Source organism: Eptesicus fuscus, chromosome 8 (genome assembly GCF_027574615.1).
Source record: "Eptesicus fuscus isolate TK198812 chromosome 8, DD_ASM_mEF_20220401, whole genome shotgun sequence".
In the NCBI taxonomy this organism is placed as follows: Eukaryota; Metazoa; Chordata; class Mammalia; order Chiroptera; family Vespertilionidae; genus Eptesicus; species Eptesicus fuscus.
This window is the reverse complement of record NC_072480.1, coordinates 20,632,957-20,705,045: the sequence shown is the minus strand read 5'-3', so window position 1 is coordinate 20,705,045 and position 72,089 is coordinate 20,632,957. Positions and strand designations below refer to the sequence as shown.

Below are 72,089 nucleotides of genomic sequence, written 5' to 3'. Positions count from 1 at the left end.
GGCCTTGGTTATACAAGCTCATCAATCAGACTGCTGTCCGTCTGCATTTGAAAGTGCAGTGAGGCTTATGTTTTCTGAGAAAAAAATATAAAAGTTCTGCCTGTGTCCTTTTTCCATTTTATCATAAGAAACTTTGCTCAGTGAAGAATATGTTTATTCAAAACTGTTAAGGTGACTTAAGAGCCATTGGGAACACCTTCATAATGAACGTCATGGACTTTTAATGGATTGCTTATACTTCAATCAGCCCAACCTTCCTTTGGCAGCAAGGCATGGGCCATCAGGACATAGATAGAGAACATCCCTTGGTTAATGTGTGTGTAGCACTAGCTATTATGTACTGAGCACTTACTGTGTGTCATGCACTGTTAAAAGCAATCCATAGGCCTGAGTCACTTATTTCTTATAACATATACAATGGGTAAGCGGTATTACTAGTAACATTTCACAAATAAGGAAAGTGAGTATTATGTATTGAGTTGTGTATCCTTAAAATTCACTTTGAAGTCATAACTCTCAGTGTGACATTTGGAGACAGGGTCTTTAAAAGGTATCAAGTTAAAATGAGACCATTAGGGTGGGGTCTAGTCCAATAAACTGTTGTCCTTAACAGAAGGGTACATTTGGACACAGAGAACACCATGGGAACATGAAGAACACCCTCAAAGCCAAGGAGAGAGGCCAAGAGCAGATCCTCCCCAACAACTCTCAGAAGGAACCCACCCTGCTGACACTTTGTTCCTGGATTTCCAGCCTCCGAATCTGTGAGATGATATTATGGCAGCCCTGGCAGACTAATCCATGAAGTTTGTAGTTTGCCAAGGACCACCTAGATACTGGGGTCTGAGGCTCACATATGAGCTTCTGTGTCTGAGTCTGGAGCATGAGCTCCACCTAATACCTGCCTCCAAGTAAATGAAATCTCTTTCCAGGCTTTATCCTCCAAGAAAATGGGTGAGCCCATCAGCATGGGGTTAGTGGTTCCTATGTAATCTCAGTATTACACAGTAACTGCTTATCTGCCATGTTAATTGTATTATTACTAGAGGCCCAATGCATGAAATTTGTGCAAGGGGCTCGGCCCTCGTAGCCTGGCTTCATCCGGAAGGTCATCTGGCTGTCTGGTCTAATTAGCATATTACGCTTTTATTATTATAGATTCCCCAGGCAGAAGCCAGGATCAAATTGACCCTGCCCATCTGTCCTACAGTGTGTAGGCCCACACTGAAGCCAGAGGCAGACTTCAGGAACACTATTGCCCAAGTCATCCTCTAGGTTGGGCAATTAGGGTCACTATGACCTGCAACTGGGGTGCACTTCCTCAAGACATTTCAAATCTTCTTCAAGTTCTAATCATGTCATTCAACTGCTCAGAAACTTGGATGACCATCCACCACCTTAACCTGCAGAATAAAGTTACTCATCCTTCACCTCAGACAACATTGCCCTGGCTTACATTTTCAGTCTTTGTTAGAGGACCCACACCTTGATCCCCACACACAGCTGCTTGCAGGCATGTACACACACACACACACATACACACACACACACACACACACTCTCTCTCTCTCTCTCTCTCTCTCACTCACTCACACACACACACACACACACACACACACACACACACACATTCTGGGCTCACAATTGGGCTGGTTTGCCCTCTCCATTCAGGATTAAGAGTGTATTCTCTCACACCTGGGCTCTTAGTCTTGGTGTTTCTTTGACCTGAAATTTCCTTCTTTTCCCTTATTTACCTATTGATAGCCTACTCACTTGCAAAGTCCAGTTCAAACCCTAAATTTCCCCAAAGACATTCCACCCATCCCTTCAAATAGACTATTTCCCTCTAATTTGAAGTCCCAGAGCTTCACATGGAGACAATTGTGACTCTGTTTTCCCTGTGAGTTCTTGGGGGACAAGGCCTTTGTCTTGTTACCTTCTGTGTGTCCTCAATAACTTCTAGAATAGTCTTTTTTGTACAGTAGGTACTCACGTTTTTGCTGGATTTAATGCAATCTTTAGGCCGCTCTAATGAAGGCTTCCACATAGGCGCCAAAAAATTCACCAATGGTTAGGCACAAAAGCAAAGACCTCCAGCCCTGACTCTGACTTTAAACAGACCCAGCTCATAAAGGTGCAGAAACTCTTCCTCATGTCTTTACTGGAAGACGAAGTGTAGGCCTATGATCACCAAATGTGCTTTGTGGTCTCAGTTTCATTGTCTACCAGCTTATGAGGCTTTATTTTGTTTCTAGACTTAACTACTTAGAATCGTAGCAATTGATAATACAGCATATCCTTCCTTCACCTTAGGTCAGGTAACAAAACAGTAGCTCAGATAACAAGGTGGCTCCAAACAAAATAACATTCCTTGTCAAAATGGAAGTTTCATATGGTCAAAGACTATTTTATTTCTCTAGATTGCTTTCATCTTAAGAAAGGCAGCACAAAAGAAATGCTTTTAGTTTTAAATTTAGAATCACTCCTGATCCTTGTAACTTAATCTTGCTGACAACAACTTCATTAGCAGCGTGATCAAAAACGTATATCCCTTTTCTCTGGGATAAGTTGGTTTTGAACTTGATAGCGATTATTCAGGTTTAGGGTGCAATTGTTAAGTACATGGAATCTGGAACCATCTGCCTGGAGACAAAGCCCACTTACACTACTTACTAGATCTTAGTGACGTTGGGTGTGACTACTTTCTGGGCCTCAGTTTTATTGTCTGTACAATGGAGACAGAATTCTTTTAAAGGACTGTTAGGATGAATAACAGAGTCAATGCATAGAAAATGCATTGAGTAGTAACCAGGACATAGTCAGTGTTGGATTTAATGTTAATTGTTATTATTTCAAAGTGGTCTTTTTACCAAAGAAAGGAAACAGTAGAGAATATTATTGGTTTCTGTTATGGATTCCATTTCACACTCCTTCCCCTCTGCTTTTTTTTTCTTTTCTTTTCAGAGTATGTTGGAAATAATAAGCAAACATGCAAGTGATACATGTATATTTAGTTTCACATACAACCTCATTGTTACTTCCTGACATCCTTCCAAGATATCTTACAAGTTATCAATCTCACCAGACAGAGTGTGTTTTCTGACCACTTCCCCTTTGCAATTAAGGACTGTGACCACTCGCTTACGCACAGACTGAGACCAGCAGCCCTAACCCCAAAGGAGGTCAGAAACTCCCAGCTCTTCCCGCCGAGGGGGCTAGCTGAGAACCCGATACCATGTGTTTTAAGACTGTGGCTAGACTGTGACCATAGGAACTGGGAACACCCACCAACACCCTGTTTCCCCCAGCCCCACTTCCTTCGCTTCAATGCCATTAAGCATGGTTGCAGTGTGTTTGTGAATGTTTTGAGTGGAGTTAAATTTCTGGTGTTTATTATTGAATTGCTAAAGATTTGAAGAGAAGACAAACAGACGAGCAAAGAAATAGACAGAAGACACGCTTGGGCTGACTAGTAGTGTGAGCAGACATACTCTGGAAGACCCGGGGTCCTCGAAAGTCTGGGCTGGCACCAGAGCCCCAGGATTTGGTCAGTTGCTCTGCAAATAAAACCTGCCCTAGACACAGAGGGAGAAGGCTTTATTTGCATAGGAAACCTGTCAGTCTCGCCTAGCAGATAGTAGGTCACAGTCAGGGTGGTGGTGAGTTTTCCTGTTTACCATCTACCTTCATGGAAGCATTGAATATGGGGCCTGAAAGGGGTGGGGAAAGGTCACCTTTTTTCCTCTTTCAGATCTGGCGTCTCAGTTAAATCCAGGGCTTTGCCTCTGCTCTCTGCATCACCTCCCCATCGCATGTCGGGCATAGGGAAGGTAAACTCACAAAGACTTCTCTTCTGAGTGTGGGAGGACTTGGGAGTGGGGCTGGTTAGGCTGGGATTGAAAGGTCACGTTGCATTGTGTTGTCCACAGGCTTTCCATCTGACTTCATGGTGCCTGTTACACATACTCACCCACGTAAACTAAACTCCACGTGGGTGGAGACTGTGTCTATGCTGTTTGCCATCATATGCTCTACATCTACCACAGTGCCTGGCACATAGCAGACACTTAGTGCATATTTGTTGAATAATAAATAACTCTGTTAAGAGACATAAATACATATCAGTGGTATGGTCTGGATTTAAAATATTCAGTCCCATTGTCTTTGTATGTATACTTATATACAATCATGCTAGCTTCTTGTTTAGTCAATGTGATCACTCTGTCTGTTTTCTCTTTTTTATTGTTGGGATAGAGACAGCAGTCTTCCTACATTAGGGAGAGAATACATTGGAGAGCAGTATGTGAAGGCTGTGTGTGATTGTGGGGAAAATGGACTCCAAATCCTTCATCATACTTGAAGAGCCTTGTAGTATACCAGCTTCTCCATCCAAGACAGATTATACATCTTGGAGTCTAGAATCTTTTCACTCCTTTGAGAGGAGCTTAAAGTTTAAAGAAACTGAAGTTACTGAATCTGGTGAGGAGGAAGTTGAATAGCTCACTTTAAGAATATGAAAGGTTATGCTTTTTGAAAATGATGTTGGCTGCAGAATTATAAGTTATAGCTTAATAGATGAATCAAGGGGTTTAAAATTTTACCTTTTCATAGAATAATTCTTCTAGGACTATAGCCTACCAATGAAATATGGAAATAAGTGAAAGTGAAAATTCCATAGCCAGAAAAGGTCATCACATTATTATATATGAGAGCCAAAAGTTTGAAACAATTTTAATGTTCAGCAATGGGCAATGGCTAAGGAAATTATGGGGTGCAGCCATTAAAGTGGAAAATAGGACACTTTTTTGTGGCTGCTTTTATACCATGGGTTTTTTTCTGTCCCTAAAGAACAAACCACTGAGTCATAAGTTGAAAAAATGATGTATTGAGCATGTGCTCCATCTTTAGAACTTTACTTCTTTCTACATTGACCTTACCCAGGAACTTCAGTGATTGAGTGGGTTTTAGAAAGAAGATGAGGTTATCTGATGTTCAAATAATTTGTAACGTATAATAAGAAGCTTACTGATTTATTTTCAGTGTCACCAAATAGCTGTGGATGTTAAAATAAACATGGAAACCAAAGAGATAGATTCAAGCCTTTACTTATGAAGGTGATATTTATGAAGAATATTTATTGGTGAGGAGGAACACTTATAACAATATCAAATAAATAAAATAGGACACAAAAGTGCAGGTACATTACGTTCTAAATAATGGAAAGATATTTATATAAATATTTGTAGATATTCATATGCTAAATTATTTCTATGGACTCTCAACCAGTGAGAGATTATGAGTGATTAGTTATTAATATTTTATATATTTTTCATATAGGTACATATTGCTTTCATAATAAAGTAGAATTTTATAATAAAAATATTAAAGTAATTAAAATTACAGTGTGATGAATTTGATCAACTATAAAGAAGAACTTTTTTTATAAATAAACTACTTTTGGCAAAGTTTTAAATTTACAAAACAATTGAGAAGATAGTGCAGATATACCTCTTCACCCAGCTTGCCCTATTATTAACATCTTATATTGGTACAATACATTTGTTATAACCAATGAATCAATATTGATACCATGTTGTTAACTAAAGTCTATAGTTTATTCAGACTTATTTAATTTTTACCTAATGTGATTTTTCTGTTTTGGGTTCCCATCCAGGACACCATATTATAATTAGTGTCTAGCTCTTTAGGATACTTATCACTTTGACTTTCCTTGTTTTTGATGACCTGGACAGTTTTGAGGAGTACCAGTAAGGTACTTTTTAAAATTGAGATATCATTGACATATAATGTTATAGTAGCTTCATGTATACAACATAATGATTCAATATTTGTATATATTGTGAAATGATCACCACAAAAAGTCTAGTAAATATCTGTCACCATACATAGTAAGAACTTATTGATGGGAAATGTTTTTAAATACTTGAAATGAGCTCTTCAAGGTAATGTGTGGCTGTTTCCTCCCTGAGAATTGCAAGGAAAGGACTCCCACTTTTCTCCCTGAAGAGTTAATAAATCTGAGGGGTGGGCAATTTGGACTACTGAATACCTCTGTGTTGTAATTATCTGTTAAATTATGGGAACAGAACAAGAAATGGCCATGGTTTTTCTGGCAAGTGCTTTACTAGTGAGGTGGCTCAAGTACCTATCTCAAGGGCCCAGTTTTCATAATGAATTTCCTATTTTTCACAACACTTCTTGTTCAAGTTCCCTTTCAGTAAACCCCCCACCCCTATTATAGATGGTGGAACCCCTGAGGGCTGGAGTTGACCTAGTTCTCCCATGGCCTCCCATACATTGCCCAGCGTTAGGTGCTGATGGACTCAATGACAAATTTATACAAAGCCAGAAACAGTCTAAGCTGAATGTTTTCTTACCTTGCACTTTGTTCTGACCCCTACTCTTAATCCCTGAGGTCTAACTTTCTCAGGGATATAGATTTAGACTAAGATAGGTCTCAGGAGAGGAAAGGAGAGTCTCCTGTGGTCTGTAGTGGCCTTTAGGGTTCTCAAAATATGGCCAACTCTTTAATATAGTGGTAATAATAGGTACCAATACTGAATAGCAAAAGGAATCACATACTTGTGATGGGAAAGTAAATAAAGACATCATATCTTCTGAGGAAAACTAAAAGCAATACAATTCATCCCATTAATAATTTTGACTATATGAGGACAGTATATGGAATACAGTGTTTTATGGAGATGGTATGCTATTCCCATGGATCCTGACAAAATACTATTTGGGTCAGAAGCATCCAGTAAGAGCTGCTTTTCATGGCAGCCTGGGTGTTCCTCAGGCCAAGTTGGGAAGAATTGACCTGAACTCTGGAAACCCCTCAGAGCTTCCCTGACCTACCTGGGGTCAGGTTGGATCCTGAAGATGTTTTCTGGAGCTCTAAGGACTCATTTATTCTGGGAAACGGGAAAGGAGGGAGCAAAGGGAGAGAGACACCAAATTAAATGCCACGACTTATCTGCTATATTTCGGATAGAAGTGTTCAGGGGAGGAAAATAGCTCTAACCTGCAGCAGCGGAGTGTTTCTTCTGGTTATATGTTCAAGATAGTAAAGAATATACCAAGTCAGGAGATCATACCCCTACTAAAAAGTTTGTGGCCCTACAGAGATTGCTAGGGCTGCTGTAACAAGTACTATGGACTGGGTGGCTTAAACAACAGAAATTTGTTTTCTCAAAGTTCTGGAGGCTAGAAGTCTGAGATCAAGCTGTTAACAGGGTTGGATTTTTCTGATAGCCACAAGGGAAGGATCTTTTCTAGGCCTCTCTCCTCGGCTTGTAGATGCAGTCTTCTCCCTGTGTCTTCACATCATCTTTCCTTTGTATGTATCTGTGTCCAGATTGTCTCTTCTTCTTCTTTTTTTTTTTAATCCTCATCTCCATTGATCCTCAATTTTTTCCATTGATCTTTAGAGAGAGAGAGTGGAAAGGAAGAAGGTAGAGAGAGAAAGAGAGAAACATTGATGTGAGAGACACATTGAATGGATTCTTCCCAAAAGCACCCCGACCAGGGCTGGGAATCAAGGCTGCAGCCAAAGTACATGCCCTTGACCAGGAATCAAACCCAAGACCTTTTGGTCTGTGGGCTGATGCTCTAACCACTGAGAAAACTGGCCAAGGCCAGATTTTCTCTTCTTATAAGGAGGCCCATCATATCAGATTAGGGCCCACCCTAATGACCTTATTTTAACAGAATTACCTCTGTAAAAACCCTAACTCCAAATATAGTCACATTCTGAGATTAGGACTTCAGAACATATAAATTTTGGTGAGCATACAACTCAACCCATAACAAAGCCCATTCATTTCTGACAATGGTAATCTCTGGAATCAGAGTATTTGTCCATCTTTAGTGTCTGTAGATTTGGGGTCCTCAACTCTTTACACCAGTGTAGAATAACCAACCAGCAAAAATTGCATGCAAGACTCGGTTCTAACAACAGGTACTGAAGGAACCACCTACTCAATCCCAGCCTAGATTGGACCTGTTCTCCTTCTAAATGGAGCAGTTACCGAACAAGCAAGTTCTATGTTCTATGGTGAATCCAAAATAGTCTGAAACTATGAAGTTGGGCAGTTTGGCTATGTGGTGGAGCCCATTAATTATAGTTTGTCCTGATTATGTTTATTTGTCTAAGCGCTTCTTGGTATTACAGAGCTGCTCCTCTAGGACATTAAACAACACGAAAGTGAGAGGCCTGTGGCTCAGGTCTATGGTGGGGAGGTGCAGAGAAACAGGCTGCATGCCACCAGGTCCAATGGAGAGAGACCTTCCTGAGCACAACAGTGGTCCCAGGACGAGCTACTACCTCACTGAACATCAGCCAAACACTTCCCAGATTAAACTGATGGGTTTGGAGTGAGGGGGAGGGGTGATGAGGCAAGAGAAACACTCCCAAGTTCTTTCCTAAATGTCTTTGTCCCTGCCCCAGACTGTGGTAAAATAGAGCAGGGACCAGCTGGCCAGCCTTGTTTGTTTAAGCTGTTGACTAATCTCTGAGTTCATGTGCTGAGCTGGTTCATGAAGTTCTTGAACTTTTATTATCCTTGGACTTTTGGCACAGAGAAAATGAAATAAGAAACTGGTACTATCTTTAAAAGAAGCCTATGGGATTGAGTGAATTGAATATTTGACTTTGAATTAAGAGATTCAAGGAATTTAAAGAAATGTGCATAATGTTTGTTGACAGATACTCTGTGCCAGGCACTGTGCTTGCTCGGCTCTGGGATCAGAGTGAAAGTAAATTTTCTTCTCAGCTCTAGAAGAGCTCTACTCACTTGGGCTGTCTTTAGAGTCATTGCACCATAGTGGTTCTGAAACAATGTTTTAAGTTCAAAATATTAATAAGCATATATAAATTAGAGATTTAAAAAAGTGGGTATAGAGCTGTGCACTCCAATAAGGTAGCCACTGCCTCTAGTGACTGGTGAGAAACTGAGGAAATTCAGTTCTTCAGTTGCACTAGCCGCGCTTTAAGTGCCCCACAACAACACAAGTCTAATGGCTACCATGTGGGGCGGCACAAATATAGGGCATTCTCATCATGGCAGAATAGTCTATTGGACAGAGCAAATGTAGTTAAACAAATAAATAGGGGTTCATATGGAATATTTTTATTTCAAAACATTTTGTAAACTTTGGCCTGTAATACCTGGAAGGACTGGTTAAGGTTGCTAATTTATATCTCCAGACTGGAAACAAACTTAAAGGTTACCCAGAATAATTACCTATCTGAAGATTAATCCACTCCACAACATCCCCACCAAGCCTTGTCCTATGTTGGGCTTGATAATTCCAACAATAGACATTTGCCTTTTGAGACATGGATTTTATTGGTGAATTCCCCTTAGTCCAAAATGGTTGGCTCTTAGAAATGCTAATTTTTCTTAGAAAATATTAAGGAATTCCATATTCTTAGGAATGCTTTTACAGATGAGTCACACAATTTCCATTACAATTGTGTATAGAAAGTGTAAATGTCAAATGTAAATGCAAATGTCAAAAATAAAATGAGGTTATGCAGTTGTCTGCCCACTTGTTCTGTGGTATGCTAATAATAATAAAAAATACATTTGAACATATTACCGTAGCCAAATGGATGACGTATTCCTAACAGTTATTTTACATATTTCTCAATAATTTTCTTTCTCAAAAATATTTTACCATTGAAAAATGAGAGAATTTTCCAGATAAAAAATTAAGTTTACCTTTTATCACACCCACATCTTGAGAATGATACTCAACCATGATAGAAATATTTCTGCCTGAGTGAGCAGGGCATACTAGTGTACTTGAACTTCTTTTAAAGGTCTTGTCATTGTCACCTCTATGATGCTAGGCTGGGCCGGTGCACCACTGAGGTGCTCGGCCGGATAGCCCTGCAGCCATCCTATTCTGTGACCCTGCAGCCACCCTGCTATGTGTGTTCCTTACTTGCTTGGTAATTCTTCTGACTCCTCCACTGCTCTCAGTGATCATTTCTAACTGCAATGGGCTATTCTTTACTACACAGGATTTCTCATTGCTTCCGTTCTTTGGTATCTCTTCATGCACATTGGACTTACGCTTAAAGATAAGGACTTTAAATGACTGTTCTTCAAAGATTCCTAATTATTGTCACTAAGTAAAATGCAGGGACTTTGGGGCAGCTCTCTTTCTCAATGCCCTTCCTCTTACTTTCATACTGACTGATGTAGACAGAAATCTAACTGGTTGATAAATGGGGCTGTGTAGTAGTCATAGTAACAATGACAATGCTAACAAGAATGATAAGATCTATAAAATGCATATATTAAACACTATTCTAAAGATTCTGGATATGTTGAGTATATTGTATTCATCACAGCCCCATAGGGTAAATGTTGTTTTCTTTATTTTCAAATGAGTTAAATAAGGCATAGAAACATGGGCCACCCAACCAGTAAGTGGCAGAGCCTTGATTTACCCGCAGGACACATGGCCCCAGTGTCTCTGTTTTTAACCGTTTTGTTTTAGGAAAGATTTCTAAGGTTTTCACCCTGTAACAGAGCATGGACATATGCATGCTAAACAATCATTTATTTCTGTCCTTTATTTTGCATGAAGACTTTGGTAAAACCCATGTACTATTTTATGAGAGGCAGCTTGGTATAACAGAAAGAACATAAAATCTTAAGTCAGACAGAACTGATATGACACATGTTCAGGCATTCAATACATATTAGTTTGAACAAAGGCTCATTGGAGTATCTTCAGAAATGGATTAAAAACTTAAATGTTAAGACACAAAACCATAAAACTCCCAGGAGAAAACAGGCGGTAAACTCAGAAAAAATATTACTAAGAGCAATGTCAGAGTTTACTGCCTGTTTTCTTCTAGGCCATTTATGGTTATGAGTCTTACATTTAAGTCTTTAATCCATTTTGAGTTTATTCTTGTATATGGTTTAAGAAGGCAGTAGCTTCATTTTTTTTTTGTATGTACCTGTCCAGTTTCCCCAACAACATTTATTGAATGAACTGTCTTTACCTCATTGTGTGTCCTTGCTTCCTTTGTCATAGATTAATTGACCATATAGATGTGGGTTTATTTCTGGGCTTTGTATTCTGTTCCATTGATCTATGTGTCTGTTTTTATGCAGGTACAATGTCGTTTTGATTAATATGGCCTTGTACTATAGTTTGATATCAGGTATCATGATAGCTCCCCCCTTTGCTCTCAAGATTGGTGTGGTTGTTTGGGGTCCTTGGCGGTTCCATATAAATTTTAGAATTATTTTGCTCTAGTTCTGTGAAAAGTGCCATTTTGATAGGGATTGCATTAAATTTCTAGATTGCTTTGGGTAGTATGGACCTTTTAATTATATTAATTCTTTCTCTCCATGCGCATGGTATAGGCCTCCATTTATTTGTATATTCTTCAATTTCTTTCTTCAATGTCCTATAACTTTCTGAGTACAAGTCTTTTATCTCCTTGGTTAATTTATTCCTAGGTAATTTATTTATTTTGATGTAATTGTCAATGGCATTCTTTTCTTAATTTTATTTTCTGGTAGTTCATTATTGGTGTATAAAAATTAAACATTTCTGAATATTAATTTTGCATTCTACTAATTTATTGAATTCATTTAACAGGTCTAAATTTTTAAAAAATATATTTTTATTGATTTCAGAGAGTAAAAGAGAGGGAGAGAGAGAGAGAGAAGCATCAATGATGAGAGAGAATCATTGATGGGCTGCCTCCAGCACACCCCCTACTAGGGATCAAGCCTGCAACCTGGGCATATGCCCTAACCAGGAATCAAACCATGACCTCCTGGTTCATAGGTCAATACTGAACCACTGAGCCACACCAGCTGGGCTAATTTTTTTTTATGGGATCTTTAGGGTTCTATGAAGTATCATGTCATCTGCAAATAATGACAATTTCACTTCTTCCTTTCCAATTTAGATGCTTTTTATTTCTTTTTCTTATCTGATTGCTGTGGCTAGAACTTCTAATACTATGTTGAATAAGAGTGGTGAAAGTGGACTTCCTTGTCTTGTTCCTGATCTTAAGGAAAAAAAAACTTTTAGCTTTTCCCCATTGAGTATGATGTTTGCTGTGGTGTGTCATGTAGTATGACTATCACACTTTCAATAATGTTACTAACCAAAAGCTCAATGTTGTGATCCCATGTTAAACATGTTAAACATGGAGATATTTAATCCTTATTGGAAGTATCTTACAGAAACCTTCTTCATAGACACAAATTGTAAGGGCAAATGTATTATGAAAACACTGACAAATAATGAGAATTATCATTCTCAGAAGTTGGAGGAGAGGGAGGTCAGGGAATGTTGTCATTTCAATGAAGACCAGATCTAAAATACATATGGTCAGAGGAAAATAAAGTGGCAAGATGTGGGAAGCTGCTTTTGAGACATGTAGTAAAATGTGATTAACAGAATAATCTTAGTAATACAACCAAAATACTTAATCTCTGAAGAAAAAAAAAGATTGCTCACAAAATAAATTAAATTGGGGAATAGCAGGCACTTAAAATTCAGCATGTCCAAAATAAGACTCATTGTTTTTTGCACCAATCTTCCTACACCTGATTTTTCTCTTGTGTTCTCTCTCTTTTAGACAGTACCACTACTAAAAGTAGTGTATATGGTTTAAAAGTAGTGTATATAGATTGCAGCTATCATCTAACTGACCTTCTTATTTCTCCTTTCTATCTCTTACATGTCACCATCCTCTATTATGTCAAAATAAATTTTCTAAAAACAGTCAACTGGTTGTGTTCTTCCTTTGCTCATTGTTGTCAATGGACATCTGATGTTTAAAAGATAAAATCCAACTCTCTAAACAGTTCAAAAGGCTGTCCAAGATCTGTCCCCAGGCTACCAGATCAGGTTACTCACCCTGCAGAGGCCCCTTGTACTTTAGCTACTGTCAATGTGCTTTCTTCCCCAAATAAGCCTTCTCCTTATGGATCTCCCAGCCTTTGCCCACATTCCTGAAATGCCAACTTCAGTTGGTTGACTCCACAGACTCTTATTCATCTGTGAAGACCCAGACTCATTGGAACTTTTGTGAAAACCTCCTGGACACCCCCTACAGAGTTAGTTGAAACTTCTGATTACTTGTAGCATTTGCTTCAGACTTCTAAGACAGCATTTAGAGAAACCACATTTTAATTTGGCTTAAATATCTCTCTTACTACATTATGAGGGTAGAAACTGGTAGGAACTTTTTCTGGCTATTAAAAAATGCTTATTTAGTGAACGAATGAAAGAGATTCAATGTCTTTGGCAGGGGGTTTCAATGCAATTTTATAGAAAGAGAAATTTATAAAGTCAATGACCAAATAGTTATAGTATTTTGCTAAAATTGTCTAGTAAAAGGATATTGGGTGAGATACTTTTTATATTACTAAATTAAGATGATGAAGTATTTGTTTCTTCTTTGTTACAAAGACAGTGTACATATATATGTGGATATATATTATATATAATTAAAATATTTGTTTACTGCAAAGATAGCAGATATATATTACATATATGTATACATATATATATATTTAAGTTATGAAATAAAAATAAAGAAGATCAAAGACTTTTAAAAATGAGTAAATGGCCCTACCCAGTTTGGCTCAGTGGATAGAACCTCGGCTCTCAGACTGAGGGGTCTCAGATTCCATTCCAGCCAAGGGCACATACCTCCGTTGCAGGCTCAGCCTGGGTCAGGGAGCGTGTGGGAGGCAACCAATCAACGAGTCTCTCTCACTTCAGTGTTTTTCTCTCTCAGTCTCTCCCCCTCCCTTCCACTCTCTCTAAAAATCAATGGAAAAATATCCTTGGGTGAGAATTAAAACAAACAAAAAAAACAATAAAAAAAGAGTAAATGTATAGAGGTAGTGAGATAAACAGATTAAATATTACAAGATGATATTTGAAATAGCAAGTTTAAGTGTGATTTTGATTCATAATGACTTCATTCTCTAACATCACCAAAATCTTCTATTTTCTTTATATGAATTTATGGTACCACCATCCACCCAGGTACCGAAGCCAGAGGTAGAGGCATTAGTCAGCTACTTCTCATGTTCAGTCACCAAGAGCTATCTATTTTATTTCTTAAATACTAAAAAAATAGAATCACTAATATAGTCCCACTCTCTTTTAGGCACTATTCTAAGCACTTAATCTAGATTAATTTACTTAGTTGTACCCATAACCCTATGGTGTGGGCACTCCTATTACCATCCCTATTTTATAAATGAGGGTTCAGAGAGGTTAAGTAAATTGCCCATGGTTGCATAGACAGGAAGTAGTGGAGTTACTGTTTGAACCCAGACAGACTAGCTTCAGTCAGTATGCTTAACTCAGCACTTGACTGCCTCTCCTCAGGCCTCCTGCCCCAATCAGTCAGGATTAGTCTTCCTCCCCTGCACCCACTAACACTCACTTAGATGCCTATACCTTCTTCTCACAGGTCTACCTGCTTCCAGTCAGTCACATCTCAATTCCAACCTCAACTAAGCACCCAAAGTCAGATGTTTAAATTGCCCATCCGATACCACCTCCATACTTGAAATACAACAGTGGCTTCCTATTTTAAACTTGTTTTTACTGTTACTATAGCTGGAAATAGTATGCTTGTTGATTTTGACCATAGGACTTTTTCTTCAAGTGAAAATTTAATGGAAAACAATAAAATATTTAACTTGACCAGCTCTGATTAAAGCTCTATGCTTGTGATGGGCTGATGGTTCAAGAAGGGGCCCTAAGGAATCCCTAAGTGGAGATTTTTTAAAAAAAATTTCTTTATTGTTTAAGGTATCACATATTTGTCCTCATCCCCCCATTCCCATCCCACACCCCTCCCCACACATGCCCCCACCCCCCTGTTGTCCTTAACCGCTGGTTAGGCTCATATGCTTGCACACAAGTCCTTTGGTTGATCTCTCCCCTTTACCCCCTAAGTGGAGATTTGAAAGCAGCATGAGAGATACCTGAGAAAGCCAGGCCACTGGTTCCTGCATCAGCCAGACAGGTGAGAAACAATCCTGGAGGTCTAAGGGGGATAACAGACAGAACAGTTGCTAAAGAATGCAGGGCTGGCCTGCATTCCTCCTTTCCTCTTGGCCTCTTCCTTTCTCTGGGCTGTGGGACTTTCTTCCTTGTATCATAATTCCCAGATCTTAATGTCCCCGGACCTTTCTTTGACTCTTTGCCATATCTAGTGGAAGGAGCCTGCACTATGTAAAGCCTTGTCAAGATGCCTCTATCAGATAGATAGTGGTTCTCAAAAAGTGGTCCTCAGTCCCAGGGGTCTCTGAGACCAGTTAAGGGGATCCTTAAGATCAAATCTATCCATAAAGTAATACTAAGGTCATAATTTGCTTTTTTTTTTTTTTTAACTTTGTAGACATTTGCACTGATGGGTAAACTGCTGGAGCCATAGCAGAGCTGGCACCAAATCAAATACAGTTGATATGAAAACTGCATTGGTAGTTATTGTATTCTTCACTGCTACACACATCATGGTTAAAAAAAAAAAAGCCAGTTTTACTGAAGAATATCCCTGATTAAGCAGTAAGAATTCTTCTTTTTATTAAATCTTAACATTGGAATATACATTTTTAAATGTGTGAAGCACTTCTGCTACATAAGTATGATTGTCACCAGGAAAAGCACTTGTGTGATTGTTTAAGTTGCAAGATGAATAAATAGCATATAGATTAGCTTTCCAGACTTAGTACTTGGCAGATATTGTCTGGAAAACAAACAAACCGGGCCTGTCAATTTAAGGAAAACAATTGGCAGCATTTGTTGCCAATGAAAGAATTCAAGCTTTCAAGAAAAAAAAAATAGAATTTTTCAAAACTCTGAACTTAGCTTTCTAATTCTAAGACTTTACTGATAAGAATCAGTGGTGGTATTAATGAATGAAGGTTTTTCATATTGTATCATAAAAACTGTCAACATTTGGAAGGTCTATGGAGCTTAGTGAACACATATTTTCTAATGACCAATGCCTGATGCAAAATTATCTCTGGGTAAGAGATCCATTCAAAGGAAAAGACAGACCAATGGTTATTATTATAACAGAGGAGGAAAACTTCACTGATGGTTTTACATCCCACAGTGTAGCTAATGGTTAAGAGATGAGCACTTGCTGTGTTTTGGTGTAATAGAAAAAGAGAACTCCACAATTATCTGGAAAGGCAACTGGACTATTCCTCCCTTCTCTAACCATATGTTTGTGTGAGGCTATATTTTCTTCATACAACTCTAGGAAAAACAATGCATCATATCAGAGTGGGTACAGAACAGAGAGGAGAATACAATTGTCTTCTATTAAAAATTTCAAAAATAAACAATGCAACTCTTTTCATTAATATTTTTATAGTTATTTTCCACAAATTATATTACATGTTACCTCAAATGAGTAAAAAATGTTCTGTTTGAATGTCTACTAGGGTAAATATTTGATAGATATACCTACATTAAAAATGTTTTTGGTGTCTTTGATTTTTAAGAGAGTAAAAAGGTCCTGAGACTAAAAAATTTGAAGAACTACTACTATGTTGATAATTATATAAAATCTAAAAATCACTCAAGTTCAAATTTTCTTAGGTTCTATAAGCTTGATATTAAAATTCTATGATATTAACATTAAAAGTACATATATTTATTCCTCCATATTGTCTGGGCATATTATGCCTTTTAGTTTGCTGTATGCTTTCTTAGTTTAATTAGACCAACAACATATTTTAAAAGTGATATTATTTAGGGTACTTTCCTCTTTAACACTCTGTTTTCTGTTCAACTCATTCCTCTATTATTGGAATGACAGAAACATTTATATATTATTTTCTTTTACTTACTCATTTATTTTAAAAACCTTCACTAAGCATTGTGTTAAGACAGTAGAACGAAGATAATTAGTTCCTTCATGGAGCTTACAGTTCAGTAGGTGAGACAGAGAAGTAAATTAAAGATTACAAAAAGACGTTTTGGAGTTATGATCAACATATGCACATCTATATAATAAAAGCCTAAGTGACCGTTACAGCAGAACAACTAGAACGACCAGTTGCTATGATGCACACTGACCACCAGGGGGCAGACACTCAAGGCAGGAGCTGCCCCCTGGTAGTCAGTGCACTCCCACAGCGGGCGCGCCACTCAGCCAGAAGCAGGGCTCACAGCTGGTGAGTGCAGTGGCGGTGGTGGGAGCCTTTCCCACCTCTGCAGCAGTGCTAAGGAGCAGCGAGCAGGTGAGCGGTAAGGAGTGAGGGGTCCAGGACTGTGAGAGGGCACAGGCCACTCCCCCCCCAGTTCACGAATTTTGTGCACCAGGCTTCTAGTACTTAATAAAGAATCATAGAGCCCAACCTGGGAGCATTAGGACCTGAAGCCTTAATTGAATGAAGATAAGCCAGTGGTCAGGTGAAAAAGTCAAGAAAGGGCAATCCTGGCAGAAGAGGCTGGATGACCAATGATATAGAGGTAAGAAATGGGAGGGTGCAAGTACTTTTGTGTTGTTGGGGCATAAAGAGTGAGGCTGGAGGGGAAAAAATAAGGCAACAAAGGAAGTGGGAACCAGAAGATAACACAAGCCATGATAAGGAGGTTGAGAGTAATCTGATCGACTAGTGGTGTTTAAGGGGGCTCCATGAAGCAAAAGCAATGACTGAAAGCTGCAGGTCTGTGGAAATGTTTTGTATGGCAAAGCAACATGCTTAAAGTGGATTTGAATACATTTCTCCAGTTTGTCACAGTCTTCAACATTCTCCATGGTCTTGTCCCTTGTCTCTCCTCTTCTTGTTCCTTCATTTCTCATATGTCTCCTGGTTACTATTTTACTGACACTGAAGCCATCTGTGTTTTACTGTCGATTTGTGTCCAAAGGTGTCTCTCATCTAGTTTTTACTTAAATCCTTGTTGCTCAAACGCTTGATATATGAAGTACAGCCCTTCCCCCCCCAAATGAAATGAAAAAATTTTGGAAAACAGTGACTACCAAATCTCTTTTCAGGAGATTCACAATATATATTTGTACATTAATGCTACTGCTAAGAACTGCATTGAACATAAAACAACTAATGTGTTGCTTAACACAGTATTTTCCAAGCGGATCTGACCATGGGATCACCCCTTTAAGTGAATGCCAACTAACATTTCGAACAGCCATTTCACAGTGTGGCCTGGGTATGTCTAAGAGTCTCTGAGATCCTCACAGGGTTCATATATGAAGTCAAAGGATTTCATAACAGTAAGGAATTATTTCCTTTCTCATTCTCATTCTTTCAAGAGTATACAGTGGAGTGTTCCAGAGGTGGAGGGTATGCAATATTATAACAAATAAGTACAGAAGTGGTTATGAGAATCTACAAAGCCAGATATAAAAGGGTTTTGAAAAAATGTAAAACAGTGTCACTTTTCTTTCTACTTTAAAAATGTTTTTTTTTTTAAATAAAACTACTATGTTAACATGCTAATAGGTTAAAAAAATCTCTTATTTTGGCCCTCCCAGCTGGCGTGGCTCAGTGGTTGAGTGTCGACCTCTGAACTAGGAGGTCATGGTTTGATTCCCAGTCAGGGCACATGCCCTGATTGCAGGCTCGATCCCCAGTGTGGGGCGTGCAATACGCAGTCAATCAGTGTTTCTCTATCATCAATGTGTCTCTCTCTCCCTCTTCCTTCCTCTCTGAAATCAACAAAAATATATTTTAAAAAATCTCTTAGTTTGGATTTCTAATATGCCAGGTATCTACAAATACAACTCATATAAAGAAAAACTCTTTAGGGTCCTGAGGCCCAAGAGTTTGAACATTGCTGACCTAATAGAATAACTAGTAGTGGATAACTATCATTTTTGCCTGTCCAGCAGCACAGCACCAACTCCTTTTCTTTTTTATATATGCACTTTAAATTTTCTTTTGGAAATTACCTCTCCCTTCCTCTTAGCTCATGAGATTCAGATTGGGTTAACTCAGTTGTCTGGCTAAAGGGAATGACATTTGATTCAGGCCTATATCCAGCCATGGCTGAGTCTAGACCTAAGCCTACATTTTCAAATGTATGAACCAATAATTATTGTCACTTGACTTCAAAAGAATTCTGTCTTAATACACCAGGTTACTAGGAGATACAGTTTGATAAATGTTAATCTAATTACATGTTGTTTGTGTCTGAGTAGTGATAACTTGAATCGTCAGTTGTGTTCTTGGTCTTGGCATCACTTAATATGTATTAGTGATGATTTAATTATTTTTATTTTGGTAACAAATTAACTGATTACCTGATATCTATATATATAAAAGTCTAAGCGACTGGTCGACCATTCGACCATTCAACTATTTGACCAGTAGCTATGATGTGCACTGACCACCAGGGGGCAAACACTCAATGCACAGGCATGGAAACATGGAACAGACTGATGAGTCTCAGAGAGAAGTGGGGTCAGGGGAAGGCAGGAAGAGATTAATCAAAGGTCTTATATGCATACTCGCGGCCCGGTGCACGGATTTGTGTACCGGTGGGGTCCCTTGGCCTGGCCTGTGGGGATTGGTCTGAAACCAGCTCTCTGACATCCCCCGAGAGGTCCCAGATTGCGAGAGGGCACAGACCAGGCTGAGGGACCATCCCCCCTCCCAAGTGCATGAATGTCGTGCACCAGGCCTCTAGTATAATGATAAGTGTACTAATGATTTCACAGTAAGACATATAAGTCCAACAGGGAGGATATATTAAACAAGTAATTACAAAACCACAATCATCCTCTGTTTAAGATAGCCCCCTGGTCATTTTCTCCTTGGGTAGCTATTAGGGATTTGTTTTAATCATTATCTTCACCCAAAGTGCCTTCTCTGACTCTCTGGAGCAGGTTAGGCCCCATTATTATTAAAATGTTTTCATTGTTGTTGCACTTTGACTTCAAAACAGTTATTACTATTTTAGTTAGTTATTTGTTAGGTGATTTGTTCAATATGTTTTTAGAGTGTAAGCCCCATGTTCTGTTTTGACCACCACTTTGTTCCTAGGGTTCAGCTTAGTGCTTGGTTTATAGTGGGTTCCCACTAATGTATCTGTAGAGTGAATGAATGAATGAATGAATGCATGAGCGTCATGACAGAAGTTAAGGGTGCTGTGAAAGAGGGAGCCAGCCCAGGACTTCTGGAGAAGAGACATCTGAGCTGAGAGAGGAAGGACAGTAGGAGGGTCATCCCGAATGGGGAGATGGGAGAGGGGCACACTACAGCTGGGAGTAGTGTTTGAAGCTGATGTGTAAGAAGAGTCTTGAGCCAGATTGTGAAGGACCATTTGAGGTTTTTATTATCGAGCTTAGACTTAGAAGTCATTGGAAGATTGGAAACAGGGAGATGATAGATCTTTTTACTTTAAAAGGAAATCTTGATCAGTGTGTACAAAATGGTTCAGGGGCAAACGAGGCTGGAGATAATGGGACCAGTTAGGTGATGTGATTAACTCAGGTAAGAAGCTGTGGCTTTGATTGGGGTGGTGGCAGAGGTTCTGTGGATCCCTTCAATCATTTTTTATTCAACGTGTATTTACTGTGCACCTACTATGTATCAGGCAATGGTCTAGGAAATGGGGATATAGTGGTGAGTAATACAGATAAAGTCCTTGAAAATATCGGGTTTACATATTAATTGGGGAGTGGAATGCTGACAAATGAGTATGTAAATAAATAGGCAAAAAGAGAGTTTCACTGTCTTTGAAGGAGCAACAAGTAGACTAAAAGTGGAATTTCTGATCTAGCCTCTGGGTATTGGAATACAGTGGGATGACATCTTTAGGATAATAAAAGAAAAGAACTGCTCCACAGTAGGAGTGTCACATGAAGAACTGTAGAAATGTAATACATGTAATATATTAGTATGCTCCGGTCCTATGTACGAAGCTACTGGGTCAAACATACCTGACCATGATTCAGAGGTCAGAGGAACTTTCTTGCAGTCTGAGTATGAAAATGTTAAGGAATGCCCTAGCCAGTCTGGCTCAGTGGATAGAGTGTCATCCTGTGGACTGAAGGGTTCCAGGTTTGATTCTGGTCAAGGGCACATGCCTGGGTTACGGGCTCGATCCCCAGTAAGGGGGATGCAGGAGGCAGCTGATCAGTGATTCTCTCTCATCATTGATATTTTTCTCTCTCCCTCCTCCTCCCTCTCTGAAATAAAATATATATAAAAAAAGAACATGTTAAGGAATAAAAACCATGGATAAAACAATGGGGAAAAACTGAAGGGGCTGCGGTAAAGTCATTGTGGGTTAGTTGTTACAACACATTTAAAAAATCTTTGGTCCTTATAAAGATTTAGAAAAAGGTTGAAATATAGAATTGTTTTCCAAAAGAAGCAGAAGGACAAGGAAGAGGAGGAAAACAACCCCACTTCCCAAAGTTGACAAACAGAAAGTAGGAAGAGGCCCAAGACTGCAAGGAGTAGAATATTAATGTGAATTATTTCTATATTAGATTTTGAAAAGATTCTCCTCTTTCCCTAGCAAACTGATATACATGCATATATAAATGCTAAAAGCACTTCTGAACTTGAACAAATAATTTAATTTGTATGGGTGCTTTTTCATCCAACCTCGCTATGCTTCCTCAGTGTGTGCTGAGTTCTAAGTGTTCAGTTGAGGTCACCAGCTTTAATAACGTAGAGATGCGGCTTTTGTGATAAATCTTACCTATAGAAGTGCCCATTAGAGAACCATGCAGAAAGGACACAACATTAGAAAGCATTAATGGAAAGTGGAAACATCCTAAGTTTTTCTAGGTTTCCAAATTGGCCAGAACCTCCCGTACTTCCGGCTGAAGGTATGAATTTGTGAGCAGTGTTCATATTTTCATGTTCTCACCAAGAGCACAATTCTAAATGCAGTAGAATCTTTTAAAAAGCCCTGGGAAGTTTTCTTTAGCAATGAAACTAACATTTAACTACACCACCAGCTTAGTGTAACATCCCTCTTTCCTGATTGACGGTTGGATGAGCCCTCCTGGGGTTGCCTACATGGGGTGTAGACCACTCTTATCTTTAGGGTAGTGAGGAAAAGAACTGCCAACCGGTAGTGGTGGCACATGATGAACTCTGTAGGAATGTAATGTGTGATCCTATATATGAAGCTACTGGGTCCTACCACTCTCTCTTTTCCCTTTTCTTTTTTAAAATCAGAGTTGGTACCTATAGGCTCTCTACTGCCACTTTCGAAACCTGCCTGCTAAAACCACTCTGATGGCTCAGAAACATGGATTTGGGAAAGGGGGGTTCTGTTTTCCTAAGTCCGCCCAAAATACTAATTCAGAACCTAAACTTGGAACCATGATAGAGACTGCAGTCCCAGGATCCCTGAGGATGGTCCTTGCTGATGTATTTGGGGAGGGGTGTGAGGGGTGGTTGGGAAGGACCGGGAGGAGAAACAGATAGGAAGGGCCTTCATGGATCCCCAAGCCCTACAGGGGAAGCTGAGGTTCAGGAATGCAAATTGCCTGGGGGACGTCCGACGTGACCTTTATCCTTAACCGAGACAGGGCATCCGCATCTTCCCTGGCCCATCGCTGGGAACTCCAAAAAGGCAGCTGAGGATAGACCAGTGGTGTCTGTAACCACTGGAACAACCCACAGTCTCCTCCTTGGAGGGCCGATGGGGGAGGAGGCTTTCGAGTGAGAGAGTAAGAAAGAAGGGAGGCTAAAGGAAGGAAGGGGGGCCAGAGGTGGGAGTGGAAGAGGCAGCCTCGCCCAGGGCTGATTGGCTCCCGAGGCCAGCCCTCTCTAAGCGGTTTATAAGAGTTGGGGCGTCCGGGCGTCCAGCCCGCTCGCCCGCGCGCCCGGAGCAGCGCCCGGCTCTGAGCGCTCCCCGTCGAGGCCCGCCTGGCCCCGCGCCGGCTCAGCGCCGCCTGTGGAGCGGGCCGCGGGCACCTCCGCGAGGGAAGAAGCGAGAAGGAGGCGAGCGCCCGAGAGAGCGGGCGGAGCGCCATGCGCCGCGCCAGCCGAGACTACACCAAGTACCTGCGTGGCCCCGAGGAGATGGGCAGCGGCGGCTCCAGCGCCCCGCACGAGGGCCCCCTGCACGCCCCGCCGCCGCCCGCGCCGCCCATCCCGCACCAGCCCGCCGCCGCCTCCCGATTCATGTTCGTGGCCCTCCTGGGCCTGGGGCTGGGCCAGGTCGTCTGCAGCGTCGCCCTGTTCCTCTACTTCCGAGCGCAGGTGAGTGCTCGCCTCCCCGGCGGGCGGGCGCGGGCCGGGCGCACCCACCTGGCTTCCCACCTCCCGCACCGGAGGGAAACGGAGTCCGGACGGCCGGGCTCGCCAGCTCCTGCTTCTTCAGCGGAGGAAAGTGACCAGAGAGGGAAGGGCCGGCCCGCGGGCAGCCTGGAGCGGGGCCGGACGCGCTGGCACTGGTCCCCGCGCACGCACCGGGTCTCGCAGCGCGCGGAGGCTGAGCTCGCCTGGCCTGGTGCTTTTGAATTTCCCCCGGCGAGACAGCATTGGTCGCTCACCTCTTGTGCAAATTATTACACTTTTCCCTTCCTTCCATTTCTCACTGGGAGCTAAGAATTAATTTATGGCCCGGTTAGGGGGGAAAATGAGCGCCTTCACTTAAGTATGGAGCCTTGCTTCCCTTTGCCGCCCACCGGAGGGTCTGGGTGCCTGGGGCCAGCTCCCCTGTAGGGATGCTCGGGCCCGCGGTGCTAGTGCTGCGGCCGGGCCGCCGCTGGAGCCCCGGGTGGTGATGCCCAAGTTGCTAGAAGGGCCGAATGACAGCGCGACCAGGGAAACCAGGGCTCTGCTTACGGAAGAGGGAAGGACCCAGGCGCCTTCCCACTAAGGTGAGAAGAGGAAGGAAGCAAGGTGCGTGTGATGGTGGTGAAGTTCTCTCCCCTGACATAGCCTCACTGCAATCTAGCAAATAACCCACCTTTTACAAGATGAGGGAGACAGCTTGGAACTGCAGAGATAGAAAGGAAGGGGTAAATCTGTAATATTATGCTTTCTGGTGGTTTATGCTCTTGTGTTTTCTTGGAAATTGCAGTGCAGTTGGTTGGATTCATTCAAATACTCTTGTCTGGTGCTGTGAACGCCTCAGAGGAAGTGGAGGGCTGACTGTGCATTTTTTTTTTTTTTTATGGGAAAAGAGAGTTGGGTTTGGACTTCATTGGTTTTCAGATTCAAAGGTGATTACTAAACCCAATGGGATGCATCAAAACATGGCAATGCCTGGGTTGTATGGGTTTTTGACACGTGTCAGCGTCGAACTCTATTACTTGATATCATAGGCTTTTTGTTAAGCTTTCATTATCCACTAGTTTGTGTTTTGTAGAACTAGTTTGATTATCTACTAAAACAAAGGTAGAAATAATATGTGCAATACTTTAGAAAATTTGTATTTGTGTAGTAATAAAAATAATCTATTGCAAGATTTTTTTTTCTAAGAACAACTTTGAGTGATTTACTTGCAACACAAATCTATATGAAAGTAAGGAAATATTTTTCTTTCATTGGAGTATGCTGCAGTCAAGAATGGGTAGTTTGCCCTAGCCGGTTTGGCTCAGTGGATAGAGTGTCAGCCTGTGGTCCGGGTTAGATTCCGGTCAAGGGCAGTACCTCGGTTGCAGCCCCTGTCGGGGCACGTGCAGGAGGCAACCAATCGATGTGTTTCTTTCACATCAATATTTTTCTCTGTCTTTCCCTCTCTCTTCCACTCTCTAAAAATCAATGGAAAAATATCCGAAGGTGAGGATTAAAAAAAAAAAAAAAAAGAATGAGTGGTTTATTTATTTTCCCATCTAGCATGTTGTTTCCCCCTACCCCCATTGAATGCTTGTGTATTGAGTGCCTGCATTGCACATGGCACTATTAAGTACTATGCAATATGAGTTTAGAATCATTTATCCAACATACAATGTCCACTGACTATGTGCAGGGCATGGTGCCAGTAATGGAGAAGCCTACAACAAAATACTTAAAATTTTTAGTCAAACAAGAGGCCAGCATTCAGAAAAGGGCCCGAAGATGCACTAGTTCTCCACCTGTTACCTTCTCTAACGTCTGTGCTATAGGCATCTTCACAGCAGTAACAGTGAAGTGGGTGTTCAGCATTGGAAGAGCAGTTCTAGGGACCATGAGCAGCTTAGTTTGGCAGGAACCTTGGAAGTTGGGTAGCTACATAAGAAAGAATGACCTGCTGGGCTCTTACTACAGTTGTTCGGCTTCTTGGTAGGATTTCTCAATATTGATGGTCTGGTATGATGAGGGGTATAGCCTTCTGATGATCACCTATCATAACTTAGCAGTCTTGATGTCACATGGAGAATAGTGAAGCCCTTTTCCAAAGTAAACATGTAAGTTAGGCTAGCTAGAAAATTTTCATTTGGAGAATGTAACGTAATGATGTTTCTGGGTATAATTTTCCTAAATGGCACGGAAATTATTCTTCTCTAAGACTTATGCAAAATATATGAGCCATTACTCTGAACCCGATTTTGCACTGCATTTTAAAAGGTCATCTCTTTCGGTAAAGAAGTAATATTAGGAGCAACGTGTTCATAAGAATACACCACTAGGTCTGGTTGCATTTTATTGAGAATGATATCTAAGTTTGATATCTAGAGGATGCCTGATAATTTAGGGGTAAATTTTGAAGTAGTTACAAATGAAATGCTATGATATCTGGAGTTTGTTTCAGAATAATGGTCTAGAGCGTGGGGGAAGGGAAGTGGTTATTTAGAGAGGAAACAAGGTTGGCCATGCCTTGGCAATTTTTGAAGCTCATGATGGGTATGTGGGTGTTCAATCTACAAATTTTCCCACTTTTATATCTGTTGGAGACCTTTTTAAAAGTTCTAGCTAAGAGAATAGACTCATTTTGACCTGTCACTGATTTAATATTTTCACTTAGGTTAGCTCTTTGGATTAGAACTTGGTACCAAATAAGAGAGAGTTTTTTGACTCCCACTAAAGTTGTGGATCAACTGCTTGGGGTTTGTGAATGCATTTGAATCAGAATGAAATTATCTGATATCAGATAACATTGCACTTTACAGTAAAAAAAAAAAAAAACACCACATGAGAAAAAGCGTCCAATTTTATTGTTTTTATTTAAAGGGGGAGAGGAGAAGTCATACAAAAAAAGTTTAATTTAGTTTTAAATGTATTTAGAAGAATGCTAAAAATAGTGTAAAAATTACAGTGATTTAAGATTTTTTTTTCTTCTTGCCCGGCTGGTGTGGCTCAGTGGTTGAAGGTCCACCGTGAATCAAGAAATCGCTGGTTCAGTTCCTGGCATATGCTTGGGTTGTGGGCTCGATCCCCAGTAGGGGTGTGCAGGACACAGCTGATCGATGTTTCTATCTCTCTATCCTCCTTTCCTCCTCCTCTCTCTCAAATCAACAAAAACATATTTAAAACAATTTAAAAAATCTTTCTTCTCAACTCATGTTTGAGTAGTTAAAAATGAATCAATCTTCTTAATGTTTGCAGATCACCAGTGCCTAAATGAAGAAAAACGGGCACTAGATTTGGTGTAGACTGGCTTTGCCCCCACCAACTTTGCCAAAGAAAAAATAGCATGTGGCTTGTGCCATATACTTACCACATAGTATTCATACTTTGGGTTAAAAAAAAACACACACACCAACACAACACCTTCTAACAAGTTGCTTGTAAAATGTATGTGCACTTTCTAAAACACCCCTACAACCATATTCAAAGTTTAGAGATAAGCTTTTCAGAAAACTCAATCTCTGTTGCCCTTTTAAGTCCTTTCCCCAAACCCCCAATAGGCACACCAACCTCTCTGGCTGTGTGCTACCCAAATAGGAGAGCAGTCCCTACTGAACATCTGAGGTAGAGGTGTGCAGGCTGCCTGTTTGTAAAAACAGATAACGCAATAGTACAAATGTCAAGCATCCTGCCTCATTTAACCCTTTAAGTGATTAAATTTCAGGGAAGGTTTTTTTTTTTTTTTTTTAAATAATTGAGTTCATTTCATATGAACTACATCATCTGATAAATGCATTTTGAAAGACATTTTAAATCAGATAGTCAAGCTTTATTTAATCTTTTCAGACATTTCTGGGTACAATGAATTCATTTGTAAGTAAGTTTACTGTGATTTTTAAAAATTAACTTCTGTGTTTCTCTGTTGACTCTAAGTTCCATGAAGGTGAAAGATTGTCTGTTTTGCTTACTATCTTATTCCCAGTATCTAGCCCAGTATCTGGCATGCTTAATTTACTGAAAAAGCTTTTCAAATGATTTGCACTAGAACTATATCCATTTCTAATTTGTAATATGTGAATTATCTAGTGAGTGACTACAATAGACTAAAAAGTACCGTTTTTTAGTTATTCAAATTTTCTCTCCAGACTGCTTTGTTAAGAGATAGGTGGAGTAGGAGATACATTCTGAATCAGTGGTTCAAAACTCCATGTTGAAACACTTGTGGATCCCCCTTAGGGATGTTGATTAAGTTGGAAAGGGGATCTGGGCATGGACATTTTTTATGAGAGAGGGGACAAACTCTTTGCATTATATTTCTCTGCATCAAATCATTAACCATTATTAAGTGCTGCAGCATTTTGGTACCAATTAGTGTTATTTGTGAAAACATTTTAAAATAGGTGTCCAGGGAAATTTGAAGTCACTTTAATAGCAGATCATCGGTATTTATATATTTGACATTGAAAAGCATTAGTTGTTCTACATTAATGTACATCGGAATCAGTGGGATCCAGTTAGAATGCAGATTTGCAGGCAGTGAGTGGAGGGTGGAGGGTGGGTGTGGGGGAGGCTGTGATTCTGCATTCCTAACAAGCTCCCCCTGAGCCCACGACACAGCAGGTGTTTGGGCTATACTTTCAGTTGTGAGATGCTAAGGGACTGCTCTTTCTGTTAGATGATGCTTAGCTTGTTGGCAGGGCTTGAGTTGAACCAATTTTAGGGTTACTGCCATTTCCCCACTGACACCACATTGTTCCTTCAGCTCAGCAGTTTTCTGGTGGTGAGCCTACGGAGGGAGGCCCTTGCATGATTCTTCTTTCCTAAGGTCTGAACTCAATGACCCTTCATATCAGTTGCCCAGGCTTCCCTGGTTTTGTGGGAAACATATTGGCCCAAGTGAGCTTTTTAAAAACAAAACGAAACATGGGATTGAAAGCTTTCTTTATATAAAAACTCACATATTCTTATTTGTACTAATTATTTTGAAGAAAATATGAAAGTAAATATGGATTGCAAATAGTTTTGCTTTATGAGTGATACCTTTCCCACGATTATAGGTAATTCTCATATTTTGCAAGACTGGAATAATAACATTCATATTAGTGGATGCATACTTGTTGAAAGGTTATCATTTCATCTTGAGAATTTCAGATGTAGATAGGGTACTTTTCAGTTTATAGCTGATGATTCTTTAATAAATTCGAACATCTTTCTGATTACTTAAAAAAAATAATTAAACCTGGGAATGGAGACTTGGTAATATTGGCCAAGTTGATTACTATAAACTAAGGCAATTTTTCATTTTTTTTTCATCTAACCTGTACCTACTGATAAGTAAATGCACAAGAAGTACCTTGAATTTTTTAAATAAAAGGAAACAAATTAAACTATTATTATTAAAACAATTGACAGCTAATTATCTTTACCCTTTACTTGGCAGTCAAAACCACTACAAAGGTTTGTCAGACCTGGAAGGAGTGGGCAGAGACTTTTAAGAAAAGAGCAATACTTAAATGCTTTTGCTGGTACCGATTTAATCAGACCACCAGCTAGTAACTTGATGGGGATATATTGGGTGGGACAATCCCTTACATTACAACAACTTTAGCATCCCCTCAGTACATATCCACACAGCCTGCTCAACCCCATGCAGCCATCCTCATCCCAAGTGGCACCAACGCTCACCCACACACATTCCCAGGCACCCCTGACAGCCCCACCACCCAGGCTGAGAAGCACTGATAAGGGATTCAACAGAAGGAAAATTATGTTCCAGCTTTAGGTTTTCTTTAGGCCTAGGAAATGGATTACTCTCGCCCTTCTTTAGGTTATTAAAATACACAGTATTTTAAGAAATAGGCCAGGCAAACATGGTGGTTAGGGGAGTTGTTAATTTCATTTGACTTATGTAGACTTTGTGCTTTCAATATCTAAGTGGGCTCCATAATCCAGTCTAGCATGATGCATGTGACTTGACCAAAAGCTTTCTCTACCGGCACTGACCACATGCCAGATGATTTTGACAATTTCCCTATGAATCATGTGTTGAGGATGATAGCTACTCATAAAAATGAATTGGAAGTCAATGTTTTACCTGAAACTTATGTAATTTTATTAACCAATGTCACCCCACTAAATTCAATAAAAATTATTTAAAAAGTCAATGTTTCTGCCAATTTGAAGGTAATTGTATTAACTATTAATTATTGGGGACATGAAGACTCTTGAAAAATGTTTTTTTTTTGTTCTTAAGTCACACTTTATTAAATAGCAGAATGGTTAGTGTTAAACACTCTCACGTGCTTACTTTTTTGTTTCTCAGATGGATCCCAATAGAATGTCAGAAGATGACACTCACTGCATTAATAGAATTTTCAAACTCCATGAAAACACAGATTTGCAAGACACAAGTCTGGAGAGTCAAGACACAAAATTAATACCTGATTCGTGTAAGAGAATTAAACAGGCCTTTCAAGCAGCTGTGGGAAAGGTGAGTCCACATTGAAGGTTATAAGTCAAGGGCCCTCGTTGGTTCTACTAAGAATGAAATTAAAATTGGCTAAGTGCTATTGACTTTATTCTTTTTTATTTTAAGAATTTGTAAAAGAGCTAAAGAGAATTGTCGAAAGGGATTAGCAGAATTGTTCTGAAGTTGTTGGTTGAATACGGTGACCAGAGACATTCATGTTCATGGAAATATTCCTTTTCTTCTTTCCTTTCTTTCTTCCTCTTTAATTTTTTATTTATTTATTTAGAGAAGAGATTTAAACTTACACTTGGAAGGAGGACAAAGATGGCTTGTGGTAGTCAAGGGTCAGTTTGCTAGTTTGAATTCCCTGCCTTAGAACATTCCCTGAGTTCAAAGGACTTTCTCCTAGCTATTTCCTTCATATTTAGTTTTGTAATGGTAGGATCTCCTATTCTACACCTGTTGATCCAGGGCTCTGATGAGAATAATTGTGACTGGTCCATTGTTGTCATCTACGGCGAGGGGGCAGGCAAGAAGACCAGGAAATGATGTGATAGGTGAGATGCTCTGTGTCAGTTTTCTCATTTTCTGGGAGAGCTGGGTGAGAAGATAAGAAATGGGGCAGAGAAGACCAGTGACTTCTATTATGCTGGCAGCTCCAAATTAAAATCACTTGTAATAACTGCTTGTTTTACTTTCCTGGATAAGGTCACTTGAGAATTCATCAGCCTTGGAATTAGTTTACTTACTGACTCCACCAAAAACTGGGTAGAGCCCAGTGACCCCAGTGCATGCACACCTGCATGGGTTCTTGCATCTAACATTATATCCCAACCTCTAGTTGCATCCACCATTATATTCCAACTTCTAATTGCAACTTCCTGGGTTATCTTTAATCATCTTAGAGGAAATCATCAAGTTCTCAAGTTTTTAAAATCTAAATTGAATTTGAATTCAGTTTATTTTTTAAAAATTCACTTATAGCAATAGTATTTTTAAAAAAGAGGATTTATGTTAGAGCAGAGGTAGGGAGATGAAGCTATTTGTATAATCCTTAAAGTTGATATTTGCTATATTTTACCAAGTCTAAGATACCACCAATTTTCAACTGACTTTACTATTTTATGGATCACAAAGAAAGAAAAAAAAAAGTTGACTAAGAAATGAAACATAATATTCATAGATTCTAGTTACATCTTAATTTCAAATTACATATAAAATGTAAAAAAGGGGCATCATAGAATCAATAAAGTGCAGATTGCTCTTATAGTTATGAGAACATATCACTTATAAGTATTACATTTTCATTATAATTAATGTGTAGGTGCTTAGATTTATGCAGTAGATGCATATTTTAAAATGTGGGTTTAAATTCAATTTTCTTTATTTATAATTTTTGAGGTATAGCAACAGCAATTTTGCTAGTCTATTCATATTTGTTGTTTTGTCCCATTTTCATTAGTCTGCTTTTTATTCTGTTTCCCAAATACTTAATAATCTACCTACAACAATTATTTACATGTACTAGAAGTAATCCATTAGTTCAAAACTGAACCCCTAATTAAGGTAATTCAGGCCAGGTAAATGATTGTTTTCTAATTTTTTGTTTAGGTTGACCCAGATTGTACATCCTTACAATAAAGGGAAACTTTTAATTTCATTGGCTTTGTCTTAAAAGTTATCCGTTGTATTTCTTCTGGAAAAATAAGTATGTACGATCAGCCCAGATGATTTTGAAAATAAGTAACATTAAGAAGAACAGATACTATTAGTATTCATCTGAGAATGCAAGAATGGTTCATCTTAACAGGTCAAAGGAGAAAAACATTATCATCTCATAAACACTAAGAAGTGATGGACACATTTTTTCTTTTATTTCTGATGTTTAAAATTCATTAGAAAATAAAACTAGATAGTTTAGTTGATGTTATCTGAATTTGCTCAAATTAAAAGTTATCTAATGGTGAAAAACAGAGGCATTTCTCTTAACACAAGGAAGATGCCCAGTGTCCCCATGTTTTTACCACTCAGAATGTACTAGCTATGTAATTACACAAAAGAATAAAATAAGAAAATATATAGATGTGGAGAAGGCAGAATTTGTGTTGTCATGTGATTGTATTCTTAGGAAGATTCAAAAGAAACTGAAAGGCTGCAAGCAAAATAAAATGGTTTATAAAAATTAATAAATAATCACCATTAGCTGTCCCCATTTCAAACAATAATTAGAAAATAAAAATGGAAGAGTCTACTCATAACTTTTAAAAATCCCTAAAAATAAAACTAATAAGGAATGTACAAAGCTTATGGAAATAAAACTAGGTAAATCTACAGAAGCATTTTCCCCCCATGTTTTTATTTTAACTTTATTTAGAATTCTTGTCCAAATATTACCCTTCACTTACATATTTGTACTCTTCAATTCACAATGCTTGTACTTTCTCTTTTTTATTGTCTAAAGTTTTACATATGTCTCCTTTTTCCCCAATTGACGCCCCCTCTTCCCTCCCCCAAGCCATTCCCACCCCTGGCAAGTCCCCACTGCCCCAGTGTCTGTGTCCATTGGTTATGCTAATATGCATGCATACAAGTCCTTTGGTTGCTCTCTAACCCCCTCTCTACCCCCCTCACCTACCATTTGTCTCTGGATCTATTCTTGTTCATCAAATTATGTTGATCATTATATCCCACAAATGAGTGAGATCATGTGATATTTATCTTCTCTGACTGGCTTATTTCGCTTAGCATAATGCTCTCCAGTTCCATCCATGCTGTTGCAAATGGTAAAAGTTCCTTCTTTTTTTATAGCGGCGTAGTATTCCATTGTGTAGATGTTTTAATCCACAGTTTTTTAATCCACTCATCTGCTGGTGGGCACTTAGGCTGTTTCCAAATCTTAGCTATTGTAAATTGTGCTGCTATTGAACATAGGGGTGCATATATCCTTTATGACTGGTGTTTCTGGTTTCTTGGGATATAGTCCTAGAAGTGGGATTACTGGGTCAAATGGGAGTTCTAAATAGACACTTTTTGAAAGAGGACATACAGAAGGCCCAGAGACATATGAAAACGTGCTCAAAGTCATTAATCATCCAAGAGATGCAAATCAAAACAACAATGAGATACCATCTCGCACCTGTCAGAATGGCTATCATCAACAAATCAACAAACGACAAGTGCTGGCGAGGATGTGGAGAAAAAGGAATCCTCGTGCACTGCTGGTGGGAAGCAGACTGGTGCAGCCACTGTGGAGAACAGTATGGAGTTTCCTCAAAAAGTTAAAAATGGAACTCCCATTTGACCCAGTGATCCCACTTCTAGGACTATATCCCAAGAAACCAGAAACACCAATCAGAAAAGATATATGCACCTCTGCAGAAGCTTTTAAAATCAGATTGGTTAATGTAAAGATGTATTATGTAAAGTTATAATCCATCAAGAGACAACACTGACTTTAGAATGGAACTTATTGTATGTGTGTACATAACTTTATCTATATATATATATAAAAGCCTAAGTGACCATTATGACTGGACGACCAGCCAGTAGCTATGATGCACACTGACCACCAGGGGCCAGATGCTCAATTAAGGATGAGCAATAATGGCAGAATATTTACTATTTTAGCAGTCTTTTGGAGACACGTTGCCTCATCCCAAATGAGTAATGTTAAGTATAAGCGATTCAGTACCTGGCAAGCCAGAAGGAGAAAGATCTGTGGGCAGACAGGATTAGCCAACTGTTCTTATTAAAGGCACATAGTCTTACTTATACTCATAGGTTAGTATAACTTGCAAGATGAGTAGAACTTTATTTTATTAATTTCACAATTGTTTTTGCAGTGTTATGGGGGAAAAGCCAAGAGAACCCACTTTACCTATTAACTGCAGGTAATAATATTACACAAGTAATACTTTTTAAAGAATAAGGACTTCATGATATATCAAAGTGTGTTTGGAGGTAGAATATTTCTTCCCCCAGACAGAGGATCTTTAAGAAGGAGACGAATGTTATCCATACCTTATCATTAGAACCAACCACTGTTTACTAAGTGCACACACTGTGCTAGCCACTTTGCCATAACTTCTCCTCTGCCTAATGGTTTACACGTCTTACCCTTGCCAAATAATGATTTTCCAAATGTGTTAGCCTTTGATAAGGATTATTGGTTAATGTGACATTCTACTTATCTTGCCAAAATAATCAGATTTCCCATTTCTCTTGCCAGTGTTGAAAATAGGATAGATGTATCAGGCATATACTATAAGTAGATTTATATCTTAGTTTTAGCTCTGATATAGATATTGAGTGAACCCATGAAACAAAATTACATGTGTGGCTGCAATAATTATTGAGAGATCAACCCATCCAGTGGTAACAAATGCTAGACATAAGCACAATATCACATTGTATGTGTGCAAACACTGGTGTTTACCCAGCCCGTCTTTGGTCAGACCAGTAATGCTGTTTCCCCCCCTCTTTTGATTGTGGCTGGGTTTTCTTGGCTTTTTCCCCCCTTTAGCACGGAATTCTGAAGCCTCTTAGTGATCCAGCCCTACCAACCGCAGTTTTCCAAGTCTATCATAACAGTCTATGACAATAAAGAAAACATTAGTACAAATACGGTGTCCGATTTATAAAGCACTTCCTGTTTCCAGCTTTGGCAGCCTCTGTGGCCTCTGCCAGCCTGAGGAGCAGAGCGGAGAGCTCAGGCCTAGGCATAGGCCTGCCCCACGCAGGCAGAGAGGTGCTCGGCCCTCACACCTCTGGCCAGGCTTAGTGGAAAGCCATCTGTTCATGCACTAAATATCCATCCTGAGCACCTGGGGCTGTGACTGCCTGACTGCGTATGCCAGATTGTTGATTTCACACTGGATACCTGTTTGCGAAGAACTTCCTGAAATTTACTTGCAAAGGTATTTGAAAGAGCAATATGCCAGAGAGAGATCAATGTAATAATCGCACAATCACTTTGCTCTCTAAAGTGAGATGTTCAGTATATTCAAGTTGATCCCCCAGGACATGGGAAGGAAGCATGGGGATTTACATGTACATGTATTTTTTAGTACTAGCTTTTTTAAAAAGCTATGTTTTTGAGACCATTTTATAATGTGCCAAATATATAGGGGTGGGCAAAGTAGGTTTACAGTTGTTCCCATGGAAAAATAATAAACAAAAAATAAAAATAATACAAGAATAAACTGTGTTTCATATAGTCACAACTGTAAATCTGCTTTGGCCAACCCCTGTACAGGAGTGTTTTTACTTAATATTTAAGAAATATGTACATTTGGGATTATTAATTATTTACCTGAATGAGCTGCACAATCAGAAATATTTAGAGATTGTGGAATGAAGCTACAGGCTCCATCTGGATGAGGACAACAACTCTTTTGCTCATATTGTAGTATATCACACCTAATTTAGTCTCAAGAATGAAGGAAATGAACAAATAAATATTTGATGACTTACTGAACTCTGTAAACTAATATTTTGAAATAAAAACAGACATCAGCCAACTCATAAAGCCATTCGGAATGTTATAAACCTGGTTCTCATTTATTTGATGTCTTTTCAATGTTAAGATTGTTAATTATTAATATTATAGCCTGAGGCAATAATGCGTTAATTTTTGTTACAAGTTATTTTCATCCTGTTTCTCTCTTTAGTCCCATTTTTCTCAGCCCTCTTCACCTCTCCATAAGCCTACAAACTCTATAGAAGCTGGTCTGTAATGTGAACTAAAGACATGGCTCTGGCTCCTTTTATGTGTACAATTTTATAAAACTCCCCAATTTCAGTCCAGAATATGCAAGGCCAATAACAACTATCAATACGTTATCTTGTTTGTATATTCTTATATTCTTGACTAACTGCAGTTGACCTTTGAACAACATGGGTTTGAACTAAGCAAATCCACTTTAACGTGAATATTTTTCTCTAGCTTACTTTTTGGGAAGAATATAGTACACTAGTAGCCCATCGCGTGATATCACGTGCAGTAGGCCGCCTGCCACTTCCGCGGGAGCCAGCGGGAACAGCAGCGTGCCTCTGGGAGCCATGCTGCTTCCACGGGAGGGAGGAGGGAGCGGCGCTGCTTCCGTGGGAGGCGGGCCCGCCGCCGTCCCCTCTCTGGGCCTGCGCTCGGCCATGGAGGCTGCGGGCCGGCCCCCATCCCCCAGAGGCCCTCCATGGCTGGGGCATCACTGTGGCAACCAAGCAAGCGTCCCGCCCTGGCCACTCTGTGCCTGCTGCCCAGAGGCCCTCCGTCGCTGCGGCGACGAAGCAAGCATTCCGCCAGGCTGCCCACGCTGCCCACTCTCAGTGGCAGTCCCCCCAGGACTGGGGGACTCCGGCGAGGCTGAGGGGACTGGGCACCGCCATCTTGTGGCTATGGGCGCCACCATCTTTGTGATGGAGTGATGGTTAATTTGCATATTACCCCTTTATTAGATAGGATAATACATATAACATACAAAATGTGTTAATAGATTGTGTTATTGGTAAGGTTTCCCATTAACAGTAGGCTATTACTAATTAAGTTTTGGGGGGAATCAGAAGTTATATGTGGAATCTCAACTGTTTAGGGGCTGGTGCTCCAAACCCACACATTTTTTTTTTTTTGTCTGTTTATGTTCGTCATTTTTATTGAGGCAGATTTTGATTTTTTAAAATTTAAATTCTTTATTGTATAAAATATTACATGAGTCTCCTTTCCCCCCATTGACTTCTCCCCAGCTGCTCCCACCCCCCAGTACATGCCCTCACCCCCCTCCTGTCTGTGTCCATCGGTTATGCTCATATGCATGCATACAAGTCCTTTGGTTGATCTCTTACCCCTTCATTCCCTTGCCTTACTTCATAGGTGGACAGTCTGTTCCAAACCCACACATTTTTAAGGATCAACTGAATTTCCAGGAGTCAGTGAGCCTCTGAGCCTCCAAATACTTACTGGAAAATGAGGAGTAAGACCAGAGAGCCATCATTATTGAACAATGTATTCTTACTTGAAATTATATTTTTATTTCCTTGAGATCAGTACATACTTAACCTCATCTCCTGCAGGATTCACAATGTAAATGCAAAATATTCCCTGATATTAAGAACTGTGTACCCCAAAATTAACAAACTTTGATCTCAATGAAATATTTACTGTTATTTGAAATAGTCTATGCTGCTGTAACAGAGACCCATCATTCAGTGAACTAAATAAAATACAAGTTTTCTTTTGCTTGCAATAGTCTAGAGGCGAGCAGTTCAGGGCTAGTGAGAAGGCTCCCCCATCCTCAGCAGGTACCTTCTATCTCTAGGACCAAGCTGGCTTCTTTATTTGTTGTTGTTTCCAGACAGAGGAAAGGGAAGAAGAAAAACTGAGGCCAGTACCTGGGAAATGACACATCCTCACCTCTAGTAGTATACTATTGGTGGAACTTATGCATAAGACCACTCCTTGCTGCCAGGCCAGTGTGGTTCAATGGTTGAGCACCGACCTATGAACCAGGAGGTCACAGTTCGATTCCCAGTCAGAGCACATGCTCCAGTTGTAGGCTCGATCCCCAATGGGGGGTGTGCAGGAGGCAGCTAATCAATAATTATCTCTCATCATTGATGTTTCCATCTCTCTCTCCCTCTCCCTTCCTCTCTCTGAAATCAGTAAAAACATTTTTTTAAAGACCAACCTCTCTACCAGGGAGACTGCACAGTATTGTTTCAAGCTGAGTGGCCATTGCCCACCAAAGCTTGAGGAAGGGGATTGCCTATAACTAATTAGAATAGGAGAGAATGGATTCCAGGGACAATGATAGTTACTGATATTCACTAAACCCTATGTGAGCGAGAAAGTGGGCTCACTATATGAGCAAGAGTTAATGAACTCTGTGAATACACAAATCCATGAAAAATTTGAATGGTCAAGATTTCATTTTCTAAAGTTTAAAATACTTTAGAATTATTTAGTTTGCAGAAAAGAGAGAAATTTAAAAGTAAATTTTACAGCATGCATCTTTTTGAGAAATTTCCGAAAGTCTGTTTAGGCATATGCCTCTGTGATCTTTGAATAAACCCTGATCATCATCTGCAGTTTGTAGTAAGTTTTGTGAATTCAAGAACAATAATTTAAAATCAGAAAGTTCATCAGAAAAAGTGTTTATTTTTTCTATATGTAAAGCTGATCCCTTAGAATTCCAATGTCAATTATTATAAGAAGGCTATTTCCATTTTTAAAACTAAAGTACATAAGAAATAAATTAGAATTTGAGTAGATCTTAGCTGCTTATAATTGGAATTGTTATATAGATATTATTTTTTGTTTGCTTTCTAGTTACACACACACACACACACACACACACACACACACACACACACCAAAACAAGGGGGAAAAATAAACTCCATTCATTACCTCTTTGCCTTTGTATATAAGAGTATGTGTCCCAAGAAAGTTTCTTGTAAACCCACAAGGAAACTTGGGGTTTGGGGCACTGATGTTCCCAAATCAAGATGTTAGTCATGCAGTGGTTTTCCAATGGGATTCCATCGCTGTTTGCCATAACAGTTTTGGGAATTGCAATTCAATCAAATCCAGTCATATCTAGCATTTATAAAAGCTATCTTTATGGGAAAGCTGAAGTAAGACCCATAGAATTTTCCTACAATTTTAAGGCCATTTTCTGCTTTTGTCCAACCATGGGCTATTGACGGTGACGTGTGCTCAATCTCAGGGCAGACCTGGGGCAGAAGATGGGATGGTTTGCAAGGAGGGAAATAACCTGTGGGTGGTGTCATCAGAGCAGGGCTTATCTTCATGCTAGAAGCACCCAGCCTGGTTAGAAAAGCCATTGTGATTTGACAGGTTTTAAAAAACAGAGAAGAGGAAGGACATGCCTGAAAGAGGAGCATCTAATTATGCGGCATGGAATCTTGGGCTAAGATTTCAGAAGTGAACAAAACGGAGGGTCCTGGGTTTGAGAGGACGGTGGTAAAGGATAGACTGGATTGCCCCACCAGGAGTGGCTGACCCTGGGAGAAGTACAGCCTGTGGAACTGGAGAGAAGGGTGCCCTAGAGCAGTGTTTCCCAAACTGATTGCTCTTAGTCACTTGGGGCCCTTGTTTAAAACGACAAATAAATAAACAAGAGGCTCCCAGATCTTTCACAAAGACTCTGATTTGATAGTTCAGGACTAGAGTCAGGGATTTTGGAAATCCTCTCCTAATAGGGCTGGGCTGTCTTTAAAGGAGGGCTGTATATAGCACCCGGGACTAAGAAGGTGTTGTAAGCATCCTAAGAGGCGAGAGCCCCTGGAGGACAGGACAACCATGGGTGAATGGAGTGACTGTAGTTGAGAAGTATGATCAAGCCCGCCTGGTGCAGAAAGGTGGGCCTTGGAAATTGCAGAGAGCAGTCTGAACCTGACATGAGCAGACAACAAATGTTTGCTTGAACCTTTTGAGGTTCAAGGTCTGGGAGAGTTCCATTTGTGCTCAGTGGCCCCATCGAAGTGAAGTGCCCGAAGCTCCCTAACCTGGCAGTGCCCGGTCCTCCTGCCTTCCTGCTGTGACTTGAAACACAGCATCCTGAGCACCCCACAGGACTCCGGGCCCCTCACTGCCTTCAGTAGACTTTGTGGAATGGATGGGTGAATGAATGATGGGTCCTTTTCATGACCTTCCAGACCATTCTTTGCGTAGTCAGTTTTCTAATTGTCTTTCAAAATTCATTTCAGGCATTACACTGAGGCCCAGCTGCCCGTCTTTGGGGTTAGGAACCCCTACTGAGCACGCCAGGCAGGGCTTCTTGCATTCACCCCGTCACTGCATCAATTGTACGAGTCTGGCACGTGTGAGCTTTTCAAGGACATGGACTGTATGATGTTTAGGTTCTCTCTGCAGTGGCAGGCTTAATGAAAGTGTCAAGATCCCGTTTAATGAGTAAGCGAGTGATCTCTGCCCATCCCTATTTTTTGGTCATCAAATGGCAGGTTGTGTAATATTGCTAGCAGCTCACCATGTAAGATTCGTATGGGCTAGATAGAGGCCACCCCCAAGCATGGTGTTTTTCCTGCCTCTTCAAGAGGGGAGTTCCTTCCCTCTTTGGAGCATGAACACGTTAGGAACCTCGAGGCTAGAGGCCCTTCACTGGCCCTCTGCCCCTTGCCTTCCGGGCCTCATCTGTCCACAGTGGCTGGCCTGGCACCTCTGTTCCTCTTGGAGTCTCATCCTAGCAGTCAGGATCACTGGGGTGGATGTGTGAGGGTCGGCCTTCTTCAGAGGAGACGAGGTTCTGTGAATGTCAGGAGGGAAGATTATGTTTAAGTGGAGAAGAAAGCAGAGACATGGTAAATCGCACAGTTAGCCCAAGATGCCCCACTGCAGTTACTCTGCCAAACGCTTGCATGACACTTTTTAAACAAGTACCATAGCACAAGACATTTTAAAATTGGGCAGTTTATGAAGACTGATATTGCTGTCCTAAGGCTGCTCTATGAAAACCCAAGGGGACCTTTAACTGTGGCAGAAGCTTCCTCATTTAAACCATGACGGTGAAACAATAAAAACTAATTTTCTGTTCCCAGTGAAGCCATCACACTGCCAGGAAAGCATCCCTCTGCGTTAGGAAAACAAGGGCGCTCTCTTCTTCAGCCCTTTGGTGGGGAGAGTGCATTATCTGTTTGCAAAGACGTGTCTTTTCCAATCAGCAGACTCTTCCGAGAGAAATGAGCCCCTGGTGACTGTGCTGGGGGTGGGAGGAGGAGGCCAGTCCACACTGTGCCAGGCTCTTCACTGAGAATTTTGAGAGATGGCCGTGGGATGGCAGCAGCGGATTCAGTTAGGAGGTGAGGAGATGAGGGGGTTAAAAGCGGGTACTCTAGAGGGAGGGAGGTAGAATGCACATTTGGAGACTTGGTCTTTGAGAGAATGTTTCGCATCAGTAATTTCTAGTAAGACAAAGTATTCAGGGATCACAATGCAAAGTTACCAAATTTTAGTCGAGATGGCTCTTACCTTCAGGATTAGAGGGCAGTGCTCTGTCTCCTCTCTCCTCTCCCCTGCTTCCTGCTGGGACGCTGGCGAGGAGCTGCCCCCTCTGCCCAGTGCTCCCGTCCCCTCCTGTCCTGGGACCCTGCCTGGCTCTGCTCCAGGCGACCCGGGCTGACCAGCACAGCCTTTGCTAGACCGGTCACGATAGACACCTATGTCACAAGTCGTGTTCTATCTTGCTTTGCTATCATTTTTGAATGGTCCCCATTGATTCTTCATATGGAACTGGGGGTCTCTATCCAGGTGCATATGGGATGTCCCCCACGTTCTGTGGATTTGAAGGTCAGTGTGAGCTTTAGGGGTGGAGGGAAGCAAGAGGCTGAGACAGCGATGCTAATCCTGCCTCTTCAGTTGCTGCACAGCACCTGGTGGGCATGTTTTCTGTGCCTTGTAAACCGAGAACACCATGGGGATAAACCTTTACAGCTAAACACGAGCTGCATGCCGGAGCAGCTGTGCACAAAATCTGCACGACCCCGAGGGCAGGATGCTTGCAGGGAAAACTGACCACAAGTAGTTCCGTGTGGCTGGCACCTTCGGTGTCCAGGGGTGTCCTTAGGGCGGTGGGGTTTGGGGGCCCAGGGGAGTGTGGGAGAGCCTGGAGCAGTAGTTGTGTAAGGCCTGTTAAACAAAACACCGAAATAAAGAAAAAAAATTAACTTCCACAGCTGAAAGTCTTTTTAAAAGAAAGGGTTTATTAGGCCATTGCCAGGAAAGAAAGAAAGAAAGAAAGAAAGAAAGAAAGAAAGAAAGAAAGAAAGAAAGAAAGAAAGAGAGAGAGAGAGAAAGAAAGAAAGAAAGAGAAAATAAAGGCTGGTCTTGGTGTCTGGAGCCTAAACACCAGCAGCATGGCCGGGTAGGAGAGACTAGGCGTGCATCCTCTCGGGGTTTGCAAACATCTCTATCCATCAGGTAGGAGGGGAGAAAGAAGTAGGCCCTCGGAGAGAGCTGACATTAGCTGTAGGCGAAGGGGCAGGAGAAGGAGAAGCAGGCAGCTCTGGGACAGGCAGAGCTCACAAGGAACGTTGCTCCCGTGGATGGGCTGTGGGCAGCGGGGAGCCCGAGTGTGACAAGAAGCGGAGGCTCCTGGAGTTGGATGGTGCCTGGCTTAGAGATCTAGGGAAAGAGCCACCCGGACAGTAATCCAGAGTTCCAGCAGACCGATAGGACTGTGAGCAGACTTTTGTCTGAGCTGGTCCACAGCTATTAACAAGGCCAACTGTTCTGTCTCCTTTCCTCTCTGGCCGCTGTAATTTTCATGTACATCTCAGCATGTTCTCCCCTTCAGGCCTTCCGGGCCCTGTAAGGAATGTGGGCTTGTTCCTGAAGCCCCACTGGAGGGTTTTCAGAGAGAAGGAGCGTGCTCCCACGTGGAACTGGCTCGGTGTGAGGAGAGCAGGCCGGGAGCGGCGGTAGAAGGCTCTTCCCGCAATCCCAACGAGAAACAAACGCTGGAAGCTTGAAGGAAGGCAGCGGTCCTCCCGCTGGAGAGCAGGGCCTGGGTTTCGGAGCTCTTTACAAGGGGGCCGTCTGCAGGACTTGTTTGCAGGAATAGAAAACTGGCTACTCATTTTCAGAAAGAACCCATGTGCGGCATTCACGTGCTAACGTGGCTGACGCATACACTATTGTAACAAGTTGGAGAAGAATTACATGAAGGTTATCATTAAGATGTTAAAATAAATGCATTACATGTGTTAACAAGTGTATGAACCCTGTATTATATCTGTCAAACGGGGTGTTAAATCCTTGTTCAACCAGCCAGATGTCCCTGCAGCTGCTGCTGGAGTTGTGGAGGGAGGCAGCCACCTGAGACCCTGGCTACGAGCTGGTGCCAGTGGTTTCCAAAGCATCTGGTGTCCAGATTCCTTCTATGCTCAGATTGACAGGCACCGCACGGACCACACAATTCACATCACAATGCACAGGTGGGATTTTCAGTCGGATAAACCCAGACTCGGGCAATTTCACCTTTTCAGGGAATCTTTACAGCTGGGGATATCCTCAGTGGGAACTTAAATCTACTCATATTATTTTGTAAGACAAAACAACAACAACAAAAACAAACAAACAAACAAACAAAAAACCCACTGCAGTCAAACAAACTTAAGCCCAATTTAATAGCGTCGCTCCTGAATTGGAATGTTATCAAAGTCTTGTTTGGGGCAGTCACCGGCAGAATTTGCAGAGGCGGGCTTACTAATAGCTACCATTTGTGGAAAATGTTGAAATTCCCTGGAGCAAAATTCCCATAACTGCTCAAAGGAGTTGAAAATACTCATAGGTGTTCATGTTTATTCTTATACACTACAATCTCTCCTAAGTGGCCCAGACTTATCGAGATTGAGCCAGTTCTGGGATGTCTCTCTCCTCCTATGTTTGGCAAAAGATCCTAAAACCTTTAAAAAGAGGAACATCAGCCTGGCTGGTCCCAAAAGACTGAAGACATGGTCTGTACTCTTCATTTCCCCTGTCATGCCGCTGGGAATTGCATTTCTTGGATGTTGAGTTCAGGAGAAGTTGAAGGAAAGCAGTGTTAGAGACCACAGTTACACAATCACATCGATCCTTTGTGTACTCTCTTTCCTGGAGGCAAAATTGTGAAATCCCAACGTTTTTCTGTGAGTGAAATAAAAGTTGAGATTTAAAAAAAAAAAAAAATCATTATACTTTGTTTTCCCGTCTGCTCAAACGTACTCTGACAGCAAAGATGAAAAGATAATGCAGTCTAAATAGGAAAATACCGCAATGAGAAGACTGAAAAAAATGTTGTGAAATTTCCTCATTTCTATTGTTTTTAGACGTTGGAGTGGGGGTAGAGGGCAGTTCCAAATCTGTAAAGCCTGGCGGTGGCTCCTCAGCTTGTCAATGTTGGACAGCGTCCACTAGGTGGCAGTGTGTTAGAAGATTTCTGTTATCCTTGACTAGGCACAGATTTCCTTGGATGCCTTCCAGTGGTTTAGTTTTCCTTTTTGTCCTGTTTCGAAGGGTGAAATGAAGCTATCACAATTTAGGACCAATTATGCTTATCTAAAATTACTTAAATTCTCTGAAAAGCCTACTTGTTACAGTGTAACCATAAGTAAGTTCATTCATTCATGTGAATTTTCTTAGTAACTTTTAGGTATTGTCGTGAGTACTTTATAGAACCCGGAGGGAATTCCTTTTGTCCCTTGCATGTAACAGATACTAAACATGCTGTATTCTGAGAAGGCAGATCTGTGGTCTTCCCGGGGAGCAGGACACTGGGTTCTCTTCAGTGGCTCTTAGCCAAGAGAAGAATGCAGGGCAGGCCTTCTGCCCAGCTTTCTCACCCTGGAGACTGCTTCTAGTTTCTGCTGGAAGCTGTTTGCTGGGAGGTGTGTCCAAGCTGTCCACACTTCTCTGCAAATCTGTGGGCATTCTGATAGTGCAGACAACATATACTTGCATTGGATGTTTATCCAGAGGGTTTTTAAAAATTTATGTACAAATGGATTTAAAATAAGATAAAATGCTTTCTAAAAAGATCTCTTGCATTTGAATAATTTGTTCAGAGGAGAGGAATTAGGATGTTCTTTGTAGTGTTTTTCCCAAATTAGATCAGAACTTTCTGAATTTAAAGTAACCAGAAACAATGCTTGAATGATAAGATTGGGGAATAAAGAACTCTGCAAATTTTAAAACATTCCAATTAATGTGACAGACGTAGAGGAACAATGTGGATGAAAGTGAATGTAAATTCAAAGCTTAAAAAGTAAATGGAATTGTCAGAGTGAATTTGGATAGTGCTTCAGAAGGAGTTCCTATGATCTTGAAAATGAAAAATATTAATTAGGAGGGAATTTGAGAACGATCCATGCTTGGGTGTACATAGCAAAGTATCTGACTTTGGGAAAAATTGCTTGTGCTCTGTGCAGTGGACTTGGACAGGATACCCCCTCATGCCCAGGACCTGCCCAGGTTTAGTTTGGGGGGTTCACCAGACGAGCCCTGAATATGGCTCAGCCACCACTAAGCCCATTGTTTTTCCGAAGCCCCTGGGAATTCTGAGGCCATATTCCTGATGTGGAGTCTCCTTTTTGTCAGATCCCCAGTCAAGCTGTGCCTCATTTCCTAGTCATTACTTCAGGGAAGGAACCACCCTTTTGACGGGTATGGGGAAGGGAAAAAGAAAAAGATTTTTTCCCCCCCTCTACCTTCCGTGGTTCTCTAGTTGGAGCCCTGTAGCTTAGACTGACAAAAGACAGATGAGCAAGAGAAAAGTACGCAAATTTACATGTTTTGTGTGACATGGGAAACTTCATAAGGAAATGAAGACCTGAAGAAATGGTTAACCTGAATGCTTATACTAGGTTTGATGAAGAGTGGAGCGGTGTGGGAAAATGTGATAGAACAAAAGGGCGTGAGGTAAGGGCAGCAAACTGGGGGAAACTTAGCAAGGCCTTCATTCTGGTTTTTCTCAGCATCCTTTGGGCTTGAAGAAAAGGATGTTCCCTTCCTCCAGGTTTGGGGAGCATCTCTCACATGAGGGTCTTATGACCTGCTTCAGGGAATAAGAAGGTCAGGTAGTCAGTCCTTCCTGCACCTGATGCCTCTCAAATTCCTTCAGCTTAAAGTATTCAGTATGCCAAGGTACCATTTTTTGGGGTAGCGTGTTCGGAAGCCCATCACTGGCCATTAATATTTCCCCCCCAGCTTCCAGGAGTATGTTTGATGACTATATCTTAAAAATGGGTATGGGCTTTTAGCTCTAAAAAAGAGTCAAAAGGCTTGGGTTCAAGTCCCAATTTTATATGGTGGGTTCTTCTTCTCTCTCTGCCTCCTAAAAAAATGAGGTTAGTAATAGTTACCCAGCCCCTGAATCAAATATGATAATGTAAGGGAAAACACTTTGTTGGCTATGAATCTAAGAGATGATTTCATTTTCAATATGTGGAATATATATAAGTTGTGAGAGTATCATAAATCTCTGACTAAATAGCGATATCACCAAACAACTGCTCAAGGGAACACTGAGTTAGTAATAATGTTTCTCACTACCTGCTGCATATTAGCATCACCTGCCGAGCTTCTTTTACAAACTACTAAGTCAGTATCTAATTGAGTTAGACTGACTGGGCTTGGGGCCAGGGCACCCTAAAAGTGTAGGCTTAGAAGAATGTTGTTCGTGGTTGTTATCTACACAGATAAATAACAATACTCTTAGGGTGCAAAAAATCGGGAGCGGGTGAAGATACAAGAACAGATATTGAGAACACACTTTTTTTGTGGAATGAGGTTATAGACACATCATGTAGCCCCTTTTCACATGGAAACTTCCCTGTAGAGTTTCAGAGAGGAATTGCACTCCCTGGATACCCAACAACAGATAGAACACGAAAGCAGCATTGCCTTATGAGTCTTCAGCTAGAATTTTAATTCATCCTGGGTTACGACACAGTTTCTTATTTTTTATAGCACACATTGCAAGTGCTTCTGGATGTTGCTGGTTATTGAATTTTCTTGTAACAGAACAAATCTGTGACAGCTCTGACCTAGAAACCACTGATTAAATGGGCAGGAGAAGTTCATTCCCAGGTGGGAGAGAACAAATTTTCCCTGCCAACTAATCAGTGACTGGAGCCTGATGCTTCTTTAGCCTCCATCTCAAGCTTGGAGAAAATCTCAGATTGCCCGTCTCTGGTGTCTGTCTTTGGGGATGTGAGAGGGACTGCTGTTCTCAAATTGAGGCCCCAGGCCAGCAGCACTAGCTCACCTATTAGAAATGCAAATTCTCAGACCTGGATCAGAGACTCTGTTTCAACATGACCTCTGAGAGACTGTGATGGATGCTCAAGCCTGGAAATCACTGAGCTCCCTCAAAGGCTCTTTCCATGTTTTTCTCAACAATAAGTGTATTATTTCTCAGTAGAGACCCCTGAAACAGGAATTTGCAGACCATTCTTGGCATTGCTTCCTCCTCTGCTCCTCCTTCCCTTTGATGATGAGGCACAGCAGGGCTACAGGGAAAATGAGGGGTAGACAATTTTAAATTACTCTGTCATCAAGGTTCCTATTCCAATGCTTTAAGAGATAGTAATCAGGTAAACATATATTGTATATATAAATGTATAAAGATATATTGTATTATAAATATATATACACATTATAAAAGTACAAGGATATATATATATATATATATATACACTCACACATATATATATAAAATTATATATACGTACAGATATCTATATTTTACGTAGGTATATAAAATTTATAGGGATACATTGTGCATATATAAAATCTTTGCTGTAAATGCAGCAGAGACCAAATCAGGAAATTCTATGTCAGGGTAGAACTGGAAATCCAAAGGCCATGAGAAGAGATGGGAGATAGGAGGTCATCAGGGGAAAGAAATAAAACTTGGATGGAGTAGGGAGAAAAGCAATGCCTGGTAAGGGCCTCTGCCTTGCACAACTCAAAGAGGGGCTACGATTTGCCTAGAATTTCCTGCAGCTGTGCAGTGCAGTGCCCTGTGTCAAAGCGAGGACAGAAGGTGGCCCTGGATACACCCCTAAAGTTTCTTTCTAATAGTCAGTCACACTGTGATTTCTTCAGGACTTTAGAACAGGCACCTGAAGGTTGCTGTGCTGTCTCCTCTAAGGGTCTTTAAAAATTGAATAGATTCTCATCTCCCGTGGGGGTCCTAAAGGCAGAGAAAAGAATCAGTGTTGTCTTATCTCTAGAACACTTCCAACTGTTAACAGTTGAAGTTGTGTTGTTGGGTTTATGTATCTATCATCTTTCTCAAAGCGATTCTCTCCAGGTACTCAAAGAACTTAAGCTCCATGGCCTATCCTTTAAACACCATGGAGGAGGATGTTCAGCACGCATGCTCATCCCAGGAACAGAAATTAGGATCTCTCCAGAGCAGTTCTGGTATTTACACTCTGCTAAGTGCCTACGTGCATTATCTCAGGGACTCTTCACAATTACCTTATGAAAGAGTTGCTATTAATATCCTGAGTGTAATAGGTAGCTGATTCGAGCTGAGCACGGATTTGAACTGAGGTCAAAGCCCAAGGTTTTAGTCACTCCACCTATTTAATGGTAGCTAAGGTCTTGATTCAGGTGAGATGGAATTACCTGTTGGGTCCTTCATTGGCAGGGCTCACATTGAGATATTCAATTACCTACACTCTTTATGGACTTGCGTTCTTTCCTTTTCTGTCTCATGCTTCTAAACCTCTGTTTGCAGCATTATTTTAAGGTAATTATTGGTACTCCAAAACCTCTTAGACTTCCAAGTAGTAATTTAAACATTGTGACTTTTTAAAATAAAAAACTAACCACTGGTAGCTAGGCATCATTCTGTTTCCTGTAATGTTATAACAGAAATTCACTAGTGAAATAGACGTAAAAAGAACCTCCCTAAAATTTAACACTGTCCTGTATTCAGTGGTAATCGTTATTTTCCTATTAACTTCATCCCCGTCTGTGTAACTGTTACAAATTTTTAATTACGTTCACTTATTCTACGTGTTATAATTTACATTGTCTTTCATTTCCTCTTATTGTCCAAAGTATTTTGTTAGCTAGTATGTGTGCAGTCTACTTTTTAAGCACTTCAGTGTAATTTTTTGGGCTGTACTCCCCATGATAGCTACCTAGAATAACAAGGAATTTTACTCCCTGTGTATTTCTGGCTTATTTTAAAGGAAAGAGGATTCATTTATGGTATGCCCAACAGCCCTAAACTCTTACTGCTTTACCGAAAGAATGTATAAACAAAATTCTTTCTTTTTATTTCAGGAATTACAGCATATTGTTAGATCTCAACACATCAGAGCAGAAAAACGTAAGTTTGGATCTGTATGAATACTTGAAATTCCATAAGGTCACTTGTCTTTAGGCTAACATGGTTTCTCTCATATCCAGCTACAGTGGAAGGTTCATGGTTAGATCTGGCCAGGAGGAGCAAGCCTGATACTCAACCTTATGCTCATCTCACTATTAATGCCACTGACATCCCATCAGGTAAGTTTCATTTGCATCCAGCTTGAAAAATATTTCCAGAGTCATTTATCAGCCCCATTTGAATACTCAAACCTATTATTAACCTTTTACCCAATTTTTGAGAGCCCTTAACTTCTAGATCAGAAGAAAACACTTAGTCTTCAATTGGTGATCCACACTGTGGAAACAGTGATTGGCAAGCATGTCAGAATGGACATTATTACTATATTAATTTTCAGATCATAGAGTGGTTTATTTTAAACTAGAGGCCCAGTGCACGAAATTCATGCATGGGGCGGTGTGGGGCAGGGGGTTCCCTCAGCCCGGCCTGTGTCCTCTCTCAATCCAGGACGCTGCATGCACCAGTGACCATACTTTTCATAGAGGTGAAAAGCATCTTGCTGTTGTATGGGCAGCTACATTTTTTTGCCCTGATTATAAAAAGTAGTACATAACATGATCCTTCTGAGGCAGTAGTACCATTTTCCCCATCTTATGTGAGAAAAACTGAAGCAGAGAGAAGTTAAATAATTGGCTTTGTCCCACAGTTATGTGTCAGAATCAGGGCTGACCACAAAATGTGCAAGCCAGAGTCCATGCATGTCATTGCTGCATCATTCTCTTTTCAGTGTTAGAATAACCTTGCTAGGTTTTAATTTTTAAATCTAAGAGACTGTTCCCAATAATAGGGTAGGGTCCCTAGGCCTGGTCGGTAATCTGGGCCATCTGCTGGGTGACCAGTGGACAGGGCGATGGGGGGCGGGCATTGGCACCTACCTTGGCTGGTGGCCTGGCACCACCAGCTCACCGGCCCCCTCCCCTGCCGCCGCCTCCAGTAGCCTCCCTCTGGGAGGGGGAGCATCTGCCCCCTGGTGGTCAGTGCATGTCATAGCGACTGGTCGTTCCACTGGTCGTTCTGCCAGTTGTTCTGCCGTTCGGTTGATTTGCATATTAGGGTTTTATTATCTAGGATGATTGCCAATTAAGATTGCATAACTGGGAAGGACAATCCCTTATTATGCTCATCTATATTTACCCAAGCTAAAGTTGACACATCCCCATTGCTTGCCTGTGAGGTACATGAATTTACCCAGTAGTCATATACTCAGCCACCTCCTGCAGATTTCCAGGTAGATACTTGACAGAGTGATATTTAAGAGGCAGTAGCCCTCTTTGAAATGAAACATACTTCTCCTTCTCCAGAGGTTATCACTTTCTCTGGGCGGGGTAGGGGGTGGAGGATTCAGCTCAATAAACTGGAGACCTGGTTATCTTTTGGAAATGAGGAAAGCCAGAGCTCTGGGCCTACATCTACCTGAATGCCCCAGCTATTTCATCATATAATCCCCACTGCTTACTCCATCTTGGGGTATTCGAGCACCAAAAATATTACAAGGAACATTATGATCGAGTGACAATTGAACATTATTGTTATTATTATTATTATGTCATTTATTCAACACACACTATGTATTAGGCATTTCACTCTGAATTCCTGTCTCTAATCATTACTACAACCCTACAAGGTAGTGGTTATTTCAGATTTGCAGACAGGGAAGCTGAGGTCTCAGATAGTTTACCTGTTCAAGGTCATGGTGTGGCAGGATTAGAAGTTGAATTCCACTCTAGTTGATTCCCAAGTTTATGCTTTTAACAGGATAGGTTGTTATCCAAGTACCTTGTTGCCAATTGGATTAGTCAGAGGGAGAGAAATTCATGTTTCTCTTTTTTTGTAAGAAATAGATTTTATAGGCAGGGGATCTAACGCCTGACTGCCTGGGTTTGTGGCCTCACTGTACAGTTTACTGGCTGTGTGACTTTGTGCAGATTATTGGCATAATTTGTGCCTCAGCTTCCTCACTGGGGTGGTGGTAGTATCTACCTCATGGGGAGCTGTGAATACTTAATGAGGAATGCAGTAACATTCCTTTATGGAAGCTGACATTTAGTAAGTACCCAGTAAACACAATTTGTTATTGTTATTTGAGTTTAATTAAATAATTATACATATTCCACTTTGTTCTAAAAACGATTTAAGGCAGATATTTCTTGGAGTTAAAAAAAAATTCAGGTTTTAGTAAACAGTTTTGAAGCCACTATCATCCCAGCATGAGCCATGGAGGGATTTTTCCTGACAGCAGACATAGAAAGTGAGAAACCAATGCTTTAGTGTTTAGACGATTTTCCTAAACTATCTATCCTGTCCCAGATACTTATTTCATAAACAAATTTTCTTTCTGTGTGTGTATGTGTGCCTTACGGTGTAGCTACACCGACTTTCTGAGTGTAAAACTATTTTGCATGTTAGCAAAGGCAATCAAATTAATACTTGATGTATCAGCTGTGTGTGCTCTGGATGTACTCTGCATTTATCTCTTCAGTTCATTTCAAAGGGCATGTGAAAAAATATTGCATTAAACTGTGCCAGAGTCTGTTTGCCAAGAGCAAGCATGCTGCAGTTTCAAAGCTCTCTCTCCAGGCACCTAAAGTCAAATCATTGCCAAAAAACAAGGCAAAATTTCTGGTTCCTTTCCAATGGCTATTAAATTTGAGACTGAGTGGCATGAATTAGTGTATGCTTCTGTTTAAGAAAATAGAATTTGCTCCTCTGGCTGGGCCAACAAGCCCTTGAGTCCATCTATTTCCCAGTTTGGGTCAGTACTAGGAAGGTGGCTTTAATTTTGCAAGTTCATTTTGGGCCTCTGCTTCATACCTATTTACACATAAGAAAAATCAGAACCTGCTTTATATTGACTGCTAGCTTATGCATTGGCAAAGCTTTTTTTAAAATATTTTTTTATTGATTTCAGAGAGGAAGGGAGAGGAGAGAGAGGTAGAAACATCAATAATGAGAGAGAGTCATTGATTGGCTGCTTCCTGCATTCCCCACACTGGGGATCGAGCTCGAAACCCGGGTATATGACCTGACCGGGAATCGAACCCGTGACCTCGTGGTTCCTGGGTCAACGCTCAACCACCCAGCCACACCCGGCCGGGCTGGCAAAGTTTCTTGAATGAAATACATTGGGAAGGATTTTGTGAGGCCAGAGTATGTGGCTTTCTTTAGGGGGATCCTTGGGCTAAATATTTGCAGCTATCTCTTCTCCGACATCTAACAGCAGTGACTAGAGAGACTGGGGGAGGGAGCTGGGATAAGAGGCCATCAGCATGCTTCATTAGGGATGGAAACCCCGATCTGCCAGGAGAGGCCTTCACCCTGATCACAGCGTAATCTCATCCTGTTTCCCACTGTTGTCTGTTCAGGAGTCCTTTCCCCTCAGTACACTGTGTGTATTCCGTCCGCTGCTCGGACAGTTTTCCTCACGGACAGTACCCCCCTTTCCTCAGCCCACCTGTATTTGATCCAGGTCCTCCTGTCCTCTGGCTCCTCGTTTCCTCACTGGGCTGAGCTCTCCTGCTGCCACTGATTTCTGAGCTTTCACTTTCAGTTGCTTTAACTGAACTTCAACCATGTGCTATGTGACATGCAGAAATGAAAACGTCATATTTTTTTTTTGTTGTGTATGCCCATTTCTCATTTTCTCCACTACTTGTGTGGTTAGTGCCTTGAGGGTACACTGCTTTATATAATCTCAATTGTGGACAGAGGGACTGCCCGTAAAAAGCACAATGGTCATTTATTGAATGATTGACCAACTAAATTGATCAGCGAATGGATGAATAAGTGGATAAAAACAGAGATATGCTTTGTAGGAAATGACACACCTCCTACCTGATGTTAGCTAATAGTGGGAGTGGTATGTAGTCAAGGGTCCTGTGTTCTCCCCTCTCTGATTCATATTCCTTCTTTGCCTTCCCAAGCCATATCTCTGAGCCTTTGGTTTAACACCAGCTGCTCTATCCCATTGAGAGGGTAGACTTCACCTTTGTCATTCTGCTCCTCTCTAACAGCAATCATAGGAGATAAACTGTAAGACAAATAATTGATTGTATAAGTATTGAATTCAGGAGTAGCATAAGGAGGAAGGAAACACAATAATTTGAGATGGGAAACGTCTTGAATTTTGGTAGCTTTGTCAATGGGTCGTGTAGCTCTCTAGCAGTCTGGTGGAATTACTTGCTAGTATTTATGAGGATGTGATGAATAGTCTTGTAGGCTTATCTTGACTCACTTGGGACTGTGGATTGATTTTTACATCTGGGATGTTTTAACCTAGGATGACCTGAGGCAGGACCTCCAATGAAAAGGGACTTGTGCTGTGGTGGGTCCTGGAGGTAGCTGTGCCTTTAAGGTCTTGTAAGGCTTGTTCTAACGCCCTCCTGTGGATGAAATGTGGACTTCAGTAAATATATCGTCCCTGGACAGAAGGATTGGGACCATTGGCTTTTACTCCATAGGCCTAAAGATGAGTTGCCTCACTGTAGCTTGGCCTCTGTGCACCCCCTCTATCCTCCCCGTTTGCTCCACCACCTGGCTGGTTTTTGGAACTGAATACTATTGAGGTCTCCAGACCATATTCCAAGTGGCCTAGTGGTCCTACAGAAATAGTAGAGAATTCTCCTTTTTGTGGCTTTGCAGGTGCTCAAGGCTCCACAGGATTCAGACTAGTCTGGGAAGATAGCCAGTATGGATTTATGATTCTGCAAGAATCTCCCAAGGAGTCACTGTAACCAGAGGGTTGTCAGCTCTGATGGATCTGTGGAATCTACGTTAAGCCTAAGGCCCACCATGGCCTGATGTTTTTGTGGGTGGCAGGCAGCAGTGGACTTCTCCTTCGCTTCCTTGGCTGTAGAGGCTAATCCCAACCCTGATCTTAGACTCCTCAGCTCTGTTTTGCCTTGTTGAAATCTTAACAGATGATAGTCCTCATTTAGCACAAGTATTTACTAGTACGAGGTTTCTGGAGGAAAAACGTACTTTTGGATTTTCCACAGCATAACAACTTTCCCCCCACTAGTTGATATCTACTTGAATAATAGGTGTCCACATAAGCACAAATGATAGATTAACTGGGTTTATCATAGAGGTATTGACAATTTCTACAGACCTAATAAGACACACTAAATCCCTAAAATGTTAAAAGCATTGGACACACTGCTGATTTAGAAGATTCTTTAGAAACTTTTACTGCTCCAGAACAGTAGCATGGGGATAGCTGTCACCACATTTCAGGGGGAGAAGGGACTAAAAAAGAATTCTGGTCTATCAGGAGGTTTTGTGATACTTTGGTCACAAAGGATCCTATGTCACCAATGTCACCCCAATAAATTTCATAAAAAATAAAAATAAATTAAAGCCACAAAATAAACAAAGGATCCTGTGAAGTTGTGAAGCTGGGGAGTGCAATGCCAGGAATAGTTCTTTTGTGAACTTCTCTGGGAGCAACTTTTCAATTATGTGAGACTGGGAGGTATTTGGACTGTTGGAGGAGGGGGAAATTGGTGGTGATAATAGAGTTTTAGGAGTTTGACCTTTTAGTCAAAGTTACTGTAACCCTAACTTTCATCTCCTTCTACATACCATTTCCTATGAGTTAAAAGTGAAGACAGAATCCTGTGAAGTATGGAAGTTATGTATGCTTATTTCAGGCTTCCTCTCTACTGCCTTTAGCTCATTCTCTTCCTTCAACCTTGAATGACTTTCTGCTTCTGTTGGTTGCATCCTATTTCTCCTTTATGTCCTCAGGTTCAAAGTCACTCTTGATCCCTCTGGGGGACCATTTCTCCTTCTTTTGTATTTCAATAGCAATTAGCTGCACCTCTCCTGTCAAGGTTCATGACTTGCTTCTTGAACACATACTATACTTAACTCTGAGGGAAGGAAAAATGAGTTTTTGTCTTTGTACCCTCTCAGGTGCCTAGCAGAGAGCACCAAGTACATCTTAATGAATTTCTCCACTTTCAGAAGATCAATTCTGAAAAGTTGTTCTCCTGTTGGAACAATGACTGTTATGCCATGTATTTTTTTTTTTTTATTAACCTCATAGAATTGTGAGGATGTCCTTGTCATTGAAGGGGTGAATTTTAAATCACGTGCCTCTTCCCTCCTCAGGTTCCCACAAAGTGAGTCTGTCCTCTTGGTACCATGACCGAGGTTGGGCCAAGATCTCCAACATGACTTTCAGCAATGGAAAACTAATAGTCAACCAAGATGGCTTTTATTACCTGTACGCCAACATTTGCTTTCGCCATCACGAAACTTCGGGAGACCTCGATACGGAGTATCTTCAGCTGATGGTCTATGTCACTAAAACCAGTATCAAAATCCCAAGTTCTCATACCCTGATGAAAGGAGGAAGCACCAAATACTGGTCAGGGAATTCTGAATTCCATTTTTACTCAATAAATGTTGGAGGATTTTTTAAATTACGGTCTGGTGAGGAAATAAGCATCGAAGTATCCAACCCTTCACTACTGGATCCAGATCAAGATGCAACGTACTTTGGGGCTTTTAAAGTTCGAGATATAGATTGACCCCCATTTTGTGGAGCATATTGTGTATTTCCTAGGATGTTTGGGAACTTATCTTTTAAACAAGCCAAGAAAGATGTACATAGGTGTGTGAGACTACTAAGAGGTATGACCTACGTGGTATAAGAAGACTCTATCCAGCTTTTGACTCTGTAGAGAGCATGTGTATTTATAGCCAAAGGGAGATGTTAGACTCAAGGTGTATTACAGTCTGAAGGCTTTCTTACACAATGGTTTTAAATTTTGTAATGAATTCCTAGAATTAAACCAGATTAGAGCAATTATGGTTGCCTTTATGGAAAACTGCATTTTGGCCACAGGCGGGGTTAATTCTCTAGATATAGCCCTTTTTTATGTGCCACTCTGCAGCGGAAGCAGAGAGGGTGTTATCTAATTGCAAAAGGATGATCATCTAAAGGGTTACGTTCTTTTGAATTGTTACATCATGCTGGAACCTGCAAATAAATACTTTTTTTTCTAACGAGGAGAGAAAATATATGTATTTTTATATAATATCTAAAGTTATATTTCAGATGTAATGTTTTCTGTGCAAAGTATTGTAAATTATATTTGTGCTATAGTATTTGATTCAAAATATTTAAAAATGTCTTACTGTTGACATATTTAATGTTTTAAATGTACAGACATATTTAACTGGTGCACTTTGTAAATCAGCTGGGGAAAAATTGCAGCTAAGGGAAAAATATTGTTTGTTAATATCAACTGTATTATATTTCTTCATTCTTTTTAACTTAATAGATTTTTCAGACTTGTCAAGTCTGTGCAAAAAAAAAAAAAATTAAAATGGATGCCTTGAATAATAAGCAGAACGTTGGCCACGAGGTGCCTTTCAAATTTAGAAGCTAATTGACTTTAGAAAGCTGACATCACCAAAAAGGATACATAATGGGAGACTGGAATCTGTCAAGAGTATTTATATAATTATTGAACAGGTTTTTTTTCTACAAGTGCTGCAAATTGTAAATGTTGTTTTTATTTTAAATGGAAAATGTATCAGTGGCTTATCAGCAAAAGAAACCCTTTTTTAATTGAGTGAAAGTTATTTTATACTGTACAATAAAAACATTGCCTTTGAATGTTAATTTTTTGGGTACAAAAATAAATTTATAAGGAAATCTGCCTGTGATTTTGTGCTTCTCTTTTATATCTGTGATCTTGTCCTCTCTAATAGGGTAACGTGGCTTCTATCTTTCCAAAGGTTACAGAGAAATGCAGATTCAATTAAAAATTAGGAAGAGGTTCAATTAAATTAAAGAACCTTGGAATTTGAAAAATAACTTACAAGGTATCTGTATGCAAGAATGTAGCCAGATAGAGAGCAGAGGCTTCTTCGCTTAAAAAAGAAACTCTTATGCTATGCTCCTGAGGAAAAATGGAGCTTTGCACAAGTTCATAATGCCTTGCAGCAGAACAACTGTTTGACCTGGAGGAACCCCTGAACATATTGTACCTTCCCTCAGGGAGGAAGGATTAGCTGTAAATTGATCCTCATCCTCATGGAAATGTATGTGGGTGAGTTCTTCAACCAAAGCTAGTTACCAAAATGAGAGAGATACAAGAAAATGAGCAGCTTGGGGAGGCACAGGAAGCCATCATTTAAGGCACTTGGATATTTGCGGATAATGTTTCTTGATGGTCATGATAAGATGGAAGGAGAAAAGAAATAGCAGATGTTACAAAGAAGAACTTAGAAATTTTAAACAGCAGAGCTTTGATGGAGGGACTCAATCATTGACCAAAATATACCTATTGTCTTAAAACTATTAGTAAATCTAAGGTAGATTGATCCAAAATATGGCTTCAGTGTTGCATAACCCTTTGGCTGAGTCTTGGTTTAAGGTTGCTTCCCTTCCTCCTGCCCCTTTTCTTCTGCTTTCTGCTGTGTTGTTCATCTCCATCAGGCCACCCTAGAAAAATATCCAGAGAAGATGAGCTATTTCCCCAGTGACGTAGGTGGGAATCAGAGCACCTCAAGCCTCACCCTTTCTCCGTGTCCAATTATTGACTCAGTTTGAGATAGTGACATAGGGTTCTACTTGTACATTTTGGGGATACAACTCTGTTTCAACTTTCAGTTCCATGTTTAGCCTGTGGAGGCATTCTGGACACACCAAGCATGTCCTCACTTCACTCTTGGCTTTGCTGATCAATTCTTTAGCTTCCTGGCTAGGAAATTGAAATATGTTTCCCCAGTAGCTGCATTTATAAATGCTAATTAGTTATTGATTCACATTATTATGATTTAGCCTTGTGTCACTTTTTACAATAAAATATTTGTACACCTTGAGTATTAGATTTTAGCTATAAAACAGAAATCTATCTTTTTGGTTAATAACACTTTTATGACACTTCTACTCTTCTATTCTTATAATTTAAAAAATTCTACTTTGTAATTATCTCCCCTCCCCTCCCCTCTCCTTTGTTGACTGATTTTCTTTTTTTTTTTAATATTTTTATTGAGGTATTATATGTGTACATATCTTACTATTACCCCCCCACCCCACACCCACACATGCCCTCCCCCCCCAGAGTTTTGCGTCCATTGTTTATGCTTATATGCATGCATACAAGTCCTTCGTTTGATTTCAAAACTCCCCCGCCTTTCCCAAACTTTCCCCCTGTAATTTGAAAGTCTGTTTGATGCTTTACTGTCTCTGTATCTATCTTTTTGTTCACCACTTTATAATGTTCTTTACTATCCCTAAATGAGTGAGATCATGTGGTATTGTTCTTTCATTGACTGGCTTATTTCACTTAGCATAATGTTCTCCAATTCCATCCAGGTTGCTGCAAATGATGAGAATTCCTTCTTTTTTATGGCAGCATAGTATTCCATTGTGTAGATGTACCACAGTTTTCCGATCCAGTCATCTGCTGATGGGCACCTAGGCTGTTTCCAAATCTTAGATATTGTAAATTGTGCTGCTATGTACATAGTGGTGCATATATCCTTTCTGATTGGTGTTTCTAGTTTCTTTGGATATATTCCCAGGAGTGGGATTACTGGGTCAAATGGGAGTTCCATTTTCAGTTTTTTGAGGAAACTCCATACTGTTCTCCACAGTGGCTACACCAGTCTGCATTCCCACCAGCAGTGCACGAGGGTTCCTTTTTCTCCGCATCCTCGCCAACACTTGTTGTTTGTTGATTTGTTGATGATAGCCATTCTGACAGGTGTGAGATGGTACCTCATTGTTGTTTTGATTTGCATCTCTCGGATAATAAGTGACTTTGAACATGTTTTCATGTGTCTCTTGGCCTTTCTTCTGTCTTCTTTTGAAAATATTCTGTTTAGGTCTGTTGCCCATTTTTTTATTGGATCATTTATCTTCTTCTTATTAAGTTGCATAAGCTGCCTGTAGATGTTGGAGATTAAACCTTTATCAGTGATAGCATTTGCAAATATGTTTTCCCATGCAGTGGGCTTTCTTGTTATTTTGTTGATGGTTTCTTTTGCCGTAAAAAAGCTTTTTATTTTGATGTAGTCCCATGTTGACTGATTTTCTTAACAGGAGCTTGTTTTATTGCATCTTGACCAGTACTCTAGCTTTTGTGGTGACAATTTCTTTGATTTTATCAGATGTGGACTAGTTATCATATTGTTTATATTGCAACATCTGAGAAAAATCTTATATAATCATTTAAAAAAATTAAAGTACAGTTGACATACAATATTACATTAGCTTTAGATACACACCATAGTTAGTCAACATTTATGTTCTTTATAAAGTGGTCTCCATATTAAGTCTAGTAACCATCTATCACCATACATGGACGGACCTTGAAGGTATTGTGCTAAGTGAGATAAATTAGACAGTGAAGGATAAAAACCATATGATTCACTTATATGTGAGAAACAAAACAAAGCAAAACAAAAAATGGAATATTTTGTTTTAAAAATTCAATGAGTTGTTCTTTCCTGTTGGCCAAGAAATAAACTAGAAGTTACTTGCTCCATTAGTAGCACCCAGAGCTAAGTGGGGATCAGAGCTGGTTTTAGAAATAGTAAGTACTCTTAAAAATAAATAAATATTTCAAGTTTACGTATCAGGGATCTAAAATCGTGGAATGTCACTATCTTGGGCAAAAACCATTTTCTCCCTCTTCATATGGATTCTGTAAAAGCTTCATTTTCTCAAAAGCCTCATCTCCACAATCTCAGATTGGTGGAATGAAAGTTCCTTAGTACACATGAACATCTTTGGAAGAATGACCATAGATTTGGGTGTCTATGGACAGGGTTGGACTCTAAGGTCCTCTGTGTGTAACTTTGGGCAGGTGGCCATCACTTGGATTTTACTTTCTGGCCTTGTGACGCAGGAGTCACCCTGTTGTGTTGAAGAGTTGTGAGGATTGATTGGCTCATGGGAGAGGCTCAGCAAATAGGAGCCACCATTATTACCCTTCCTTCCCATTTGCTACATCCTCAGTCCTAAGGTTCAAGCATGCCCTTTGATCTCTTTCTCTCTAGTCACTGTGCAGGGCCTGTATTGAGCAATGCACTGTGCTCTGCCTTGTGGCAGATACCACGATAGATACTGTATTAATTTCCTAGGGCTGCCTAACAATTACCACAAAATGCGTGGCTTAAAACAACAGAAATTTATTATCTCACAGTTCTGGAGGCCAGAAATCTGAAATCAAGGTGTCATGTGATCACACGTCCTCTGAAGGCTGTAGGGAAGAATCCTTCTTCCCTCTTCCTGCTTCTGGTGGCTGCTGGCAATCCTGGGTGTTCCTCAGCTTGTAGCTGCACCAGTCAAACTCCACTCTGTGGTCATGTGGCCGTTTCCCCTGTGTCTTCACATGGGCCTCCTTCCCTGTGCATCTGTGTGTCTCCAAACCTTCCTCTCTTCATAAAAACAACAGTCATTAGATTAGGGTCTACCCTAGTCTGGTAAGACTTCATCTTACCTTGATTACACTAGCAAAGATCCCATTTCCATATTAGGTCGCAGGTTCTGGGTAGACATGGAGTATTGGACAACACTATTCAACCCAGTATAGATATCAAGTAACTTAGAGTCCAAGAATAAATAAATATCTACAAATATCTAGTTTGGTGTGTCTGATCTAGTTTAGACACACTAAACTAGAATGAAATTAATGCCACAATAGAAGTTTAGCAATGTGCTGTACTTTGCTTATACTCACCTAACCAAGTAAGGACTTATTTTCATTGAAATATGAATTAAATCATATTTGGATTTGAATAATTGTGATGTGTTTGTGTTGGCTGTGTATTTTCATGAGATTATGCTGGGATTAGGACAAGGCTGTTATGCATGCTTTTATACCCTCCTTCCCTCAAGGTCTCCCTGCCACCACCCCCAACCCACCCAACACACACCAGGGTGTCTTGGCCCTGATGTTGGCCACTAAATAAAAGAAGAAAAGTTCATACTCAACTCTAAGGAGACACAAATAATAAACAAGACTTATCTAAAATACCTAAATCAGGAAATAAGTCATGAAATAGGAGAGGGGTGTGTCTAGAGGAGTTTTCCTAAATCTCAAGGTTCAGAGACACTACATGTGATGGCGGGTGAAAAGACACTCACAGAGCATCAGACGGACACCAGAGACAGGAGCAGCACCTCCCATCCCCTTCTCTTCCACAAAAGTGCCAACACAGGTGGCCCATCATCCAAAAGGCAAGTCCCATCCAAGTTCAGGCTCAGGTCAATAGTTCAGGAGAGATGAGGAGAGTCAGGCCCACAGGAATGTAATAGATGCACCCCTTGGTGCTAAGACTCAATGTCATTCTGAGTGTAGTTTGTCTAAGGGCTCAAGAAGGATTCGGCTCTGGGAGAAGACTGGCAGGATCCACAGAAATGCGTCAGAGACCGGCTACTTGGGGGTACGGGGGGTGGCCCCTGCCAAGACATGGGGAAGCCCAGGGTGGGAAGGAACCCCAAGTGCCTATGATTCCCGGGCAGAATGGGCCAGATGGGAGGAATGGGATGGAGCTGCTGCCAGCTCTCCTGTGGGGTGGCATTGGGAAGCTACCATGCAATTCTGTCCCTGAAACAATGGAAGGACCTCCTGTCCTGGAGCTGCTGTAACAAATTGTCACAAACTTGGTGGCTTAAAACAACAATAAAAACTTTATTCTCTCAGAGTTCTGAAGCCAGAAATCTGAAATCAAGCCATCTGCAGGGCCACACTAACTCTGGGGGCTCTCCAGAGAAACCTCCTTGCCTCTTCCAGCTTCTGGCGGCTTTCAGAGCTCCCTGTGGCAGCTTCATGCCACTCTCTGCCTATATCTGTGGCCAACTCCTCTTTTCCCTGTGTCTTCTCTTCCACAAAGTTTCTATTTCTTCTAAGGACACTTGTCATTAGATTTAGGACCCACCTGGATAACCCAGGAGGATCCAATTCTAAGATCTTCAGTTAGAGCTGCAATGACCCATTTCCTAAACAGGGTCACATCCACAGACCCTAGGGGTTAAGATGTGGACATATCTTTTTGGAGCTGCCATTCAATCTACTATACTAGGGTAGCCTCCAAGTGGCCATTTCTGAATCCCAACTGTTAAATGGGGCCAGTCACCCCGATATCTTTCTTTGTGGGACAATGGCTTCCAGGGAAGAACAGGGAAGCCACTGAGAAGAGGCTGAGACTGGGAAAACAATGAACAAATGGGGTACTGAATGATGCAAACCCCTGGGATCTGCCACTTTCTAAAACTGTGAGTGCCTGGAGACGGACCCCAGAGGGGTAGACAATATGAGAATGTTGCTGTGTTAGGGAAATGGGATTATGGATATTTTCTTTTAAAAAATTTCCGGACTCTTGTTGCTGCCATTGAATTCAATAATAAAGAGCATTAAAACTGATCTTTTCAATAGAGAGATAACACTGCAGCTTTGCATGGTAAATTAATTTAGGGCCCATGATGCAAGGCCTGAATGCTTCTGAATTAAAATACCCCTGAGGCTGCAGAAATACCCTGCAGGAGTGAGGAGCCAGCTGTTGTTCTGGGAAGAAGTGACTTCTCCCCAGGGTGCTGCCCTTCACTGTTTACAGCCTTTGACTTAGAATGTGTACAAAATTCGGGGCTGAAAAACCTTGTAGGAACCAGGCTTCACACCCAATATTCCCTCCTAACACTGATTTTTCATTTATCCAGGACAAGATAAAAAAGGACAGTTTCAAAGAAGGAGAATGTTTTCTTGAACACTTTAAACAAATCCAAAGGCTCAGTTAATTTTTTAAAGATGGCTTGACAACTTGTTCACCTTGTTTTCTGCATTCAACAAGGGAGTAAGCTTGACAGACAAAGACAAGTTCATTGAAATATCCCCTTAGCATGCAAGCTGCTTGGGTAAAGATAGTATCCTGTGGCATAGCTATTAAATAAGGTGTATGCGTGTGTTTACTGGATTGTTGAAAGGAACTCAGTCAGCTGAACATTTTTGTTTGCAATATAATAAGGATTTGGTAATAAAGTCTTTCTTTTAAAACAGATATTTAGTGTTTAAAACCCAAGAATTCTTATTTAAGCCTGAGATATTGGCCCATAGAAATCGAACCCTGCAAGCTGCAATGTCTGTAGAAATATCTACTGGCCCAATACCATGGCAAGAGTTCTGATTTTTCTATCAGTAAAAGCAAACGTGGTTAGAAAGCCTTTTAAATCATGTTTGTTACAGTCAAGTCATTTGGAATTTGTTGTGCACTCTTAATATTAATGTCTATAGCCTTTAACTTATTTTTATTGGATACTTAACAAGAGATTCCTGTGGTCATTGGTGTCTCAGAAAGGGAAGAGGTATTCTTGCCCTGGGTCTACCAGAATGCAGATGCTGAACTAAGAAGGAGAGAGCAATTTTTAAAAATATATGTTATTGATTTCAGAAAGGAAGGAAGAGGGAGAGATAGAAACATCAATGATGAGAGAGAACCATTGATTAGCTGCCTCTTGCACGCCCCCTACTGGGGATCGAGCCCCCAACCCCAGGCATGTGACCTTGACCAGAATTGAACCTGGGACCATTCAGTCTGCAGGCTGATGCTCTATCCACTGAGCCAAACCAGTTAGGGCGGGTAGAGCAATTTAGTCTGCTATAAATTAGTATTTTAAAATACCTGTTCAAGATCTTTTTAAGAGGAGAGTGATGCATATAAAAGGGCAGAGAAGGGGGTTGCGGGTGGCAGCAGTAAGTCTCCTTTTGGATGCCCTGAACAGTTCAGAGCTGGTCCAATCTGATGCAAACTTGCATATCCCATTCAGGAAAAAGGATTCTTGAAGTTCATCAGAATCCCCCTGCATAGTTCCTTTTTGTTACAGGAAAATGCTTAAGATTCTGACCCTTATGGATGGCCTGAGGGGCAAAAAATGAATTTCTTCCCATTACAGAGAGAAATTAATATTCTCTTCATTCCCATCTTTCATTTCAAGTGCCCCAGGCATCTACCTCTTCAGCCCACCCAGTTTGGCTCTGTAAAACATAGCCCTGCAGTCATCAGTCTTTCTACAAAAGAGAATTTCTCTTCTCCTCAGTGAAAAGGGCTTAAGGGCTATATTACATAAAATTGTCAAAAATTATCAATAGACTATTAATGCATTTCCATGCATTTTTCTTTGCTTGGATCAATGATTAAGAAATAACTTCTATTGCCAGAGACACTCGACACCATTCCTCCCATGGTTAGAATTTGTGGATTAGGCAATAGCAAGACATGCTTCTTTTCTTTTCAGGTTCAGCTGAAAAGGGTTGAGAATTTTCCAGGATTGAACATTCTGCTGGGCTGTTTTTATCCATAATCTCATTTAACCCTCACTATAATTCTATGCAGTGACTGTCACTAACCCATTTTATAGAGTCATAAATATTAAATGACATCTGAAGTGGTGTGTGTGTGTGTGTGTGTGTGTGTGTGTGTATTTGAGATTGGAATGTAAGAATTCAAGGCTTCCTTCTTCCTCACTCCTGCTGTTGCAGGCAATGTGACTGATGTGGTTCCTTCTATCTGAAATGTTTCCCACTTTTCACATGGCCTTCAAATCCTGTGTAAGCCCCACCAACCCATGAGTCCATCAATCACCTTTGCCTTGTGAACTCCTACTGTCCTTTGTGTTTTAACCACGCAATGTAAGACTTCGTTATCTCTTGTCTTCTGCCACCTTTCAGTTGTTTCCTAAGTCAAGGTCTTGCTTTCCAAGGAGTGTGGGCTGCTTCAGTATGAGTGTTCTCCGTACTTCTCTTGTGTTCCCAAAGGTGCTGAGCTGGTGATGGGGGCAGAGAAAAACTTGATATGTGCTTAATGAACACATGATTGATGAATTCACCTGTGTCCTCTGTCAATTGTGAGCATCCACAGCCCAGCTTTTGTTGTGTGGCTTGTAAGGGCCCCTTAAATTTTTGCCCCAATTTTTGCTGGGGTTACACAGATTTGGGTGAGTAGTGGGAGGGCCAATGAAGCCAAAGGGGCCATTTTGGCATTCTGGGCTTCTCAGGTGTAGTGCCTTTACACAGAATCCCATGGCAAGGAACAGACCAGAAAGATAAGCGAATTTGATGTTGAGAGATCAGAGATCTAGTCTTGTCTCATCAATAATTGTTTCATAATTTTGTATACAACACTTAATTTCTTCTAACTCCACTTTTTATTCATAAAATTGAAATAATAAAACCATATCACTTATCTTGTGTTGTTGAGGATTTAAGTAAAATAATACCAGTAAATGTGAAAACATGTCACAAAGGTGTAACATGGATTGAATAGTATTGTTATTCTTTTTTTTTTTTAACTGTAGGGTAGATTTTTTCCCTCCACTCCCATACATGCCCTCATCCCCCAGTGTTTTGTGTCCATTGGTTATGCTTATATGCATGCATACAAGTCCTTCGGTTGACCTCTTATCTTCCCCACCGCTCCCTAACCTTCCGGCTGTAAGTTGACAGTCTGTTTGATGCTTTACTGCCTCTGTATCTATCTTTTTGTTCATCAGTTTATAATGTTCTTTATTATCCACAAATGAGTGAGATCATGTAGTATTTTTCTTTCATTGACTGGCTTATTTCACTCAGCATAATGCTCTTCAGTTCCATCCAGGTTGCTGCAAATGGTAAGAATTCCTTATTTTTTATGGCAGCATAGTATTCCATTGTGTAGATGTACCATAGTTTTCTGATCCAGTCATCTGCTGACGGGCATCTAGGCTGTTTCCAAATCTTAGATATTGTAAATTGTGCTGCTATGAACATAGGGGTGCATATATCCTTTCTGATTGGTGTTTCTAGTTTCTTAGGATATATTCCTAGAAGTGAAATCACTGGGTCAAATGGGAGTTCCATTTTTAGTTTTTTGAGGAAACTCCATACTGTTTTCCACAGTGGCTACACCAGTCTGCATTCCCACCAGCATTGCATGAGGGTTCCTTTTTCTCTGCATCCTTGCCAACACTTGTCGTTTGTTGATTTGTTGATGATAGCCATTCTGACAGGTGTGAGATGGTACCGCATTGTCGGTTTTGATTTGCATCTCTCGGATAATTAGTGACTTTGAGGATGGTTTCATGTGTCTCTTGGCCTTCCTTCTGTCTTCTTTTGAAAAGATTCTATTTAGGTCCGTTGCCCATTTTTTTATTGGATCATTTATCTTTCTTTTATTAAGTTGTATAAGTTGCCTGTAGATGTTGGAGATTAAACCTTTATCAGTGATAACATTTGCAAATATGTTCTACCATACATTGGGCTTTCTTGTTGTTTTGTTGATGGTTTCTTTTGCTGTGAAAAAGCTTTTTTATTTTGATGAAGTCCCATTTGTTTATTTCCTCTTTAGCTTCCATTGCCCTAGGGGCAGTGTCAGTGAAGAAGTTCTTTCAGCATATGTCTGAGATTTTGCTGCCTGTGGATTCCTCTAGTATTTTTATGGTTTCCCGTCTTATGTTCAAGTCCTGTATCCATTTTGAGTTTATTTTTGTGTATGGTGTAAGTTGGTGGTCTAGTTTCAGTTTTTGCATGTATCTGTCCAATTTTCCCAACACCATTTGTTGAAGAGACTGTCTTGAATCCATTGTATGTTCATGCCTCCTTTGTCAAATATTAATTGAGCATAGTGGTTTGGGTCAATATCTGGATTCTCTATTCTATTCCATTGGTCTGTATGTCTGTTCTTGTGCCAGTACCAGGCTGTTTTGAGAAGAGTGGCTTTATAATACAGCTTGAAATTTGGTATTGAGATTCCACCTACTTTATTCTTCTTTTTCAGGATTGCTGTGGCTATTCGGGGTCTTTTTTTATTCCAGATGAATTTTTGGAGAGTTCTTTCTAGGTCTGTGAAATATGATGTTGGTATTTTAATGGGGAGTGCATTGAATCTATAGATTGCTTTGGGTAGTATGGACATTTTAATGATGTTGATTCTACCAATCCATGAACATGGTATGTTCTCCCAACTGTTTACGTCTTCCTCTATCTCTTTTCTCAGTGTCCTGTAGTTTTCTGCATTAGGTCTTTTACCTCCTTAGTTAAGTTTATTCCTAGATATCTTAATTTGTTTTGGTGCGATGGTAAATGGGATTGCTTTTTTTAGTCTCTCTTTCTGTAAGTTCTCTATTGGTGTATAGAAATGTCATAGATTTCTTGGCGTTAATTTTGTATTCTGCTGCATTGCTGAATTCATTTATTAAGTCTATTAGTGTTTTGATGGAGTCTTTCGGGTTTTTTATGTACAATATCATGTCATCAGTAAATAAAGACAGCTTTACTTCTTCTTTTCTAATTTGGATTCCTTTTATTTCTTCTTCTTGTCAAATTGCAATGGCTAATACTTCCAGTACTATGTTGAACAGGAGTGGTGAGAGTGGGCATCACTGTCTTGTTCCTGTTCTTAGGGGAAATGGTTTTAGTTTTTGCCCATTGAGTATGATGTTAGCTGTGGGTTCATCATATATAGCGTTTTTATGTTGAGGTATGATCCTTCTATTCCCACCTTGTAGAGAGTTTTTATCAAGAAAGGATGTTGGGTTTTGTCAAATGCTTTTTCTGCATCAATTGATATGACTATGTGGTTTTTATCTCTCAATTTGTTTATGTGATATATCACGTTTATTGATTTGTGGATATTGTACCATCCTTGCATCCCTGGGATAAATCCTACTTGGTCATGGTGTATGATCTTTCTGATGTACTGCTGGATCTGATTTGCTAGAATTTTGTTGTGGATTTTGTCATCTATGTTCATGAGGGGTATTGGTCTGTTATTCTCTTTCATTGTGTTGTCTGGTTTTTGTATTAGGATGATGCTCACTTCATAGAAGGAGCTTGGAAGTGTTCCTTCCTCTTGAATTTTCTGGAATTTTCTGAGGAGGATAGGTTTTAGTTCTTCCTTGAATGTTTGGTAAAACTCCCCTGTGAAGCCATCTGGCCCCAGGGCTTTTGTTTGCTGGAAGCTTTTTGATGACTGCTTCAATTTCTTCCATAGTTATTGGCCTATTGAGATGTTTAGATTCTTCCTGATTGAGTTTTGGAAGGTTATATTTTTCTAGGAATATGTCCATTTCCTCCGAGTTGTCCAGTTTGTTGGAATAGAGTTGTTCATAGTATTTTTTAACAATCCTTTGTATTTCTGTGGGGTCTGTTGTTATTTCACCTCTTTCATTTCTGATTTTGTTTATTTGGGTCCTCTCTCTTTGCTTCTTGGTGAGCCTGGCTAGAGGTTCATCAATCTTGTTTATCCTTTCAAAGAACCAGCTCTTGGTTTTGTTGATCTTTTGTATTGTTTCTTTGGTCTCTATGTCATTTATCTCCGCTCTGATCTTTATTATTTCCTTCCTTCTGCCTACACTGGGCTTTTCTTGTTGATCTCTGTCTAACTCTTTGAGTTGTAGGGTTAGGTAATTTATTACCATTGTTTCTTGTTTTTTGCAGTAGGCTTGTAGAGCTATGAACTTCCCTCTCAACACTGCTTTTACTGTGTCCCATAGATTTTGGATTGTTGTGTTTTCATTGTCATTTGTTGCCATGATGTTTTTTATTTCTTCCTTGATCTCTCTGGTAACCCAGTCATTGTTTAATAGCATGCTGTTTAGTCTCCATGTGTTTGATTTTTTTGGATTGTTTTTATTGTAGTTGATTTCCAGTTTTATGCCACTGTGATCTGAGAAGATGCTTGATATGATTTCTATCTTCTTGAATTTGAAGAGACTTTGCCTATGACCCAACATATGGTCTATCTTTGAAAATGACCCATGTGCACTTGAGAAGAATGTATATTCTGTGGCTTTGGGGTGAAATGTTCTGAAGATGTCAATTAATTCCATCTGGTCCAGTGAGTCATTTAGGATTGATGTTTCTTTGCTGATTTTTTGTTTAGAGGATTTGTCCAATGGTGATAGTGGGGTATTAAAGTCTCCTACTATAATTATATTGCTGTCAATCTCTCCCTTGATATCCTCCAGGAGTTTTTTTTATGTATTTTGGTGCTCCTGTATTGGGTGCATATATGTTTACCAGAGTTATTTCTTCTTGTTGGATTGCTCCCTTTAGTATTATGAAGTGGCCTTCCTTATCTCTTGTTATGTCCTTCACTTTGAGATCTAATTTGTCAGATATAAGTATTGCTACCCCCGCTTTTTTTTCATTTCCATTCGCCTGAAAAACCTTTTTTCCATCCCTTCACCCTCAGTCTATGTGCATCTTTTTTTTCTGAGGTGGGTTTTTTGTAGACAGCAGATATATGGGTCTTGTTTTTTTTATCCAATCTGTTACCCTATGTCTTTTGATTGGGGCATTTAATCCATTTACATTTAAAGTTATTATTGATAGGTACTTATTTGTCACCATTTTTATTCTTTATCTCTGTGTTCCTTCTTCGCTTCCTATTTCTTTTTTTTACAGCAGACCCTTTAGCATTTCTTGCATTGCTGGTTTGGTGGTAATAAATTCCCTTAGTCCTTTTTTGTCTGTGAAGTTCCTGATTTCACCTTCAATTTTGATTGATAGCCTTGCTGGGTACAGTATTCTTGGATTGAGACCCTTCCTTTGCATGACTTTGTATATTTCATTTCATTCCCTTCTGGCCTGATGAGTTTCTGTTGAGAAATCAGTTGCTAGTCTGATGGGGGTTCCTTTGTATGTAACTGTCTGTCTCTCTCTGGCCGCTTTTAAGATTCTTACTTTGTCGTTGGTGTTTGTCAATTTAATTATAATGTGCTTTGGCATCGGTCTTTTGGGGTTAATTTTGCTTGGGACTCCGTGAGCTTCTTGGATTTGTGTGGGGTTTTTTCTTCCCTATATCAGGGAAGTTTTCTGTCATTATTTCTTTAAACAGGTTTTCTATTCCTTGCTCAGTTTCCTCTCCTTCTGGAACCCCTATTATGTGGATATTGTTTTGTTTCATGTTGTCCCAAAGTTCCCTTAGGCTCTCCTGCTTTTTAATTTTTTTTTTTCTAGAAGCTGCTCTACTTGGGTATTTTTTCCCCACCTTGTCTTCTAGCTCACTGATGCAGTCCTCTGCTTCTTCTAGTCTACTCTTGATGCTTTCTATTGAGTTCTTTACAGCAGTGATGTCATTTTTCATTTCTTCTTGGTTCTTCTTCATTTCCTCCTGGTTCTTACTCATATTGTTGAATTTGTCTTCCATTCTTTTCAGCCACCTTATGACCATTTCTCTGAGTTCTTTCTCTGAAAGGGTGCTTGCCTCCATTTCGTTTACTTCCTTTTCTGGTGATATCTGCTTTTCTTTCATATGCTGGCTTTTTCTTTGTCTCCCCATGGTTTCTCTTCTCCAGATGTCTGGTAACGTAGTTCTCTCTCTCCTTTCTGTAGTGGAGTGTAGAGCTCCTCTGAATCCGCATGTTTGCGCCAATTGGGGACCAGTGTTCTGGAGTTCGCAGCTGTTTGGTGGGTGCCGCAGTTGTAGATTTTCAGGCTTCTAATAACATCCACTTTCCCCTTCAAGATGGTGCAGTCTCTGCGTCCGAGCCGGTGGCTCTGGGAGGGAACCCAGCAGCAGTGGGAGCTGCCCGGTCAGGGGAACCCCATCCAGCAGTCCCCCACCTTCTCCTGGAGTATAGCTGTCCCTTAACTCACCAACAAACACTCCTCGTGCGACCCTCAGCTGTTCTTTCTTTCTGCTCTGGGACAAGGCTCCGGACAAGTTTGTCTATTCCGCCGCCATTTTTTTGGTCTCAGTATTATTCTTGAAGTCAGTGAGAGCAGTGGCACAATTGGACCTGCCCAACATCCAGCAGCTTGATTCTGCTTTTCCATGCCAGCTCATTCATACCCTCTTAGGTGCCATCTCCCAAACCAGCAATCATTTCTGGGGAAGATTTTAGGGGTCAGTAGGGTCAATTCATGCCCTGGTCTCTATGTTGACAGTTCTTCAAATTAATTCTACTTTTATTTGACATTTCAAGTGGTTTTTCCCCTATTTAACTCTGTTTTCACATTTTATAGACTGAGCTTATCTCTTCCTTTTTTTTTTTCTTTTCTAAAAGAGAAGAGAAAGGGGAAAGAGAAAAGGGAGTACACTTCAATTATGGTAGCAATGAATCACTTTCTCTTTCCTGCAGACAAAGTAAAAATGTTCTTGAAATAGCAATCATTTGGAGTCTTAGAGCCAAACCCATCATCTTCTCCCTCTCCACTGAGCAGGTCTACAACCTTCCTCTCTCAGCGAGCCTGTGCTGAGCCTTGTGGTGAAAATGAGGTCAGTCCAAAAAGATGATGGCCTAGGTAAATCTTCTGCATCATTAAAAATCCCAGTTCCTTAAAGTCCACCCCTGTCTATTGGTTCTTTCCCTTAATCTAAAATTCTCACAGGCTAGAGTATCTAGCACTTGGTAAGTATGCAATACAATATTGAATAAAATTTAAATCAAATTTCAGAAAAATTAAAAGACAAAGAGATATGTGTGTTCTAACAGAAAGAACATTTCCCAATTAAAAAATGGCTCACTAAAGAGGAAGAATTTCAGACAGCAAGGGTTGGTTAGAGAAGAGATTTTATTTTGGGATGAGTATGCGTGTGTGTGTTGTGTTCATGTTTATTTAGGTAGTGTAATTTAGAATGTTTTTAGCTGTAACAGACAACCTAAACTCAAAGTGGCTTATACAATAAATATATTAGGAATTTTTTCTTGAATAATAAGAAATTGAGAGTTTGGTATAATATGCTAAGGCTTTTGCAGTATTCTTATTGTTCTCTCTGACTTGTTCTTTGTGTGTTGGCTTCACCCTCTTGGTGTTAACCAAATAGTCACAGCAGTTCTGAGCATCAAATCCAAATGCAACAATGTTCAGAAGAAGAAAGGGACTATCTCTTCATAACACATTCTAAGGAGCATGGAAACCTTTCCCAGAGCATCCCACGTAATAACTTCCTACTTCTGATTGCCCAGGGATTGGGTCAAGGGTCCATTCTGAAATCCAGTGTAGGCTATCAACAATATGAATATTTAAAGTGTAGGAAAAGTTGCTATATCCTCAATTCTCTATGTCTAACACAGAATCTCAATGTTTTGGGACCAATATGAATTTTGAAGACATATCTTGTGTTTGGATACTCTTGAATATTTCTACCAAGTCATTTGAAAGTTTGAGAGCTTTGAGTGAATGAATTCTAAGAAGTTTCTCCAACTGACCCAATTTTAAGAGACACCCACCGTATTTTCCGGCATATAAGACAACTTTTTAACCCAGGAAAGTCTTCTATACGCCCAGTCGTCTTAAACGCCGGAAAATATGGTAACTTTTAACTGTTCACCAGAAGTGTTTCCCCTTCCTGAGGTTGTTGCTGGGACGTGTCTGCCCAGCTAGTGATCTATTTCCTAATCCCCATGTCATGGAGCCACATGACAGTTCTCAGTAATGGCATGAGAGCAGAATGAAATGTCACCTTAAGCCAAGTGATTAAGAAGGATACCTCTGGCTGAC

General features: G+C 40.4%; 1 protein-coding gene across 1 annotated transcript; it reads left to right on the top strand.

Annotated features, from left to right (window-relative positions):
* Positions 1–23,015: 23,015 nt before the first annotated feature.
* TNFSF11 (TNF superfamily member 11) lies at positions 23,016–55,178 on the top strand. The gene is made up of 5 exons (XM_008145549.3): positions 23,016–23,246; positions 29,584–29,751; positions 48,540–48,585; positions 48,666–48,764; positions 54,757–55,178. Exons 1-5 carry the CDS (start codon positions 23,016–23,018, stop codon positions 55,176–55,178), a joined length of 966 nt encoding a protein of 321 aa, XP_008143771.1.
* Positions 55,179–72,089: the final 16,911 nt, after the last annotated feature.

What these genes read in the sequence shown, in the direction of transcription:
- TNFSF11 (XM_008145549.3), top strand. Translation starts at nt 23,016, where the DNA reads ATGCGCCGCGCCAGCCGAGACTACACCAAGTACCTGCGTGGCCCCGAG. An exon ending in TCCTCTACTTCCGAGCGCAG is followed by an intron (nt 23,247 to 29,583) that starts GTGAGTGCTCGC and finishes TTTGTTTCTCAG; the next exon opens with ATGGATCCCAATAGAATGTC. An exon ending in ACACATCAGAGCAGAAAAAC is followed by an intron (nt 48,586 to 48,665) that starts GTAAGTTTGGAT and finishes TCTCATATCCAG; the next exon opens with CTACAGTGGAAGGTTCATGG.